At 36.1% G+C, this 63,525-nt stretch overlaps 2 protein-coding genes across 2 annotated transcripts; one reads left to right on the top strand and one right to left on the bottom strand.

Moving 5' to 3' along the window:
- Positions 1-4,321: 4,321 nt before the first annotated feature.
- On the top strand, positions 4,322-61,500 carry LOC121410138 (thioredoxin reductase 1, cytoplasmic-like). Its single transcript, XM_041602025.1, has 16 exons — positions 4,322-4,577; positions 26,520-26,580; positions 36,084-36,295; positions 37,720-37,792; positions 43,262-43,330; positions 44,234-44,284; positions 50,901-51,043; positions 52,670-52,785; positions 53,328-53,553; positions 54,612-54,704; positions 55,478-55,554; positions 55,805-55,958; positions 56,482-56,589; positions 58,689-58,784; positions 60,623-60,757; positions 61,104-61,500. The coding sequence occupies exons 1-16, from the start codon at positions 4,476-4,478 to the stop codon at positions 61,164-61,166; spliced, it is 1,779 nt and encodes a 592-aa protein (XP_041457959.1). The 5' UTR covers positions 4,322-4,475; the 3' UTR covers positions 61,167-61,500.
- LOC121410139 lies at positions 48,288-49,920 on the bottom strand. Its single transcript, XM_041602026.1, has one exon. It carries the CDS (start codon positions 49,886-49,888, stop codon positions 49,232-49,234), a length of 657 nt encoding a protein of 218 aa, XP_041457960.1. The 5' UTR covers positions 49,889-49,920; the 3' UTR covers positions 48,288-49,231.
- Positions 61,501-63,525: the final 2,025 nt, after the last annotated feature.

Below are 63,525 nucleotides of genomic sequence, written 5' to 3'. Positions count from 1 at the left end.
TAAAATCACAATTCTGATAGTCCTTCAAGTGAAAGATATGCACGCAGTTATAGTTAAGTACCCATCCCATGCGGGATCCCATATGCTACACTTGAAAGAGGTTTGGGGGCAATGCATCTTCCACCAACTGAAAATTTGCTCGCTGTAAATGCTAATTCGCCACACTATCATATCACAAGTTATAAACATCAGATTTTGGTCATCATGTCTTCCAACTACTGAAAATTTGCTCTCTCGATCTCATTTGTAGTTTAGTAGTTTAATTCTATCCCTTCTATATACAACAAATTCATTAATTTAGCAATGAAAAAAAAAATACTAAGACTTAGAGGACTTTTACTGAAGGATTATGTACATGTTTATATATCCCGCCCCCGTACTTAGCCATCTTCTTCTTCCTGTTACTGCAGGCAAACTCCTCAATTGGGATATAACTGCTGCAGGCGTGTGTGGCTATGGTGAATTTGAATTAATGATGTGCCCCCCGGATGAAAGTAGACATTTGACATAGGTGTGGGGCAGGTATCCCCCGTTTGCGTAGCCCCCCGTTTTTTATATTTTCAGGTCAATATATATTGCTTTCATCCTCCCCCCCCCTCGCGGCTCGGACCGGATTTACGCCAGTGAAGCTTTTGTTATAGATTTCTCTGTCATGGCTTGAAAACATCATTATGACACCGGTTATATGACACCCGTTGTGACACCATTGTTAAATTAGATGATTATCCTAATTTAAAAATGCACAAGGTTGCCAAGGTGCAACCGCGTAGCCAGGATTTCATTTTGGAGGGGGCGGTAAATGCACGCGAAGCGTGCCAACACTTACAGAGCGCACGAAGCGCGCTCCCTAGGGGGTGGGTGCAGGGAGGGGGTTTTCCCTCTCCCGCGCGAAGCGCGAAGCTTTTGTGATTCATAAATTGATATGAAAAGAGCCATCTCTCTTGTCTCTAGTACCTATATCAGCTCCAATTCAGTTGATGATTTTGAACCTTGTTTTCAAAGTGATTGTGAACGCAAACAAAAAAAGGAAAAAAATACTTATAACCCCGTGCGAAGCGCGAAGCTAAAGCGTTTTATCATTTTTTTCCATGGAAAGGGTCCCGAGAAAAGGGTATTCTCCAAGATATATTGAATACTTCTCTTAAAGATCAGAATTGATTACAAACAATTTAGCGACAGCGCATAACAGAAGAGAAGAAATGTATTTGTCGGAGGAAGATATTCCTTCCCGCGCAGAGCAATGAAACTCTGAAATTTCAAAGGGCGGGACTTTCATCAAATCCTGGGCGGTATCTGAAAACGTTCTTATCTTAATTTTGTTCTTATCTACGTCACATTCTTAAATTGGTATTCTGAAAACGTTCTTATCTTTTTCTTATCTTTTGTTCTTATCTTTGTTCTTATCTTGCTCTCCACCCAATGCTGAGCGCGTAAATTTACAACTCGCGCATATAATACCAAAGCGCGCTAAAGATAAGAACAGAATGTAGATAAGTGGTATTCTGAAACGTTCTTATCTTTTTCTTCTTATCTTTCACGATATTTAAGATAATATTTAAGATAGCTAGAGGGTTATCACATCTCACGATGTCTGCGTTTTCTTGCTCAAAATCGATGGCCTCTAGTAGTAACAAGTACCCACAAGTATTCCTCCACCATTTATTTCATTCACCCTTTATTTTGCCCGTCTCTTTTTTTCTATCCCTTCTTTCTTTTCCATAGATTTATTCCTTTCTATCTGTCTGTCTTTCTTCCTTCCTTTATCTGTCTGTCTTTTGTTCCTGTTCTTTCTATCTGTCTTTCTTTTCCTTTCTATCTGTCTCTCTTTTCTTTCCTTTCTGTCTTTCTTCCTTTCTATCAGTCTGTCTTTCGTTCCTTTCTATCTGTCTGTCTTCTGTCTTTCTTCCTTATCTGTTTGTATTTCTTCTTTCTATCTGTCTGTCTTTCTTCCTATCTGTCTGTCTTTCTTCTTTTCTTTCATTCTTCATTTATATCCTTACTTTTGTTCTGTTTGAATCTTTTAATTTCTATTATTGGTCTAGCTTTTGCTTTGTTTCATTTATACTTCATCTTTCTTCCTTTTTTATTTTCCCTTTTCGTTTTATCCCTTTCTTTTTTTTTCTTTACTGAGTCTTTTTTCTGCTTTCCCTTCCTTTCTCTTTCTTTTTTTTTCTTTCTTTCTTCCTTCACTTGTTTGTGATCTTTATTTCTCTTCCTTATTTTTCTTCCATTCTTTCGTTTTTATACATGCTTTTCCTTTTTTAATCATTCATTTCATTTTCCCCCTTTTTCTTCCTTCCCTTTAATAATTCTTAATTTTTCTTATTTTTTATTTCTGCTTTCTGACACTTTTGTGTCTTTTTTTACTTTCTTTCTTTTTTTCTTTATTTTGCTCATTCTTTTTTCGTTCGTTCTTTATTTACTCTTTTTCTTTACTTTCTTTCTTCTCTCTGTCTTTCTTCTATTAACTTTTTCTTTATTCTTTCCATTGATTTTTTTTCGTTTTTTTTCCAAACTTTTTATTTTCCCTTTCGTTTTCTTTTTTCTTTCTTTCTTTTTTTCTTTCCTTCTTTCTTTCTTTCTTTTTTTTTTTTTCTTCTTTCTTTCCTTATTTCTTTTTTCTATGAATTTACCTTTCTTTCTTTATCTTTTTGTAGTCTTTATATTTGCGTCAAATTTCCTTTCATTTTTTTCTCTCATCTTTATTTCTTTGTTTAATTTCCGTTTTTTTCTCTCTTCCTTCACTTTTTACATTTTTATTCCCTTTTTTCTCTTTCTTTTTATTTCTTTCTAACTTTCTTTCATTCGTTTTTTTTTAGACTTTTTTTTCTTTTTCGGTTCCTTGTTAATTCATTTTATCTTATATTAGTTTGACCTTTTTCTATTTTTGTGTGTATTCCTTTTAGTTAATTTCTTTTTTTTCTTCATTTTTGTTCCTTCACTTTATCATGGATAATTGTTCTATTTTTTTTCTTCTTTATTTTTGAATTCTTTTTGCTTGCTTTCTTTCGTTTACTCTTTATTTTTTCATTATTTTCTGCTTTGTCCCTTTCATCTTTTTCTTCTGCTTCATTCTGACCCTTTTCTGTCTTCTTTCTTTCATACCTACTTACTTTCTTTCTTCATATTTTGTTCTTTATTCGTACCTGCTTTATTTACTTTTCTTCCTTTTTTTTGCACGTGGACGTCTCGAAATAATAAAATCAGTCATTGCGTATAAAATGCCTATTTCGCGCAATGCGCCAGAAACGGTGAACGCGCAGCGCCCATGATATTCTCTTCACATAAGGAACGCTTCTATTGGTTAAACTGCCAATATAAAGCGCATTTTGATTGGTAAAATCTAAAAAATGGGCGTGTTGGAGATAAGAAGGGGGCAGTCCTTACAGAGATAAGAACGCGTTAAGAAGATTTTCAGAATACCGATTTCGGAGCCGACCCGACCAGAAGTTGCGTGATCAATAAAAAAAGGATAACTTCATATACTTCGGCATAACCTTACTTTAAATCCATGCCCTACATACATTTTAACTTTAACTGGCAAGAAACACATATAGCTGTGGTGGAAAATAGGGTTAGAGAAAGGGTGGGGGAAACAATGGAGAACTTCAATATTGTAGTTTAAACCGCGCGCAGCGCGGAAGCAAAATTCATACAGAGCGAGAATGAAAGAGTTTCTCTTTGAGAAAAATAAAATAAAAAAGAAAAAAAACCCACAAAGCTACCTTTCTTCCCTTTCCTCCCTTTCCTTTTCCTTTTCTCCTCTCTTTTTCCCTTCTTTTTTTTTCTTTTTGGGGACGGGCGACCGCCCCCACCGCCCCCCCTGGCTACGCGCCTGCCAAGGTGGCCAATAAGCTGAATTTACTTCAATTCTTTTTAATGCCCATAAACAAAAAAACATGTACATTTGATTTTCCAGGTCTTGTTAACATGGCCATGCCCGAGGCTAGGCCCGTGCAATATCCACCTCGCTTATTTTATTTGAATTGTCCCTGAGCTGAGCTGAATCATGCATAGAGCTAGAGTTAAAGTTTATATAACTCTATGATCCACGCTGAACTACGCTTGCAACTAAGAATCAAACAAGCGCGCGCTTTTTGCACGTGTATGCCCTATACCTGAACGAGACCCATACCGAACCTGTGTTGCTCCGCGGCGCTCGGCCGTCATCTGCAGCAGCACCGTCATGCAGCTCGCAACTCTCGCTGCGCTGCATGCTTCGCGCGCTATCGCATCCGCATATATAGCTTGAGGTCGAGGCCGGCCGGCTGTAGTACAGGTAGATTACCGGTAGTTATTACACAATTTGTTTCCACGACGATAACTTCCCTGCTAGCTACTGGACCTGCGTAGTCCATCTTGTTTGCTTATTTTTACAAGAAATTTCACGCTGAGCACGAAATTTGATGATATATTCTAGTGTAGGAGAATAGGATACCAGGAATATTGACGAATTGGGTTGCCAAACAGGAAAAATGGCGCCTGTCGCCCGAGATCAGAAGGCCATTGTGCTGGACCATATCCAGTCCAACGATGTGATGATCTTCAGCAAGAGCTATTGCCCTTTCTGTGTGAAGGTTTGTGGATCTTTATTTTTGACACCTTTTGTTATTTGCCTCATAATCGACATTCGTCTGGTGTACAGTTTTAATGTTAGATGTCTATTTAATTTTGATAATGAGCTGTCGCGGGGGTAGCCTGGAGGCGTCTGGGGAGTAAAAAACATTTACTTCGACCTTCGTGGGCTTTACTCCCCAATGATGCCCGGGGGGGCACTCGACCAAAAAAGTGGTAGGGGTGTGCCGCGGGCGAGACAAAAAACGGGCCTTGGAGCGGGCTTATTGTTAAAAGGAGGGTCCTTGGAACGGGCTTCTGAACTACAATTTCGTAAAAACGGGGGTCCTGGGAACGGATCACCAGCGTGAAAGTACGTGCGTATGTAGACAGCTGGCAGCCGTCTGTTTCGAGGAGTTTTTTATTTTTTATATTTTTTCTCCTCGTACAGAGCCGTCTGTTTCGAGGAGTTTTTAATTTTTTCTCCTCGTACACAGACGGCTCGCTATCGTGCAGCCACCATTAGGGGACTTGCAATGCAAAATCCCCCGCCCCGTCTGGGCTCTTCAATTTTTGTCTTTAATGAATAAAAATTTTGAAAATTAGCATGACCAAAATGCAAATTTATATTCCCTCTTGGCATTAATTGCCAAAAAACGGAGAAAAATGAAGTTAAAAGGAACAAAAACAGTGACTTACCTCGGCTGTCGCGCAAATTCACTTCCCCGTTTTATCCGATCTTAAGTACATAAATATATGGCCATTGAGTCCCCTGTACAGATCGCGCTAGAACTTCGGTCTCTGTATTTGGTGAGTGAAACCAACGAAGTTCAGCTGAACAACCAACAAAACAGAGACCGAAGCTTTTGGTCTAGTGCGTATGCACCCCTATGGAACGGGCATGCGTGCATGATGCAGCTAGCGCGGCCTCCGCCGGGTGCGCTCGCGTAGAGACGATGGTCGGACAGTGCTCGGCGGCCGCTTTTCGCCAAAATTGCAGCAGATCAATGTGACCGGAACGGCATAACGAAAAAAAATGTGAAGCTTTGGAGCGGATTTCTTTCTTTTTTTTCTCGATAAGAAGAAAATGCTATACCTTGGAGCGGCTTTCTTTGTTTTTTCTTCTCAAGAAGACAAAAATGCTATGCCCTGGAACGGAAATTTGAGTGTAAAAATGGGGGTCCCCTCCGCGGCACATACCCACTATGCATTATATACTGAATTCCCACGATCCAAGTCAGGCTAAATCAACACTTATCCGTTAGGTTTGGAGCCCAAATTCATGTAAATGGGCCCAAACCATATTAACCCCCCCCCCTGTTAGTATTAATTTAATTAGGCCTATGTTTATTCAATGAATAGTACTAAATTTGAAAAAAACATAAGAGCACGAGCGTAGCCTGGAGGCGTCTGGGGAGTGAAAGTCATATACTGTACGTATGGTCACTCCCCACTGACGCCTGGGAGCCCTACCTATATTCCCCCACGTATGGGTACAAAACCAGAAACTTTCGCCCCGAGAATTCTACTTTCCCTCTAAAAGATCTAGCCCTAAAACATGTACATGGGGTCCAACTTCATTTCCAACATTTCTGCGATATTGATTTAATTTTTAAAGAAGAATTCATTAAAAAAACGAGAGATTTGTTATGAAAAGATGGGAAGAGCTTACGGATGTGTTTACGTTGTCATCTTGATTTCTTTGTCTTCCACTTGGCGACAGCACGCAAATCGCGCCTAGATCTTTTAGAGGGAAAGTAGAATTCTCGGGGGCGAAAGTTTCTGGTTTTGTACCCGTACGTGGGGGGAATATAGGTAGGGCTCCCAGGCGACAGTGGGGAGTGACCATACCATACGTACAGTATATGACTTTCACTCCCCAGACGCCTCCAGGCTACGCTCGTGCTCTTATGTTTTTTTCAAATTTAGTACTATTTATTTAATAAACATAGGCCTAATTAAATTAATACTAACAGGGGGGGGGGGTTAATATGGTTTGGGCCCATTTACATGAATTTGGGCTCCAAACCTAACGGATACCCAGTCTGTTTACGTTGACATTTTAGAATCTTTTGTTATCGATACCAAGATACCACAAGCGTGTAGAGCTGCAGTCCAACATTTAAAAAATACTTGCATCGGCTAATATTACGAATCGTAAAATATTCGTTTCAGTCAAAAAATATAACACGTGGTAAATGATATTTTTTGACTGAAACAAATATTTTACGAATCGTAATATTTACGGGATAACCTGCAGTTATGCCCCCGATCGCGGGTTGCGGGCCGGGCCGAGTTCATTCTCAAACCTGCAGACCGTCAAACCCCAAAAAATGGAGAAGTAACAACGTATAATAAACACATTAAGAATGAAAATTGAGTTAGGATCATGTGCTTCTTACGTGGCAGATTCTTTTAGAGACGTAGATACATTGTATTTCCTTTAAAAAAATGTCGGCATATTTTTGTCTTGTGAACAGTACTGAGACAGTTCGACATAATACATTGAGTTGGTCTTTCAAAGGAGTGCCAGTGCAGCGCAGTCAATGGGCGCCCTCGTGCATGTTTGTATTAGTTTATAAAGAATTGAAAGAAATACAAAAAGAGAAGGAAATAATATGGAGATATAATACAAGAAGAAAAAATTGACTGTATCATTATCCAGGTATTCATTTCAATTTTGATTACTTTATACTAGACGAGGTCCCATAGAATTGAATATTATAATTATGATTGTTGTGAGACGTCGTGTCGACTAACCAGGAATGAAAAACAACATTGCCAATCTTTGCTGGGCAGCCTGGGCTAGCTAGTGCGCGCTGAGCTGGGGCTCCGATCCGAGGAGTTAATTGCGTAATGCTTTCAATTTGGAGATCAGAGCAGACCCATTTCGTGGTACAAAGTCACCAAAAAAACATTTTCTCTCCGGAATAAAAGGCGAATTTGCGAATTGTAAGTAAATTCACTCTAGGCTAGGTTAGTAGTTGGCATATATTTTCCTGATTTGAGCCTGTATAGTGTGGGGATTGCAGAAATAATATTTTTCATTTTTCAAAGATAAATTGACTTGCGGGTTAAACCTGACGGGTCTGCGGGTCCCGCTTGCAAATTATTGGATTATACGGGACGGAACGGTTCGGGTTTTCACTTGCGGGTTACAATATTATAATTAAAACTTACGTGTTGGCATCAAAAGAAAGATGAGACAAGTCATATTGCTGGTGTGTGATCATGTTTAGTAAAAGTGTGTGCTTCTGTACCATCCATACAAGGAGAAACAATAAAAGACAGAACAATTTGCCATGGTCTATGTAGGCTCTTCCTACTTGGCAATAATAGAACAATAAGAGTTACTTTGATTGATTTATTGATGATAAACATAACAGGTATAAAATACACTTATGCCATTACCAAGTTCTTTTGATTTTGGTCTGGGAAATCTTAAAGGGGAATGAAATCTTTGGAACAAGTAGGCGTGTGTTGAAACAGAAAATTAAAAAAATAAGAACAAAGAAAGTTTGAGAGAAATAGGACAAATAATGAGAAAGTTATGAGCATTTGAATATTGTAATCACTAATGCTATGGAGATCCTCCCTTTGGCAATGCGACAAGGATTTGTGTTGTCACATGTGAACAACTTTCCCTTTGATGGACTATAAAATGACCTCAAAATGTCTCTTTTTGCTTTTTCTTATTGTGATACTGCACAAACTCTTTATCCATGATGTATCCTTTAAAAATCTGTATTACATGCCCTCCTGTAGAAAGAACACATGATCTACTGATAAATGTGATAAAAGAGGCAATTTAAGTGAAATATATACTAAAGTAATGGGGAGAGTTGTTCACAAGTGACATCACACATATTTGTCGCATTGCCAATTGGAGGATCTCCATAGCATTAGTGATTACAATATTCAAATGCTCATAACTTTCTCATTATTTGTCCGATTTTTCTCAAACTCTCGATCTGTTTCTTTGATTTTTCTGTTTTCACACATGCTATCTTGTTCCAAAGGTTTCATTCTCCTTTAAGTTATTCAAATTTGTTATACCCCACTTTTGAAAAGTGTTATTTCCGCCTTGAAAATTTTGATTAAACATTATAAGTAGTTTTGAATTTAGCTCTTTTTTAATTGAACCAGTTGCATGTGTGTTGAATAGTTTTGTTTATTATGGGGTTATTTTCAGAGTGTTACATGTAAATGTATATGCATGCAGCTATTGATACCAGGTACAGCAGCGATTTGATTTTCAGGCACGCGAGAGCGATCGCGCGCTACATGTACATGCGCGCCTTAATCCATTTTAGGTAGCGAGATTAATAGCGCGCCTCGCGATCGTTGTCCTGCCCGGAAATGCCTAAAGTCGCCCTCGAAATCACCCTAAATCATGCTTATTGCCTAGTGATAACAACTCAATATGCTCGAGCTCCGCTTACCATTTAAAAATCATCCAAAATCCAACACTTAAGTCATAAATAATCCTTAAAAACAGCGAGTAGCGCAGTTTCAAATTCCGACGTTGTGATATTTTTTCTGTACCACGTATTTCCTACACATGGTACCAAGTACGGAAAAAAAATAAATGCAACGGTCAGGAAACAGTTGCATGTATAGGGGTCCATTATGACTACCACCATGTGCAATTTCGAATGCACATGTTTCCCCTACATATATCACAATTCTGTGATTAAATAATTCGAATTATACAGGAAATAAATCCCTGAGTCTTGTAACCTAGCATTGGTGAGTTGTCATTCGGCTTTGCTTTTCAAAACGGCTTATTAACTTCCAAAATAAGTTACCTTATTTATTGATTATAACTAAAAAATCATTTATTTTCTTTTTCTAGGGGATGAGGTATTATATCAGACAATAAATCATCAAACAAAGCTCCATCTATTTTACACGGCTGGCGGCAGGCTCACGCATTGGCGCTTTTACTAGCTAGCCAGTTAGAGCTCTGTCTCTGCCAGAGCTCTGGGGGACAATTCACTCAGTAAAGGCCACAATGATGGTGATTTTCTGTTTGAGACAGAGTTTACATTTCATGAATATTATTCAAAACTGCCAATAAAGTTTGATGATTTCTTCATTGTCATGTATATTTCAGTTCTTAATGAATACATTCTCACCGAATTTAGACTCCTCAATAGAGAAATGAAATTTTCATGGAGATCTGCATTTTCAAAGAACTTCAGGAAAAGTTTGAGGATGTGGGCCTTTATTACATGTACATGGCTGAGTACAGGGTATTGTACTGGAATTGATGGAGTAGAAATTAGATATTGAATTCATTTATATCCAAGTCCAACTCACAGTCACACACACACGCACTCACCCACCCACACCCACACCCAAGATTCTAAGCATGAAAAATAACTTTAAAAATCATACAATATTGAACAAAAAGTAATAATTCATTAATAAGTGATCAGGTATTCCTCAAAATACAAAAAAGTAGCATTTAAAAAGAGCCCCCGAAATGCAAAAAATAGCCCCCAAAATTTGCCAAAAAAATTTAAAATGGAGCCCCTGAAAAAAAACATTGTCAGTAAATTATTTTTAAGCCAAAGTCAAAACCTAACTCGAACAGGTTTTGATAACACACAATCTAATTACAAAACATTGTAAAACGATTACAAATACTTCCTTTGGTTGTTGTAACTTTATAGTACATACATGTACATTTCCTCCATCTGTTTTGTTAATTGGACAAAAAGCTCCCCTTGTATGTTAAAGAAGAGCTTTTTGCAGTGCTCCTGTACCGCTCTCCTTAAAAGATCTAGGAGAGCTATTTATTGCTCCCCTCATAATTATAAAACTGAGTCCCTGGTACAGTTATATAGAAAATCGTTGGATTTATGTTATTTATCACATTTCAGATGTGATTTACTGCATATTTCATTTTAATACTTCACTGACTACTTATTATTTTCAAATACAAGTTGACAGAAAGGTTTATAAAGCCCTTACACATGTTTGCTTCTAGAAGCTGCCAAATGTCTCCCTACCTGTGACGTAAGCATCAATGTTTGTCCAACAATACACTATTGATGCCTGGTCATTTTCAATAAAGTGCACAGTCATTGGGTGCATTGTGATAAGGAATTTAGTATAAGGAGCTGTCAAATCTTCTTTTGATCTTAAATCCAATGGGCTGTGTGGTAGATATTAAATCAGTTATATAAAATTATAATTTATATTTAGCTCTTTAAGGTTTAATTAGATTAAAAAAAATAAGGTTGTTAATTTTTGGAAGTATTGAATTTACAATAGATGTAAAAAATGCAGTTAATTCACAAAAGTAGATGTAGGCTACATGTACATCTTGCCGGGGGGGGGGGGGGGCAGTCAATATGTTGCTGTACACACACCAAAAAACACTGATTTTCAAGAAAAAGGGTGGTTTTGAAAGACTGGTCAATCGTGGGGTCAAGCGTATTTAGGGTATTTTTTTTCCCCTCAAAGCTTTTTTTTCCCCTCAAAGCTTTTTTTTTCAAGACTAGCCAACTGTGTTTAGGGTATGTTTTTTCTCCAAGGTCATATTTTGGCGACATCTTGTTTAGGGGCCAAAATGTGTAAATAAAGCGCGCGAAAAACTTGTTTAGGGGGTTATTTTGCACACAGAGAAAAGCTCGTTCAGGGGTGTATGGAAATTCATTGGTCACGCGTGTGCACAACAATATATTTGACTGCCCCCCCCCCTTCCATGGGACATCTTGTATGCCAAGTTGAATCATTATGTAGTTCAAATTCAAATTTTCTTGTGAAAGTACTTTAGCTGTACATGTAGTATAAAACAAACAACTGTGACCTGGAAATACCTCATGATGACTATGATATAACAAAGACACTGGACATCAGAATTGGATGTAATCTTGTATTGGTCTAAGATGATGGCCTCCTGGTCAACTCATCTCAATTCACTGACCAATTGCATGAATTAGTCATTGGTTGTTGCTTAGCGGTATATAGAGACAGGATATCAAAGAAAGTTAGTCAGCTGTCTTGTTGAACAGCATGATCACTTTCCTGTGTGTGATCAAGACTGTAGTCTTTAAGTCATACCCTGTTTGATGCACAGCTAATTAAACATATTTCTTGTTAGAATAGTCACTGAGCTCGGGTTTGTTTTTCTTGAAAGTTATCAACACTTGTCAGCTCTTACAATTTCAGTGAAATCCTTTTGATTGACTTAGAACTACTTGTCTCTGTCTGATACTATGGTAATTGTCAGAGGCAAATGTTTGATCAGTGCAAACAACATTCATGAATTGTTATTTATTGGTGATTGGTGATTGGTGGTGATTTTTTACCTGATTGCTGAAAAAGCATGAATGCTTGTAAGCAAGCAACCAGAGGGCCGACGGCTTAAGGTCCTCTCCGAAGGACCTGGTACTGAGGATTAATGCCTTACCAAAGGGCACTAGCGCACCAAGTGGGAATCGAACCCGGGTCATCGGAATACAAATCCCCCGCTCTACCGACTGAGCTATTTAATTGTATTGTACACTAAGACCTATTGAAAGTTCAAAGATACTAAAAAAATCTAATGGGGTTGTTTCATTACATGCTAAGCTTGAATAAAAACAAATGTTTGCAAGCTTGATTTTTAAAAAAAGAAAAAATGCAACAAGAATTGTTGTACATAGTTTGCAAATGCTGGGATAATGTTTTTTTTTTCAGACATTAACATCAAAAGATATACATTTCAAAAGTACAAATGCTTCTCAAGCAGTAACAATGACAGAGCATTTTTTATGTATTCGATTGCAATAGCTTTCAGGATCCAAGCAGGCATGTAAAGGTAAAGACAAACATGAAGAGAAGACCATCAACCAGGCTGGTTTCGGACGTCATCACACATTTTATACATCCAGCAAATCTAATTTGACCCCCTACTCCATGGCTCATCTGTATGGCATAAAACGATAAGAGTGACACTTTGTTCTGTCCTCCCCCGCCGCTTGTAAATGGGGCATAATTACGTAAAGCAGTTCACTTTCACTCGACTCGTCCTCAACTACCAAATTTTCTTTCTCCATCAACCCCCTTCTCTTTCTTTGTTCTCTACCTCAGAAGCATCATTTACTGGAATATTTTCCAGAGTTAAACATATATTTTCTATTAATTCTGTGAGTTTCTCAATTGTTTTGTATTTTATGTTGATATTAAAGGAGAATGAAACCTTTGGAACAAGAAGGCTTGTGTGGAAAGAGAAAAATCAGAGAATGAGAACAAAGAAAGTTTGAGAAAAAATGAGACATAATGAGAAAGTTAAGAGCACTTGAATATTGCAATCACCAATGCTATGGAGATCCTCCTATTGGCAATGCGACAAGGATGTATGATGTCACATGTGAACAACTTCCCTTCAATGATGGACTATGAAATACCCTCAAAATGTCTCCTTTTGCTTATTCTTATGGTGATATAAGCTCTTTCAGGCCTTGAAATAGGATTTTTGGGGGGCAAGGCCACTTTTTTGAGGGGCACTTTTTCACTGAGGCCAGGCAGCAGAGGGCACCAAGGCCATACAGAGGGGCACCTAGGCCACTTTTTAAGGGGCATGTAATAAATTATTTGTAGGTGTTACAGTTTCGCGGCGTGGGGGGGGGGGCTTTCCATAGTCGATGTTATACATCAGATTCATTACCAAACCACATTATTTACTTAAGAAAAAATGAACTTTACGCACGACTAGTGATACCTTCTTGAGCTACATGTAATTAAATGTGAATCTGATTAGCACCCAAGAAAGTATCACTGGTCGTTCGTAACTGACGAACAGCTTTATGAAACACTCTCATTCAAAGTACTGTACTTACACATCGCGCGCGCTCGCCAGGACAGTACAGCGCGCGACATTTGTGTAGTACACATACGGAGCTCGCGCTCGTCCATTCTTATGCTGCAGCTTACATAGCATATGTAAAGCGCGCTAGCGGCCGGCCAGCTGTGTATAGCTAGCTCATCGTTCGGCGCGGCTTCGGACTAGACTGCATACATGCACTGGACGTCGCTGGTAAAGCTAAGGTATTGAATCAGGGTAGGAATTATTTTTTTTTTTTAGGGGCTACTTTTTTTTTAAAATTGGGGCTACCACTGAATATCTTGGGGCTATTTTTTTTTTATCGCATATCAGCAATTACCTTTTGACATTACGAGACTCACTGTGACGCATAACAGCTCAGAACATTTTTTTGCTCCCGGTGGTGGGGGAATGCCCTACAGGCCTTTAATAATCAACATTTAAGAAATCAGATTTAAATGTTTGAGTGTGCTTTGACACCCTCACTCCACATCCCCTTTACAACCACACACACATATGGGCTTATTTATTTTTCATCTTTAAGAACAAGGAACCCTCCCCCCCCAAAAAAAAAAAAAAAAATCTAAATAAAATTAATGAATAAAACAAACATGAAGGAGAGAGGGAGAGATGGAGAATTCAGATCAAATAATAAATTTAGAAAAAAAATTAAGTTTTTTTTTTCATGGTTAGAATCACGGGTGTGGGTGAGTGTTTGTGTGTGATTGTGACTATGAGGTGCACTTGGATTGCATATAAATTATGTTAAAGAAATGAAATCAATATCTTACTCAGTCTATTCAAATTCCAACACATAGGCTATATGTACATGTATTGTAGGTTCATGTACCTTAAGTTTTTCGCAAGTTATTTTGAAAACGCAGATCTCCACAGAAAATGCCTTTCATTCTGGGAGAGTCTAAATTCGGTGAAAATGTATTCATTAATAACTTAAATATTAATCACAATGAAGAAATCATAAAGTGTTTTGACAGTTTTAAAAAATTAACATGAAATCTAAACTCTATCTGAAACAGAAAATCACCATCACTTAGGCCATTACTGATAGAATTCTCACCCAGAGCTCCGGCAGAGAACGTGAGCTCTAACTGGCTAGCTAACAGCGTGCAAGTACCACACTCAAGCGCACGGCATCCTCCTATTTTTTTTTTTTAGATTGAGCCTTGTTTGATGATTTATTGTCTGATATATACCCCTCTTCAAGAAAGAAATTAAAAAGTTATAATTCACAACTATAAGCGAAGTGATTTTGGATTATTAAGGCTCCGTTTTGACAAGCAAAGACAGCGTCTGTGAGGATAAAATACTCGCACATCGTATGTGCTGTGAACGGATTTATTTCCTTAGCAGTTAGAATTACTATATCACAGAATTGTGATATCCCAAATGAGAAATGTGTGCATTAGATATTGCACATGGTGAAGTATGGAAAAACCATGGTATTGAAAAAGAGACGCACTTGGCAATTTGAAACTGCTTATCGTAATGGCTTCGCTGCTTATCCATCTCGCACTCCGACTCGACGATGTCGATAAGCAGAGCTGTCACAATCACTAGCTGATCGCTTACAGGCGCCTAGTACACATACCATACAATGCATGTGGTCTCGTTACCAGCTGTGCAGTCTAATCGCGCACGCGTACATATACATAAGCCATGCGGCAAGTGCGTCAACAATTCTAAAAAGCCTGTGCTAAAGACTATGCTACTCCGCATCCCATATTGCATTGCACATTTATTTACAATCGCGAAGCTTCCGGTGTTGCGGAAGGCTCGGATAATGCAACGACCGTTCAACTTGAAGCTGGCAAGGGCGATATAAAAGATGCGCTTGCTCCGCTACTGGAGAACGTAATTGTGTAAAGTATTTTTAACATTGTCGATGGTATTTTATTGGGGCGATTCTAAAATAAATAGTCGCCCCAAAGCATTGGGTTTTGAGAATTTTCAGGGGCGATTTGGGCTGTCATGGGGGCGAAATCGCCCGTCGCCCCCGTGTAATTCCGACGCTGTATTGAATACTTTTTGAGATCGGAGAAAAGTTTTCCTCGCTCAGAAAAAAAGGTGCAGACTTTCAAAAGGGGTACATTATAAATCAGAAAAAGGGCACATTTATGAGAAAAAAGGGCACCACGGCCATATAAAAAAGGGCACATTTTTAGTGGCCGTAACTATTAGCAAAAAGAAGAAGGGCATGACGGCCAGTAATGGGGGCATGGGATGGCCGTCGATTATTTCGAGGCCTGCTCTTATCCTTAATGTTTTCATTAAAAATCTGTATTACATGCCCTCCTATAGAAAGAACACATGATCTACTGATAGATGTGATAAAAGAGGCAATTTAAGTGAAATATATACTACAGTATTTATGGGGAGAGTTGTTCACAAGTGACATTACACATCTTTGTCGCATTGCCAAATTGAGGATCTCCATAGCATTAGTGATCACAATATTCAAATGCTCGAATAACTTTCTCATTATTTGTCAGATTTTTATAAAACTTTCATTGATCAATCTGTTTCTTTGATTTTTCTGTTTTCACACAAGCTATCTTGTTCCAAATGTTTCATTCTCCTTTAAGAACAAATGAATATGAAGTGATATTTTTTTTTATTTGTTTGCTTCTGTATTGTATAGTGCATGTATCTATTGAGTGCAGTTATTAGTTGTACATGTATGTCTCACTATCTGTTGTAATGAAATTTCCCATTATTTGTATACTATGTTCCATAATCACTCATCAGAGCATTGTAGATGTTTATCTGAAGTTTTCATGAGTTTTGCATTATTGGCTTTCATGGTTTGGATATAGGCCGTTTTCAAACATACAATATTGTTTCTTTAAAAAAATGTCAATTCCTGACATCTTTTGTTTTCAGAAAATGCTAAAAAACAGTGAAATAAATCTGGAAAAAACTGGAGCCTTTTCCTCTGCTTCCGTCTCACCTTCTCACTTTTATTTGTAATACAATGAATCTCCACCTGAGATGGATTGAAATCACACTCCACTGAGTAGGAATCTAATAGTGAGGATAGTGAAGTCACCTTGGAAATCTAAAAAGAGGTTTGCATGGCTGACTAATGAGGCCAAATATTAGGAATATATGCATAGGTCTATATGATGCACTCACCCTCGTTTTTTAAAGGGCAAATACATCCTAAATAAAATTGATTTATATATAACCGACTTGGTTATGCAGATATGTGTTAAAGATAAATTAAAGTAATTGCAGTAAACACTGATTTCACAAGAAAGTGTGTGATACCAAGCTTAATTGTTACCATATCATCGAGGATGTAGATCTGGTACAGTTCTCTGTCGGCTGCTTTCTGAGTGAACATGGCGAAGCAAGGGAGAGAGCGAAGCAGAGCGCCGTGAGACAGAGCCTCTTGATATCTGTGCCAAATTTCACCGACTTTCTTTTGTTTTTTATGGTTTTTACCAATTCACTGACCGAAAACTGGTCGGTGAAAATCATCCAATGAGAGCGCGGGCTGCTATGACATATTAAATATTCATGAGCTCATCTTGAATGGCGACCCTTGGATTGGCGAAGAGTGACAACGAAATATCAAGAGCATTAAATATGCCTCTAAAATGCTGAATATTGACAGATTTAAGGATTTGCAAGTCAATGAAATTAACTCTGCACTGAAAGGACGAGATGTCCACCGGTCGTTCCAGGGCGTCGATTATCAATCCCCGCTGTGCAGTGAAGGAAGCTGGAGTGGAGTTGCTGGGAGTCGCTTCCCCTTGACTAGAGTCTGACCAGCGGCTGAGCAGTATCTCCGGGGAAGTTTGAGGGCAGTGATTGGTCTGTTACGGCCAGGAGTAGCAGTAGACGTAGTGGTGGTAGTAGTAGTAGTAGTAGTAGTAGTAGTAGTAGTAGTAGTAGTAGTAGCAGTAGTAGCAGTAGTAGCAGTAGCAGACCTTCATTTTTGAGGAGCGCGATCGCTCCGGCGCTCCTTAAAAAAAATAAGGAGAGCAAAAAATCGCGCTCCTCAAAAAAAAAAAAAAAAAAAAAAAATTGAAATTTGAAACCATGAAATAGCGTTCTTTTTTCCATAATTCCTTGAAATTACTTTGATTTAGTTGAAATCTATCAGAAAAATGAAGGATATTCATCTCTTTCCCGACTCTGATTTTAATTTAATCTCGGTAAATATTGCAGTCCCATGTAGTCCCATACGTAGATTTTCATGGCAACACCATGGAAGTCTACATGTGGGACTACAATATTTACCGAGGTGAGTTCAAATCAGAGTCAGGAAAGTGGTGAATATTCTTCATTTTTCTGATAGTTTTCAACTAAATCAAAGTAATTTCAAGGAATTATGGAAAAAAGGCCATTTCATGGATTTAAAGATGTAAAATGTGAAATTTTAGCAATTTTTTTTTTCAATTTTTTTTTCAATTTTTTTTTTTTTTTTTTTTTTTTTTAGCAGGAGCGTGTACGACATCTTGTAAACGTATTGAAATGACCCAGGCCTAGTTTCACCACAGATTAATTAATAGCTAACACAGCTATTGCATAAATACAATGTTAAGAAAAATCTACAATTTATCATACATGTATTGTAATGAATTGATTTGAGCTCCTCACGGAGAGCGATTCTGAGAAGCTCAATTGAGCTCCTCAAAAAAATAAGGAGAGCGATTTATTGAGCTCCACGAAATTATAAACGTGAAGGTCTGCAGTAGTAGTACCACTACTTGTAGAATTTTTCTGGTTATATCCCCTTTAGTGTCCCGCAATTAAATGAATCCCCTGCAGAATAGTGGACTACTATATAGTATTCCGAACCCAAGACGAAACAGCTCTGACATTTCATTGGTTTACTCGGTGACCGGTAATATGATGACTCATGTATATTCATTAGAAATACGTTCCTCATGAATATATAATTCAGTTCAGATGTCAAGAGGCCATGGCTCGCGCCAGGCCTAATTCGCTTCGCGAATTAGGAAATCCCTCGCTTCGAAGCAGCCGCCAGGGCATACTATCTTTTTTCGATTCACACTCTCTTTTTTCGATTCACACTCTCTTTCTTAACCCCATACTATCTGCTGAACCGTGATTAATGCCTTAACCCCGGACTATCCCTCAGCTCATGAATACTGATGATTTTACCATACAGAGCGTGATTAACGTGCAATTCGACTTCTGTGATTGGTTAATGCTTAGCCCCACTTTTCTTAGCCCTGTTTCGTTTTCACACTGCATCTCTTAGCACCGCAATACAATTGTGGTGCTATTACCACAATAAGCCGGCTAACCCTGCTTTTTTGCAGGGCCAGATAGTACCGTACAATTTACCGTGCTAGCCCACTTTGCTAAAACGTAGTGTGAAAACGAAGTGGGCTAAGCTTAACCCTGGGAAATTGGTGGGGCTAAGACCCCCCCTTAGCCCCACCAATTTGAGACAAAATGTGCAGTGTGAAAAGCATATTAGAGTATGTTTTTTTTTTTACATGGCTCTCACTTAACTTTTTTCTTTGGTTGCTAGCCGGAAAAACCTATACCAATTTTTAGGTTGCCATAATGAAGTTCAGGTAATAACTGATGATTGTACACAGAATTTGTGAATCGTCGATAGGAAACCTCTTCAAAATGTTGCATGTTTCACAAGACCTACATAGTCCTATTTTTAGTATTAAATGTAATCATTGAAATTCAGAGAAATCATACTAGATCTTGTGAAACCATTTTTGTCTCACCTGCAAAGCAGAGTGAGACTATAGGCGCCGCTTTTCCGACGGCGGCTTCAACACCAAATCTTAACCGAAGGTTAACCGTTAAGTTTTTTCAATGAAAGCATAACTTAGACAGTATGTGGACATAGTTCATGAAACTTGGCCATAAAGTTAATCAAGTATTACTTAGCATCCTGCCTGAGTTTCAAGGTCACATGACCAAGGTCAAAGGTCATTTTATTCACAAAAAATGCTTTATTTTTGGACCGATTTTGAATTTTTTGCTTCCATCTGATAAAGCTTTATGAGGTTCACCAAACTTCTATACACTGAATTTTGAAATTTTGACTAGAAAATTTTTTATGCGAAATTAATTTATGCATATATTTAAAAATTCACATAAAATGCTTCTTCTTTATTTGTAGACCAATTTTGATTTTATTTCTTCCATCTGGTAGAGCTTCCTGAGGTTCATCAAACTTCTACACAGAATTTTTAGATTTGGAGTAGAAAATCATTTATTATAATTCATGCAAAATTCATACATAACAGAAAATGCCTCTTCTTTATTTGTTGACTGAATTTCAAAATGCTTCTTCTTCATCATTTCAAGTCCGATTTCAATTCTGTTTGCTTTGATAGCATTAGGTGGGGGATTCAAAACTTTTACACAGAATATCGATACTCATTAAATATGACTGCATTTTTCTGACATGCTGAAACAAAATTTGAGATTTTCTGAAACGGAAAAGGCAATTTTTTGAAACGGAAAAATCACTGTCCGTATGAATTGATAGATCCCCGTCTGTAAATATCCCACAGTTAATGAAAGAATGCATAGGTCTAGATGATTGTCATCAAAATAGATTGTTGGGTAAGTCTGACAGATGAAATATCATTTTGTAGAATTATTCGAAGTCAGGTGCAATTTCACATTAACAGAAATTTGTTATTATTTTAACTATTTTTTATGATTGTTTGATCATATTGTTATTAAAGAGCAGATTTTGACATGATTTTCTTTTAGAAACTCAGATACTGCCCGCTAAGTGACATTTTGGTATACTTTCTTGAAATTGTTTATGCACGCTAGTGTGAATGAGGAATCTAAATACCAGTCAAATGAGGAGATATTTTATATGCCCGTCCTTGACGGGACATATGGTATCAGGCTCGGTGTCCGTCCGTCCGTTAACTTTTCCTTGTAAACACGATAACTTCAGTTTGACCTAACTTAGGCTCATATAATTTGGTGTGTATGATACTAGCATGGATCCCAGGAAGCCTATTGATTTTGAGGTCAAAAGGTCAAGGCCACGGTGACATGTTTTCATCTTATGCTTCTGCAGTCCTTGTAATGCGATAACTTCAGTTTAACTTAATCTAGGCTCATATAATTTGGTGTATATGATACTAGCATGGATCTCAGGAAGCCTGGTGATTCAAAGGTCAAGGTCACAGTGACATATTTTCATCTTACCCTTTTGCAGTCCTTGTAAATGCAATAACTTCAATTTAACCCAGGCTCATATAATTTGGTGTGTATGATACTAGCATAGATATCAGCAATTCTATTGATTTTGAGGTAAGAAGGTCCAAGGTGAAGTTGCCACCTTCCACTTTTCTTGCTTGACCAATAACTCAAATTTTCCGTTACAGGTGGGCGTATTATGTGCTCGCCTTAGCGACAATTAAGCTTTACAGTGATAGGTTTATTTGTAAGTAAATTATTATAAATCATCAATAATTTTCAGTTTCGATTTCTAGGATGTACTGTATAATCTTTAATAATTATATCCATAAAGCAAGTTATATGTACTTTGTGTTGTGACAAGCAATAATGTGAAGTGCGAGAATATAAAAAAAAGTGATTGTAGACCCTGGCTATTTTTTTATCGATCTAAATGCATCACCTTAGTTACGTGAATTCGATGCTGAGAAAGAGATTGAGCGTATGTTGGCCTAGCACTGAAGTGAGGGACAGAATTAATTAGCCCACCTTGACGTGTGCTTTTGTTAGCATGTAAGCTTACCCAACCCAATTTGATGAGGATTTGTTATGACCATGGGTAGGGAGACCCAACCTTTCAGCTTTTATAATTAGACAGCCGATTTTCCCTTGGCATTTCCTATCCAAATTTCCATTAGAGTTAGATGTAAAGTGATAAATTGAGTTTCGTGTAAAGCTCAGACCAGGAGTTCCATAATGTCTTTTTCTTTCCTCAATATCTCTCAATTAAAAAAGATCTTGTCGTTACTCTCTATCTGTCTCCCCATACATACTTTTTCGGTCTGTCCATTGCAAATCTTGCGCTACAATCTGCTTGCTCAATTTTCAACCAAAAGTTACCCAGGCGCAATTTCCAACACATGCAAAAAATGTGTCTTGCACATATTTTTACAGAGTCCTGCCAAGAACATTTGGTCTTTAGGTAAAGATACATGTGCAAGATACATTTTTTGCATGTGTTGGAAATTGCGCCATGCTATTTGTATATTTTGTCAAAAATTAGGTTAAAATGTTTTTGGCATTCCACACTTCAGTTTGTAACCAATTTTCATGAAATTTGGCATACACATTAGGCCCGTTTCGGGTACACGTGTACACGCACGGTCAAGTCAGTGCACGTGTACTAAATTCCATCACCGTGTACACGGTAGCATCTGCATAAAGCTTGCATGGGGCTACAAAGTCAGTGAACAAGCTCACAGCCTCACATTAAATCTTAGTTCTCAGACACTGCACATATTTTAATGACTAATATGTCAATATATTTCAATTAATCCAGAGTGAGTTCACTTCCAAAATCGCCAATTTAATCCACATTCTTTCTGGAGACTCACGTTTTTGTACCACGAAAAGGGTCTGCTCCGGTCTCGAAAGCTCGAAAGCATTGCTCAATCACACTCAGAGTCAATTTGAGAATCACCAATTGCGATAGCGATCATCGCTACAACTTACGTGTTATACGCTCGCACACATGTGCTACAAGCCTACAAACAAACGCTCTTCAAATTGGCAACATAATAATGAAAATCAATCGATAACTTCAGTTACACTTATTCTGCAGCGATCTGTGCATGCATGTACGGTACAGTATACAAAATGCGCATCCAACGAGCGTATGCGCTAGCTAGGGCCCTGCACTGATTTTCTTTTGCATTCTTTATTAATTTAATGCGCTGCTAAGCCGAGTAAACTTTTAATTTGCACCAATTTTTGTGGATTGATACTTCAAACTTCTCAGGTAAGCTTTAAAACCGTGACTTAGGCTATATAGACCCCTTTTTATGACATGTTGATGCGGGTCCGTGTCGACATGAAAACAGAACTCGCTCTCACAGTGTTTACAACGTGTACACGACCGAAAAACACGCCGTGTACACGTGCATCAAAAATGGACTTTCAAAACGGGCCTAATACACATTGATCTTTAGGTTAAGATGTGCAAGACATTTTTGCATGAGTCAGAAATCATGTTGCCATGGCAACAATGTATATAATATGGCAAAAATTGGGAAAAATCTTGCGGTTCATACTACTTCATCAGCTTTCAACCAATTCTTAGAAATTTGGCTCACACATTGGTTTTGAGGTAAAGATGTGCAAGACATATTGTAACCCATATAATGGCCAAAACCCCAGGAAAACTCATTGGGGATAAAAGGTACTTTCCAAGTTTTTTGCTAGTGCTCATGAAAGTTAGCACCAACATTGGTTCTCAGAAAAAAAAGCATACAATTCCCCTTTTCAAATGTGTTTGCAAGATTAAATTTCCAAGTGTGATGGAACCTGTGATGCCATGGTAACAGCATACAGGCTGACAGCATAGGGCAGGGGTAGTAATCACTTTCAGTGATATTTCTAGTTTTTAGCTCATCCGGCCCGAAGGGCCAAATGAGGTTATTGCTGATGTGGTTTACGGTACACCATGTGGAGTGTTATAGAAGCAGTGGATAGAAGAAGAGAAGGAAGTGGATAGGCGAGAAAGTGGAGATTTGAGAATAGAGTATTCTTTCTTGAGAATAGTCCTGAAAAGGACTGTAAACCAGAAGGAATGTTGAGTGAGAACAGCTTGAGTAGTAGAGCTGATGAGGAGATGCTGGCTTGCGTCGGCGAGTAGAGATGATGAGTAGTAGAGAGACTCGACGTTTCGGACAGGTTGACTGTCTGTCTTCAGGAGTCAACCTGTCCGAAACGTCGAGTTCAACGTTTCAGCGTAGATTTCAAGATTTCACAAAGTTCAGTTTATGTAACTGTACTGGATCTAGATCCTTGATGATATACAATGTAGTAACAATTAAAGCTTGTGTATAGTTTTGGTAAATCCACCAAAATGCACCTATCACTATTCCAATTCATTGCTAGCTAATATGAATGGATATGCCCTATAACAGTTATGATGTGGAGGATATGAAATGAAAATGTGTTTTACAGGATAAATTTTGCGATTTTACATGGAAATTTAACTTTATCGGGTCACCCGATCAAATTAAAATATCTGTGTGTTTTTGTCTTTCAATTAAATCCTATTCCAAATCATGGAATGGGCTGAAACTTTCAAGATATGTTCTTTGTAACTTTTGGATATCTAATCACTAAATTTATAAGATAAGTGCTGGAATGCCCATTTTTTTAATTTAAAACAAGCATCGCTGAGAGAGGGCGCTATATATCAAATATTTGAATATTTGAAATTTTCTCAGAGAAGTGCAGTTGGAAAAATATCTAACGGTCTCTACGCTTCAGTAAGACTGTCATATTAGATGATATTCGATTATCAATCACATTATTGACCCTTTACCAAAGCTATACACAGGCTTTAAGCTTGGTTTCACACACTTTCTCGTGAAATCAGTGTTTACTGAAACTACTTTCATTTATATTGGGAAATAAGGCAGTATTGTCTTTTGATCAATTCATTGTTAAAATTGTTCAAGATTTAATGCCTACATTCATTATTTTTATCCTTTTCTTTTCATTTCCCAGTTGGTCTTGTATTTCTGTACATTTTTCATTCCAGTACCTAATTATGAATTCTTCTCACAGAGCAAACACTCTATATCAGCTCTTTGTTTTGAACGAAGTAGAAGATAATGTTACATATCACGGTAGAATAGAAATGTAGATGTGATACAGTAGATAACCAGTGACAAGACAATCAATGAGAATTATGTTGATGATATTGATCATGGTAAATGTGCATGGCATGTTTTCAACAAATGCATCTGACCATTGATATACATCTTAACAGAATTTTAGAATCATCAAAATCACAATTCATGTTGTCAGTGAAAGGCCTTGGCTAGCTTTGCAAACAGCAGTTTAAAGAAATTTTCATACTAATATAAAACATGTGAGTTTATATATTAGAACTAAAAAACATTAAAACAACTATATGTATTTATATTCAGAATGAAAAGCTATTAGTTTTAGTACAATGAAAACCACAATGGTTTCGCATCTTTGAGTCATAATAGAGCACATGTAGTGTACGTGATGAAATTGATATGTTGTTTCTGCTCACTTTATATTTCAATTTTTTAAATAATGATTTTCAGACACTTTTTCTGGGCTTTTTTTTAAATATTTATAACGTATCACAGACATGTCAATAGTGGGACCTTGAAGTTCAGATTTTTTCAAAGTCAAATCAATCTTCACTATGCCTGTAAAGCTAAAGTGCTAGTAGTGCACAGCTAACAATGATTTCATGCGTAAATCTTCAAATAATAACGAATGTGGCGCCAGGTTTCTAGAAATAACCTATTCCGATGCATATTATTATTACCCTGGCTTTAGCTTGAGCTGCCTTCCACCATTCAGTGCATTCATCAGATTAGTCCTGCCTGGGGGGCGTTTCATCAACATTTTTGTCCGACAAGTTGTCAGATCTGACAACTTTCCCTGATTCTGATTGGCTGACAGGTACTGTTGCTATGGTAATTGTCGGATAAAATCCTTTCATGAAACGCTCCCCTGGTCTCATTCACCTCACCTGGGTTAAGTGCAACACAATGTGGGTAAATTTCTTGCTGAATTTGAAAACACAAAATCAAAGTAAATCATAATCATATCAAAGATCTAGATTTGATGGAAAATGATAACTCCAAATTATAACCTCTGGAGGTGGTCTTGGGTACATGTAGGAGGCCGTTCTCATTACGCTTTCTAAAACTAGTTTACTGGAAACTGATTCAGGAAACCACTTTGGAAGATCGCTTTGCTAGCGTTGTCACTTGATCACGCGAAAGTGGTTTTCAAGATCACTTCACTTAAAGCGCTCTTGTTGCTATGGAAACGCTCTCAGTGGGGTGACACGTTTCGCGTGAAATTCGAAACCGCAGCATAGGCATTCTACACCTGTCGTGTGGAGTAGCGTGCTTAAAATGTGCGAAGATCACTTCCCGAAGAACGGTTGTGTCCTCACGCTAAAACAAGTTTCAAGAGGCAAAGCGATCTTGAAAACTACATCGCGAGGTGGTTTTCCAAACTGGTTTGGAAGATTGCTTCCAAGACCGCTTTGACCGTTCTCACAACGCGTTAAACTAGTTTCCACTAAACTAGTGCCCTTTTTACACAGGATTTTCTTAACCACGGACTATCGCTAACCCCGTACTATCCTTAACCCCGTACTATTTTTTTTCCTTTTCACACATGCCAAATTGTTATTGCTAACCCCGGATAAGGAATGCTTGCTATTCACACACGAAACTCACTAACCCCGGACTAGTGGTTTTTGTCGATCATTCGTAGTACAAGTACTTCACTCGTACACTTTTTACACGCCTTACAATTTCCTTAACCCCGTACTATAGGTGGGGCCAAATTGCCATTTAGCCCCACCTATAGTACGGGGTTAAGCTTAGCCCACTTTTGTTTTACACATGCGATCTTAACCCCGTACTATTGCTCTTAGCACCGCAATTGGTGGGATAACCCTGCTTTTTTGCAGCGCCAAATAATCCCGTACTATAGGTGGGGTTAGCCCACTTTGCAAAAATGCTGTGTAAAAAGAAAGTGGGCTAAGCTTAACCCCGTACTATAGGTGGGGCTACATTGCCATTTAGCCCCACCTATAGTACGGGGTTAAGGAAATTTTAGCCTGTGTAAAAAGGGTAAAGTTTCCAGTAAACTAGTTTTAGGAACGTAGTGAGAACAGCCTCTAGGTTTTGCTAAAAGGTGGCCTGAGGTGGGTAAGGGATGTTTACATCAGATTTCTTTCCTACTCGAGGCAGAGCCCGGGCCACCGATATTCTTGATGTAACAGGGGTCTATATCAGTTCATTCTACCAGACTCGTATTAACTTTCAATATTTTGACTTAATAGTGGTCATTTTACTGGATCCTTTTTATACTCATTGTGAGATCTTTACCACAGCTGGTATTCATGTTCAATTATTCCTTTCATCTCTTTTTTTCGTTACAGGTAAAGGAACTCTTCAATGGTATGAACATAAAATACAAGGCACTGGAACTTGACCTCCAAGGTAAGATTACAAATATTTTGCATTGTGAAAAAAAAATTACTTGTAAAAATTATCTTTTATGGAGTGTTAAGCTTAAACATTATTAAGCCAGGGATCTTATTGCCTGACCATTTTTACCTTACAGTGTATGCGTGTTGTAGAGAGAATTACATGTTTGATTTAATCTTTAAACAAGGTTGATTTGTGGATGGTAAGTTTCATTGAGTACTGAAAATTTCCTGTCGATGAATGTCTATAATTTTACTTCATGTCAGTCACATGTGTAGATATTCATGTAAGTAGATCTAGTGTGACATCAACTGAAATCAGATTCATTCCTAGTTTATGAATCTTTGAGACAGCAAGAACTGCATGGACGTAGCGTTGGTGTAAAGGGGGTATCTCTACATGTATCACAGCCCCATTGGAGTAGTAAGAATGTTGTGTATTGCATTCCTAGCAGCTGGAGAGGGGAAATGGTTCACACAAGGACAATTCTTTTCTATCAGTCCATTAATTCATGACCTAACCAATGGATCCCACAATCCTTCTGAATTCTCTGTTAACTCTCTGTAGGGTTATGTAGTCTTTATAATCAGATTATTAAATGTCAAGTTCATCAGACTACCAAGTCAAGGAGACTAGAATAGGGAAAACAACAAGGATATGAATTGAACATTATGTAAAAAAAATCAGTTGTACCAGGGTCCATTATGAGAGACTTCCACATTCTTTCACCTGATGTAGTGAAAGACCCTTTTTACATCTGAAAAATTGCTGGCCCAGGGCCTGCCTCGGGTAGGAAAGAAAAGGAAATAGATGTGCATGTAAACACATCACACCAATCTCTGGCTTCCTTTTAGCAAACCTACCCAAGACTACTTCCAGTTGTAGTCTTGGCAGGACTCGTGCCACAGATTGGTAGATGTAAACCTACCTCGAACTAGCCTTTTGACAAGGCCTCGCGACTTGGCTCTATTCGTTGTCAAGCAGAAGACTAGCGACAGACAGAGAATTGGCGATACCTGAGTGAGCGCGAGAACGAGAAACTTTAGTCGTGAGGGTTGTGAGGCTTTTTGGATTCAGTGAAGACGTGAATATATTGAGCATGCCGAAGCGCCAATCTGCACTGTAGATGTCTATGATGTCATGGGACTGAGTTTGTTCACTTCTGTTGCATAGGGTCATACAAGTTTCACTGATGCGAGCAATATGCTCGCCGATTGGCCACTATCTCTCGGGTAGTGATTCGCATTTGGAAACAATGGTTATTAAGAAAATAAGAAAATTCAAATCAGATTCTTAAAGGCCCTTTGAACTCGAAATCCTTGCATTCACTCAGCTTTTTTTGCAAATGGCTTTTTTCTAGTCGGTAGCAGGGCTGCCAACATTTGATAATTATTTAGAGTAAGATATTACGAGAAGCGAAGCACGAGAGAGCAAAGCGAACGAAGTCCAACCAAGCGAAGCGATGGAGGGGACGTACCCCCCCCCCACGGCCCACGGTTTGGACCTTATATTTCAAGGTGCAATTGTATGATCAGGGCTCCGTAACACAAAGGTTTGCGATAAATAGCAAATATGAAAGAACTACACTGATTGGTTCCTGGTCAGCATTTGAAAGCAAATGAGCATGTAACATTGATCTTCATTGGCCAGTCAATTTTTGCTAATCTTTGTGTTACGGAGCCCTGGTTTATACTTTATAAAATATATAGTCTATCCAAAGGCATTATGAAGAGCCTCTTTACATTTAAATAAAATGATAAACATAGAATACCTACATGTACTTGCTGAAATGCCAACAATGACTGGATGTAGGTACTCCTCAGGGCAGATGATGGGAAGATGCAACAAGAAACTGAAGAAAGCATCTTAATATAGAATTTCTTGTACCAAGCCTCCTCTGGGCCGCTGGGCTAGACCTAGGTCCTAGCTAGGTGTACGAGGCGCTACGTACAATAGCACCTTTGGCTCAAACATTAGGTGGTTTCAAACCACCTCGATCATAAGAATCCCTGTTAAGTTCCGAGAAGTTTTTTAGGCTAAAAAATACCCATTAATTATTTTGCATTCACACCGCCCTGAAACATACCTTTCGGGATAAGTTCCTGAAGTTACGAGCATGCGCAGTAAGGTCTGATATGCAAGCGAGGCACGAGATTTAAAATCACTAGCTCAGTAGCCACCCAGCATGCTGGGCCAAAATTCCCGTAAATTGCTTTCACATTGCCAAAATACCTGTGACCTTGGAAAAATTCCCACGAAAGTTCTCGTAATTTCGCCAAGTACCTACTAATTAGTTTTTTTTATCTTTCGGGGAAATTACGAGTAGTTTGCTTTCACATTACCAAAATACCTGGAACTGCCGAACTTCTAGGCAGTCTGAAACCACTTATTTTTCACTCTCAAAACTCACTTTAAATCCCTGTCATCCTAGGTGCAAAGTTATAGTAAGTAATATTACTGTTTAAACAATAGTAGTGTAGAATAATTTACGAACCATGAAATCTTTGCTGTTCTCGATAATTCTTGTCTGGTCTCTTGACACTGTACTGTAGCCTGAGCTCAATTTGAATTTCGAAATGTGTTGATGTACGTCGACCATGTACGTACATCTGTCCAGGCCAGTCCACGCCTCTGCTAGCTCGATGCTATGGACAAGTAGTTATAGGGAAGGGGGTACGTAGGCCTATGCAGTTGGCTTAAAAATTGCCGCCAAAGTCATCATATCACTATAGGAATATAAGGAAATTAAACACACGCTTGAAATGAGATGAAAGGCTTTCCACAAAAGGTAAGAAAACTTACACAAGTCTTTCGGCGCTTCCAGGATTCTTACATGTATGTTGATCTCCTTTCTATCAAATTTTTCATTCTTATTTAATTATTTCAGATTCGTGAGTTAGAAATTTAATTATCAGCATGAGAAATGAGTGAAATTTGTGTGTCTCATGCTCAATGTGTGAGTGTTGGCAGCCCTGCAGTTAGGTATAGTGGTGTGAATGTTAGAAAGAAGAGAATTAGGATTATGAAGTGTAGCTACATGTACTATATACATTTGAGGCCAAAAGTTTACATACACCAATGGAATTTAGTGAAATTTGTTCGCTTTCCAAACATTGCAACATTTACTATATCTTCAGAAATATGAATACTACCATGACGAATTAGGTATCAAATCGAAGAGCATTTTAAGCTCTTTCACATTATTGGGATGCCATTTGGATTATACTATATTTCAGGTGGAATTTTTTTTGAATAAAAAAGTGATATTCGTGCAAAATGTATTCTATTGTTTGCTATTATATTTTCAAACATCGTTTCATAGAAATATAAAATGTCAAATTTATGATATAATGCTTTTTATCATGATATATGTCACCACTGAACAAAAAATGTTTGTGTTGACAAGTAAGTAGCACAAATATGAAATGTTTTTGTCAAGTTTTTATTCTCAATTTGTATAAAATATGTAGATTTTGGGAAAAAATTGACACCTAAATATTTTTCAGCACCTGATGACAAAGCAATGTGATGAAAGGGCATGCCATACTCATTTGTTTGATATCAAATTCGTCATGATAGGACAACTATTTTATAAGATACAGTAAATTTTATGATGTTTGGCAAGTGTCAACTTTTCTTTGAATTTCCTGGGTGTATGTAAACTTCTGGCCTCAACTGTATATAACACAGGCAAAAAATTATTTTTTTAATTATCCGTGGCTACTTTTCGCAGCAAACTGCCTAAATCTGTGACATTGGATAAGATTTAACATTATGATGAATGGGGATTCCAAGTCTCTTCTTTTTAGCATGTCAGGAGCTAAATCGCCCCAGCTCCTGAATAATATTTTTCCCCTGAGATAACCGTAGTCAAAATTTAAGTAAGAGTCTGTGCCTTCAGACTAACCGTAAGGGGTGAGGAGTTGAAACTGACTTCGTTATTGATTTAAATTTCTGTGATCAATTTGGGGAATGAATGTGCTGTGATATAAACAGGTACATTTACAGACCTGGGGGATGTTTCACAAGTAAAGATTGAAGTGTGACTTAAGTTGCACTGAAATGCTGATGCATACATGATATGAAATGCCCGATCTTATTGTTAGATACACAGTAGTGCGCGGCCTCATGACACGATCTGACCAATGCGGTCAAGCCTTTTTGTACTCAACTCAGTATTTAAGTGCAACTCTAAGTCATACTTAAATCTTTGTGAAACACCCCCAGGTCCATTTGCAAAGCTAAGGTTTCAAACGGACTTGGCTTGGCCTAGGTTCAGTGATTTTTCAGACGTAACATGGGTCATACATAAAGTCCTATCAACCATGTTCTGTAGAATTAGAAGAAAAATGAGATGCATCATTTGCCTTCTATTAAAGCACATTGTTAACATTAGAAGCAACTGTCTAATGATTTATTGTGATGATAACATTGGCTCACCTCTCATGGTATTTGATACACCCATCATGTATTTTACAACTTTGCTATACTTTACTACCTGGTAATGTAATCCATATGATGTAATCAATCATTTTCATGTGTAACTGACTGCACTCTAATGTGATGTTTTTCCTACTCCCTAATATTTTCTAAAATTGATAAAGAAATGCATATTTAAAAAAATTGATCAGTGTAGACATGATGAAATTGATTTGAGTATACCAAGACCAGTGGAATTTGTGTTTCCATGTTTTTTACATACCTGGCATACAAGGTCAGCTTTGAGTAGAGGATGATGGGATTGGACTAGTGTTTTGCCGAGTCATCGGAGCGCACTTCTCTTAATTATCTCACCGTTGTAGATGCTTGCAGGCGATCCAAACAGGCATTTCGATAAATAATAACGGTTCTATGATGTGTGCACCAAGGGAGGCTTAAAGGGGATGCAAGGCAGATTACAGTCATTTATCTACTGTCAGTATCTTTAATAGGTGTCATGTGTAAACTCAACGTTAGATTACATTTAATATTTGGCATTTTCTCTTATATTTGTATACAAAGTTCTGTTATTAAACAGAGAATGAGATATAAAAAAAAAATGAGGTAAATGAAGTTATTCACAAAAATAAAATTGTTGCTATTGTGCTGTTTTAATCATTATAATGATATGAATAGTGGTCAGTGTATTTTTTTTTTTTTTACTTCTTTTTAATGCGTATTTTGTAGGTTCTGCCGTAGACATATATGTAGGTACTGCAAATTTTTTGTTAAAAACAAACTCATACTCAATGCATTCTCTGTGCATTCTTGTACTTATCATTTACTTGGTGGCATTCATTATATGAGTAGGCCTACATTTAGTTGAGAGTGATGCTATGCATTTTGAGTGGTGGCAAGTACTGGGCCCATCTAAAAAATTATCATGTTAACATACATGTAACTCTCTAGACATTCTTCCATCCATCCAGTTAGAGGTAAAAAGAAGTAGTTGCAGCAAACAATTATTTCATGAGAAAGTCTTGAATCAAGGTTAATTGTCACCATATTGTCTACATTAATGTAAACTTATCTTTGTAATATTGTAAAATTTTAGCTCAGACCTGATAATTCTTTATTGATCACTAACTAACAAAGAAAAGCATGTGGGATAGTGTATTAATGATACTTTGAAAAATACCTGACATTTGATGGAATTCTGTGCTTATTTTGCGCATTTATTTGCAGGGTACTCCTTTTTTTAGAGCCATTTCGCACACATTTATATACAAGTAAACACTAGGGTGGTAATTTTATTGGATTCTGTTCAAATTCATTTTGAGATCATTACCACAACTGGTATTTATCTTTAAAGGACAAGTCCACCCCAACAAAAAAATTATTTGAATCAAAAGAGAAAAATCCAACAAGCATAACACTGAAAATTTCATCAAAATCGAATGTAAAATAAGAAAGTTATAACAGTTTTAAGATTGCTTAATTTCACAAAACATTTACATGCACATCCCGGTCGGTATGCAAATTAGGAGACTGGTGATGTCATCCACTCACTATTTCTTTTGTATTTTATTATATGAAATATTCTAATTTTCTTATTGTCAAGTGAAACAGTGATTAATTCCTCCTTATACATGTGGAATTAGCATTGTTAAATACTTATGGTTCAGTCGAGTTGGTCCCTTTGGTCAAATTTGTAAAAAATCAAATGTTGTATAATTCAATTTCAAACAATAAAAAACAAAAGAAATAGTGAGTGATGGACATCATAGACTGACTCATTTGCATTTCATCGAGTTGTGCATATCACTGTTTTGTGAAAAATAAGCGAAACTTTAAAATTCCATAGCTTTCTTATCTTACATCCAATTTTGATGAAATTTTCAATGTTATGCTAGTTTGATTTTTCTCTATTTATTGAAATCAACATTTTGCTTGGGTGAACATGACCTTTAAATCAAGGTTTTGATGGTATGCAATAAGGTAAAGTTTCTGTAGTATTTATGAAATTGGGCCCTGGCAATGTACTTGATGAATTACAGCAGTATTACAGCAGGGCTCCACACTAACCCATTTTTTATACTGGTCCAACCTATTCATGTCGGACCAGTAGATACCCAGTTTTTCAAATTTTTACTGGTCCGAACCTAAAATCTACTGGTCCCAAAAAGTAAAGAAAACATTAAAAAAAGGCGCAAGTTTATTTTTCTAGCCTTTCATGACCCCCCCCCCCCCCCGTAAAACGAAGGAATGAAGGACAAAAAGAAAGCAAGACAGAAACGAAGAGAGTAAGACAGAAAGAAAGAAGGAAAGTCAGAAAGAAAGAAAGGATGGAAGGAAAGCAGGAAGGAAGGAAAGAAGTAAGAAAAGGAAGGAAGGAAAGAAGGAAGGAAAGTAAGAAAGAAAGAATGGAAGGAAGGAAAGTAAGAAAGAAAGGATGGAAGGAAGGAAGGAAGGAGGGAGGAAGGAGGGAGGAAGGAAGGGAGGAAAGAAGGAAGGAAAGTAAGAAAGGATGGAAGGAAAGAAGGAAGGAAAGGAGGAAGGAAGGAAGGAAAGAAGGAAGGAAGGAAAGAAGGAAGGAAAGTAAGAAAGAAAGGATGGAAGGAAGGAAAGTAAGAAAGGATGGAAGGAGGGAGGAAGGAAGGGAGGAAAGAAGGAAGGAAAGTAAGAAAGGATGGAAGGAAGGAAAGGAGGGAGGAAGGAAGGAAGGAAGGAAGGAAAGAAAGAAGGAAGGAAAGAAAGAAGGAAGGAAAGTCAGAAAGAAACGATGGAAGGTAGGAAGAAAAGAAGGAAGAAAGGATGGAAGGAAGGAAAGAAGGAAGGAAAGTAAGAAAGAAAGAAAGGATGGAAGGAAGAAGGGAGGAAAGAAGGAAGGAAAGTAAGAAAGAAAGGATGGAAGGAAGGAAAGAAGGGATGAAAGGAGGAAGGAAGGAAGGAAAGAAGGAAGGAAGGAAAGAAGGAAGGAAAGAAGGAAGGAAAGGAAGGAAATAAGGAAGGAAAGAAGGAAGGAAGGAAAGAAAGGATGGAAGGAAGGAGGAAGGAAGGGAGGAAAGAAGGAAGGAAAGTAAGAAAGAAAGGATGTAAGGAAAGAAGGAATGAAAGAAGGAAGGAAAGAAGGGAGGAAAGGAGGAAGGAAAGAAGGAAGGAAAGAAGGAAGGAAGGAAGGAAAGAAATAGAGAAAAAATTAAAAGAAAGATTGAAAAGAAAGAAGGAAAGAAAACAGGAAGAAAACAGAGGAAGAAAGCTAAAACTATTATCATAAATAATTTGTTTCTTTTTTGGCTCAATTAAAATAGCTACGAAAGAAAGTCAGAAACCAAGTGTATCAACACACACATAAATGCATATGTGGGGCTAATATGTATTCAGACGATACCACCCGAGACCCGATCTGTTTGAACCAAACAGAAGTGAAAATTTACCCTTTTACTGCTTACAGATGACAGAGTTACTCCAATTTTTAGGAAATATGGACATTATAAGAGCCTTTCATGAGTATGAACCGTGAATTTTGACAGTTCTGTGAGAGATTTCTGCCAGAGTTTAGCCAGGCTTCGTTCTGCGGCCAGTGGAGAATTCACCATGTGGATTGTGTGGCTGACTACATGTACACTGTATGCATGCTGTATAGTACTCTAGTAACACGTGCGATTCATTCTGTGTGTATTCTGTGTGTGAATTGCAGAATTTAACGGGGGGAAATGGTTTGCTGTGAATTTGACCATTTCTGGAAAAGTTATTGGCCCAACAATGGTTTTTATTACTGGTCATGTCGGACCCTTAAATCTTGCTATTTTTGGAAAAATTACTGGCCCGACAATGATATTTTTTACTGGTCATGTCGGACCAGTAAATCTTCCAATTTCTGAAAATCTACTGGCCCAACAGTGATTTTTACCGGTCTGGGACCGTCGGACCGCCGCTAGTGTCGAGCCCTGATTACAGTATTATAATGAACATAGTATAAAGAGAGGGAGAGAGAGAGAGAAGAAAAGGTCTCGTGGACTCCCATTCACCGCTCTGGTGCATTGGTAGTGATAGGTTGCTTGTGTTCAGTCAGCGAAGTCAATGTAATTATAGCTCTTTTATTGGATGTGTTTTATGATAAGGGAATGCTTTTGGCTGGTATATTGGATATCGATGAAAGGGCAGACTTTAGGCTTCTCGCCTTGCATAATTCTGTTTGTCAATCTGTAATGCACAATATTAATATACATCCTTTTACTGCTGTATTCATACATAAGCCTATATTCCATTCTTTATATCATTGCAGTTTGACTTTTTAAATATACATGTAATTAAGTGTTTTATTGATCTTGTGATCAACATAATAACAAACAACTTAAAACAAACACTAAAACTAATTACAAGACAATGCATAGCGATAACATAATAATAGTATAATAGTAATAATAATACAGTAGTTTGAAAATTACTTTCACTGGTTCTTGAATGATTTTGTCACTTGTAAGAATAGATAGATCTGTAAAAAATACCCAATATTGGGTAGTTACTGTTACATTACTCAATTTTCATTTTTAAAATATACAAATATATATTGAATTCAATGCTTGAATTTTATGGAAATTAAACATTGAGTTGAGTTTTATTATCTAAATATTGATCTGATTTTACTTTATTACGTACATGTAGCTCCAACATAATTATTTTTACTGTCATGCAATGTTTAAAAAAGAGTATGCTTTTGATAGTTGATATACAATAGAGCAAAATACAAAGGGAGAGAAGGGAAAACATCCTGATTATAAAGCACACACAAACAACAACAAAAAATACCCCTTTTTGTGTAATGGTTGTTTAATTGTGTGTACTATTAGCATTTTTACAAAAACTAATAAAGGAATATTTATGCCTTTTCTCACTAATTAAATAAATGATAAAAATAATGAAAAATCAATTTTCATCAAACCAAAGTGAGATCCAGTTCTACAAGTGACCAACTTTCTAGGTCAGTGTTCATTTGATGATCTAGTGATAAAGGGGAGGGGGTCTATGGTATTAATTTTATTTTTCATACCAATTTTGGGTCTTTTTTCTTTCTTTTTTTTCTTTCAAAATAGATGATGGAGCAGAACTTCAAGAAGCCCTTTTAAAGTTGTCTGGACAGAAAACAGTTCCTAATGTTTATATCAAAGGAACTCATATAGGTGGATGTGATGATACATTTGCAGCTAAATCAAATGGAAAAATAAATCACCTTCTAAATGTAAACTCATATGATTATGATCTCATTGTGATTGGTGGGGGTTCCGGAGGCCTTGCTGCTTCTAAGGTACTAAAAAAATATATTATTTTTTTTATTATCATAAAGTTATATTTAAGATATATTATTTTGTCATTAATATGCATTAGATTTATATAGTTTTGTGTCATATTGTAATTTTTTGGGAAAGAAATTGCTATATATATCTTTCAATTAATCAATATTTCATATGGCATACTAACAGTTGATATCATGTAGCTATGATTGATGTACAGAAAAGTAAATGTTTTGTAGGTGGGGAGAAAAAAATGATTTCAATTTGAGTATGGAAAGTGTATGAATAATTATGGTTTTAAGTGTTTTTTCTATGTTCCATTTAATCTGACAATGAATTTAGATTCTGAAAAATAAAGATTTTGGATATTTCAAATTTGATTGAAAAAAATTAAAGAAAATCCAGGCCTGAGCCATTATGTTTATTTTGAAGAACATTTAAACACTATTAATAAACAGGCATTTACTTTTTTAAAGAACAAACACAAACAAAAAAAAACCTTGGCTTCATCAAAAATTGCAGAAAGTTCTCACATTTTGCATCTTTAATCCATGAAATGGCGATCAATTTTCCACATTTCCTTGACCTTAACTTAAGTTTTATTCAATTGGAAACTATCAAGAAAATGAAGAATATCCCTTTCTTTCTTGACCATGAAACCTCGTTTTCAGTTGATGTCACACTGGATCAACTAACATGTGTGGGACTAAAATGTGAAAAATCTGGCAAAGCAATAGTCATTTCATAAAAAGACCTAAACTTACAATTTATGCTGATGGATAAGACAAGGATAAGTCTCTGAATCATTGATATCAAACTTATGCATTTTTGGGGTCCTTTTCTCGACTGGAAAATAATGTTGTAACACTAGAAAAACAATCGAGATGGAATCATGATGAGGCAAGTCATTGAACTTCTGCTTTACCCATAATGCATGCATTACAAAACCATTTTGAAGGTGATACAATTTTTTTCAAGTCGAGAAAATAAGTTTGATATCAATAATTCAATGACTTCTTCTTGGCTTATGCATTGGCACAAAATGTAAGTTTTGGTCTATTTTGGAATGGCGACAATTGTTATGCCCAAGTTTTTCATGCTGTAACCCCACATGTATCTACATTCATGTTAGTTAATCTTGTGTGACATCAACTGAAAGAAGGGGATATTCTACATTTTATTGATAGTTTCCAACTAAAAATATCTTATTTCAAAGAAATGTGGAAAATTGATGGCTGCATCATGGATTTAAAGATGTGAAATGTGAAATTTCATCAACTTTTGGTGAAGTTTAAAAAAATCCAACTAATCCATTCAATGGGTTGTCTAAATAGGAAGAGTTTATTCTTTTAACAGTAATTTTGACTCAGTCCAAGAAAGTCAATCATTTGAATAATATTATTCAAATATTATCTTTTCATGTGTTGTATTGTGACAGGAAGCAGCTGTACTGGGCAAGAAAGTAGCTGTTTGTGACTTTGTGAAACCGACCCCAAAGGGAACAACATGGGGTGAGTATCACATGTAGAAGAAAAGTAGCCAATTTGTAGGGAAAAAATTGAGTTAGGATAATTTTTTTTTTACTGGAGAAAAAGAGATAAAGAAAAGAAGGAAATGTGAAAATGATAAGTGAAGATTTCTCAGCATACCTTAATCTAATTCTGTTCAATAAATATTTACCATAATCCCTAACCAATTTGGTAAGTGTTTCTTCTGCATTGAATACATAATTAGACATCAAACAAAGTTTTTCTGGAGGTTGATTGCCATTATGGGTTGAAATAATATTTAAAAAAAAAGATCTCGATTAAGTTAGCATACAAAGTCAAATGTGAACTTAGCTACAAGAATTTACTCATACCCCTGTACCAACATTGGTGTCATGATGGACTGCAGTAAATCAACCTGTAAATATACACAACAAAAAAAGTAAGTCCCCCCTTAATCAAACATCAATAGTTTCCGATCCAATGCGAGTTTTTAGGATATTTTTACATGAGCGTGTAGGTAATTTTGTAAGCTACCCTCTGAGTAAATGTTGTGGACTTATTTTGCGTCATGCTTCAGTGAGCACCGTCAGAAGGCAAAAATGTCACTTTTCAAAAGTCACAAGCCAGATATCATGACTTTGATTCCATTTTACTGGAAGTAATTCCACATTCTTATCATTAAAAATAGTCAGAAGGCTTGTAAAATGTACTTTCTAAAGTACGATACAATACACAGTATCTTCAACAATATTCATCGTTTCACGGTTCAATGAACATTTATTAAAAACAAAATATGATTTTCAAATATAGGCAAGTATTGTTTCATATTGGTAACTGAAAAAGATCTTTTCTCAACTTTATCGTTATGTTCGCGACCATTTGACATGCTTCAATGATTCAAAAGCGTTTAATTTAAACATTCACGCTTGAATGAACATGTGGAATGTGATGCTCTCTGTTTTACGTTTTTTTGAAAAAAATGCAATTTGTAACTATGGATATCTGTTAAAAACCTCCTTGCATAGTTCATCTGATTTGATTTTATGAAAATCCTGATGTTTAATGCATCAGTGAGCACACAATATTCGAAAATTATGCAAATGAGAAGAAAGTTCAAAGCCTTGGCCCCACTCTGTGCCGTGTCGAATGGTTATTTTGGTGTGCGCGCATTTTGGATAGTGTTACTCTGAAGCCATGTGCGAAGTTTCATGAAATAACTGTTGTCAGAAGTAGCAAAAACCGTCCATGAAACAAACCCTCATTTCATATTTGTGAAAATTTTGACTTCTCTCATAGACTTGTGTACATTATGGGTGCATATGTTTAAGAATAAGTAACCCCTCATTCAATATGGTGGAACTTTTTTTCAAGGCTGTCTTTAGCAATGTCATTTGGCAGTAATGTTTATCAACCTATGGGCAGAATTCTGTGAAAAAAAGAAATCGATATTCATGGATGAGTGAGCACGCATCAAAGTGAAAAAAAAATGGTATTTTCAATGTCACAGACCCATTTTAAAGTGCAATGAAGTGAATATTGAGGGCAAATTTGGTTTCAAATGTTTTTGTTTTATCATCCATCATTTCTATCACCACACACTTTCCGAACTTAATACATTTTCATGGTTGAGTGAGCACATTCGAAAACTTAGGAATGAATACTCTGTATACGGCATAAATGTAGTCTTTTCGTAACAATTTCTCATGATCAGTTTAATGTATGGGCAAATAAGTGGTGGACCCAGAATTTTAAAATGGGGGAGGGGCCTATAATCCCGGGAGCCACCAACATTTTCAAATTTTAACATGATCTAACAAGTTGTAAAGGATACTACCATAACCCCAATACAGGGGCCGTGGAACGGTTTTCAAAGTGGGGGGGGGAGCTTACCCAAAAGTGGGAGGGTGGGGGCTGACCATGCAAAAAATCACTATCATATGGTCATTTTTTACATTTTTGTACATGCTTTTAGAAAAAAAAGTGGGAGGGCTGAACCCCCTCCCCCCGCTTCCGCAGCCCTTGCAATACAATGTGCCCACTCAACCATGAACATACGATATCAAAATTGTGTGTGTGTGGCTAAATGATGGATGGTAAACCAGTATAACACCATAAAATTCACCTAAAAAACAACTTTTGTCCAACATTGTTTTTGCACAATCTGATACACGACTCTTGTGACTTTCAAAGTGGTCATTTTTAATTCAGTCTTTAATTACTCATGCATGACTCAACCGATCAATCTCATATTTTTCCAGGAGTTGCCTAATGAGTGTAGAAAACCACCTACGAAATATCATATCTCAAAATAGTTCCGTTCAAAAGTTACAGCAATTTGATTTAGGGGGGACTATACATTAAACAAATATCCAGTCTCCACAGTAGTCATCTGTTTTTGTACCTCGATGCCATCGGCATTTGTAAGATATTTATAAAGTAGATAGGGACAGTGATTTTCCGCGATCGTGGAAAACGGACGGAATTTACGGAAATGGCCTTTTGAAACGGAAAGTGGCATTCAAACGGAAAATCATGGAAAACATATTTTTCCTCAAAATACACAGAACAGCAACATAAATTACTCCAAAATCTCAGCAAAATACAAATATTAAATGGCCACAAAACCTCACAAAACACGATCTCACTTCACCACAATCACGTCAAATTCAACACATCGTGACTGCTCTTCATTCCTTCACACCCGATCGTACCCCTCGCCCCGGTCCTTCCCGGCAGCTCTGGCAGGGTACGGTCGATCGGCCGTATCGAAATCATTCACATGTAGGTCCTGTTTTGCTGCCCTCTACGTTTGAAAATGTACAGCACGATCTTGAAATCCAAAATGGCGGATAGAATGAAATCGTTGACTGCTCGAAACGATGTCCAACCTCCCCCCCCCCCAATTATCTATAAAAGTTCATTCAACAGTGAAATAATGCTAGAAATGTGAAAGGTGAGGATGTATTCATGTTAGATATGTGTGTCAAAATATTTTTTGTGCACGCATAGGTCCAATTAGAGCAGATTCTACTGCGTTGTTTGTACAGTGGAAGATCCAAATTTTGACCAGCGCGAGCGTTAACGTGTGTTATTGCTACTGGATGGGTAAACGGAATTGTTATTTTTCCGTGTTTACAAAGTCTATGGGGAAACAGAATTTCCGTTTTCTGACATGCCGAAACAGAATTTAAGATTTTCTGAAATGGAAAAGGCAATTTTTTGACACGGAAAAGCACTGTAGACAGAAGCAGAGAGCAAAAGCACAACACTCATACACTAAGTAATATGACCGCAAATACTACAGCAATTAAAACAAAAATAACTTGACTATCTGGAGTGTAAATGATTTCCTTTGTTTCACACAGTGATAGTAAACCAGTCCAATATTAAATTAAATTAAATTTTCATTGGTTACAGTTTGCGCATTTACACAAGTTCAAAAGTCAAGCAGACTGCTCAACCTTGGTCAGAATACATGTAATAAAAGACATATTGTGTCTTCAGATATTAAGCATACACTGTAGCACTTAACGTGTGTTTATGCTTCAATTGCTTTCCAGCATCGTTTCAGAATGCTGATCACAAACATGGTTCTGGCGGTGCTGTTTATGCTTTATTTTTCAGTGGTGAAATCGCGATCTGCAGCTGGCTTCGCATCATAATTTTCGTTGAGCAGGAAAGTGAGGTCAAAAAGACATGTTTTTGTTTATATACTACTGGGGATTCTAGCTCAGTGATGTCTCCTCATTGTAACTTATGTTCCGCTTTTTTTTAATCCCTCAACATTCATTGTGAAAACAAATTAGAGGAATAGTGATAAGTACACATGCAAATGTACATCATTGTCATTATTGCCCGGGGGGGGGGGGCACTAGACCAAAAAAGTGGTAGGGGTGTGCCGCGGGCGAGACAAAAAACGGGGGCCTTGGAGCGGGCTTATTGTAAAAAGGAGGGTCCTTGGAACGGGCTTCTGAACTACAATTTTGTGAAAACGGGGGTCCTTGGAACGGATCGCCAGCGTGTGAGTACGTGCGTATGCACCCCTATGGAACGGGCATGCGTGCATGATGCAGCGAGCGCGGCCTCCACCGGGTGCGCTCAGGCAGAGACGATGGTCGGACAACGCTCAGCGGCCGTTTTTCACAAAAATTGCAGCAGATCAATGCAACCGGAACGACGTAACGAAAAATATGCGAAGCTTTGGAGCGGATTTCTTTTTTCTCGATAAGAACAAAATGCTATGCCTTGGAGCAGCTTTCTTTGATTTTTTTTCTCAATAAGACAAATATGCTATCTATGCCTTGGAACGGAAATTTGGGTGTAAAAATGGGGGTCCCCTCCGCGGCACATACCCACTATGCATTATATACTGAGTACCCCCCCCCCCCGGCATTATTGCAACCAGGGAGTTGAGAGATAATTCCATGAACCATGGGACTGTTTTGTCAGCGCATTTTCATCTCACCAGAAGCATGTACCAGATGATGTCATTAAAACATGTTTACAGTCGTGGTCCTGTTTATCCTTCCCCAGGAACCCTGATTCTGGTCAAACGATGTTTTGAAACACACCTTTTTGTAAGTTTACGATTAGCATTCTGAAACGACATTTAAATCAAAACAAGCATGGACACAATGGTGTTTTGGACTAATTTCGTACACTGTATGAAAGCACTGATTCTGGCCTGAAAAGTGTAAGCATAAACACACACTTAGTTGAATGTACAATGTAGTGTGACAATCAGAACAACCTCAGTAGGTATGGTGTAGTTTGTTAACCCCTTCCTTCAATATTTTCTTCATTTATTTTGAAACTGCTTGTCTGATCTATCTTGTTTTTTTCTTTGTATAGTATGTGCCATATGTATCAAATTCTTTTTGTTTTGGTATGTACGTCATATTCCTTTCGAGCAGGTAACCTGGGCTAAGTGTCCTGATTTTTTTACCTTTAATTAAAAGATTTAAAAAAAAATACATCTCTCATAGCTTGCTGCATCATGCTTCTACACGGCACAGGAAAAGTAGCTTGGAAATCTGAGAGTTGGAGGCAGAAGAGTCATTGGGGGGATCGTGGTGTAGTGATTGTGACTCGTCTTTCAATGAGATGATAGTGGGTTCAATTCCCAGCCATGGTTTGTTTTCCTTCAAGAAATTTACCCAAAAAATAGTGCTGCAGTCAATTCTGGTGAGGTGAATGGGTACCTGGCAGGAAGAAATTTATTTCTGGGTAAATAATAACATTGCTTTGTATCAGGTAAAAAATGCTTTGTAAATCCAGCTATTGGTATTCTGTTGCTTTGGGTCTTTAATTTTCTTTTATGTATTTTATATTTCAGTTTTCATTGTCTTTATCTGTTGCTCTTTCCATTTCACAAAACAATTAGAATTGCAAAAAGATTTTTTATCTCAACTTTGCTCTTTACAGGTCTGAGATAGATATGTTGAATTTGATATATTGTTCCCTTTGTCTTTTTTCCTGTTCATATTTCAGGACTTGGTGGCACATGTGTTAATGTGGGTTGCATTCCCAAGAAATTAATGCACCAAGCAGCTATTTTAGGTAAGTCATAAATTTAACTTCAGCTATATTTTTTTGTGTTGAAAATACATGAAACAAGTTATTTCTTCAATATTATGCAGTTGATGAAAAGGGGCATGTCTTAGTCTTGATCTACCCCCCCCCCAAAAAAAAAAATCAGAATTTGAAAATGAATATGATTACACAGAAGCGTTTTATCATTTCAATCTTTTCCTTGTTTATAGAATGAAAGTGGGATTTGTTTTATCTTCCTGGATTGAGCCTGTTGAATTTTTCAGGAAATCCTTTTTCCTTGGTTTCTGAGTTAATGAAACCCAATCTTACATAAATTGAAATTTTATATCAGAGCTGCCAAGTAGTACTGAAAAGTGAGAAGAATACTGATAGTTTCATGTAAAGTATTGATTTCTAAAGTTTCAGTTGTATGTGTGGTCCTATGATATTTTTTGAAAAATACTGATTTCCTCACCGAAATACTGATTTTCAGCTTCAAAAATACTGAAATATTCCTTTTCAGGTTGGCAGCTTTGTTATATTGATATTCATGTATTGCTTTTTTTTGTAAAATCACATAATTTAGGTCAACAACAAACTTGTGTCAGTTGCCACATTGCAGACTTAAATCTCGAATTACTTCCCTCTTAAACTACGTATTTTTGTTATATTATTTTTCATGTATCTTTGAAAATTAATTACACATTCATATCTTGGTATCCTAAGATCTTGTACTATTTGATATTCTTTGGGAAAGTTGTTCATTCAACTGAATATGATATTTGTAATTACTTTGTATTATTTGCAAGAGTATGGGCTTTTGATGAAAAAACCCTTTGTGTTAAATTATCAATTCATTGTTTGTTTTTAAAGTATGACCAGTATTCAGTCTTTCTATAGTGTTTGATGTCTCTTACTTATTTATTTTAGGTGAATCATTACAAGATTCAAGACATTATGGCTGGGAAACTCCTGAAAGTGGTTGGTATTAACATCTTAATATATGCTTCATGGTAGTGTTAATTTTCCTTTTTATAGTTGATATTAATAACAAGAACTTTATCATTTCAAAGACACCCAATATTCTTTTTTTTTTTTATATATTTTCCAAATTTTATTGATTTTCAAGATTTTTTTTGTAACACTACAAAAACAACAATCATACAGGAATTACATAATTGTATAACATTAAAAAAACAATAATCAAATATGAATCACTGTAACAATTACCAAAAAACAAAAAAAAACAAAACAAGCAAACAGACCTGATGTAAAAGCTAAAATATCAGTCTCTGGTGGCTTGGATTGTCTCATTATCAAAATATAATTATGGATAATTAAAATAAATTCTCAATAGGGGACCATTTTCTATAGTGCGTGTTTTCTTTGTGGTTTTGTTTAGCAATTACCAATTCTATATGTCTAATTTTGCAAATGAACGCTTCAAAACCTATGAAACTTACTACTAAATTCCTGCATTTCTGAATATAAATATATCTCTTCAATAAGATAATTAAGTGATTCAGTAATATTTTATGTGGTCCCTTCCAATCCTTTATGAATCCAAACATCATTCTTTTCCTAGATAGATCCTCATATCTGACAGATAGCTTCCAACCAATTTTATCAACAAAAGTACGTCTTAAATCTTCAGCAACCTTACACTCATAAAAAAGATGTAAAGGAGTTTCAACAGAGGTCTCGCACAATGTGCAAAGTTCTGTCTGAACTTGCTTCATTTTAAATAGTCTCTCATTGGTGTATAGAATATTATGCAAAATTTTAAACTGGAAGACTCTCATTTTAACTTCTATTGTGCATTTAAATGGGAGTAGATACATTTGTGGCCATTCTTCCTCCTCTATCCCATATTTAATGGAAAATAGCAGCTCGCAGACAGGTCTATGTGTTAATTTACTCACTAAATCAACATAAATATTTCTAGTTTTTAGTTTTTGGATTTCTACTGTCAAAAGGACGAACTGATCATGTTCATAATCTATTTTCTCCAAGAACATTTGTATCAATAATTGATTGAATGAACTTCCCCATTTCTTCCTGACTAGTGATACTATTGCCAAATATATCATGTAATATTTATGTGGTACTCCTCTTGCTTTCCAAAGATTAAATTGCACTATGTTTCCACATAGATCAAAAAGTTGATATACATAACATAGACCTGCCTCATGAAAGGCCTTACAGTAAACTGATTTATTATCGATAAGAATATATTGATTGTTCCAAACAATTTGACTAAGTACACTTGCTTGGTTTTCTTGATCATCAACAAATTGATTATACTCCTTTGTCTTGGACCATGCTAACAACAAGTTATGATAAAATATGGGAATTCCAAGAGAATTCAACTGGCTCACAGAATAATTACTCATAAAAATCAATTTTCCACCAAATCGTTTACAATAATGGTCAAAGAACAATTTCCAATGATGATCTGATTCTGTATAGTATCTCTGAATCCACTTAACCAGCTGTGTCTCTATCATGCATTTTAGTTTCGGGAATTTAAGACCACCTTCGGTATAATCTGCAATCATTGTTTGTTTGTATTGTTTGTATTTATTTCCATATAAAAAGATAAAATATATACATGATCTATTTAACATAACATACAGATGGAGGATGGCCCATTTCAGCGGTATCAATAAGATACCACTGTTCTTCCATGGGGTCCTTAAAACATAAATACATGCATATAAAACAAATATACAAAATATACACAAAACTTAATCGAATGCATGAAAAGAATGAAAAATCACTACCCACCCCCCCCCCCCAAAAAAAAAAGAAAGAAAAGAAAATGCAACAACAGGCAAATCATTACGGAAAATTGAGATACAATTGAATATTTGATTTAAATGACTGTATCGTTGAACTAGACGATAAATGAATTGGTAATTTGCATTTGTTGCCCGTGATATCTTATCTGGACCTTTCCACATAAACTGAAACATCAACTTTTCAACCTCCTTAACAAAATCATCTGGTATTTCAATATTGGAAACTATATACATAATCTTAGACATAACAAATGTTTTCAACAGTTGAATTTTTCCTAATAAAGTTAACCCCCCGATTCTTCCATCTTAAGAAAGTACATTTTATTTCATCCAGTCTCTTATCAAAGTTCAGTTTCCTGACTATTTCCTGATCATATGAGAAATGAATGCCTAAAACTCTTATGCTTTCGTCTGCCCAGTGTATATCATTTGTTTTTTCTCCATTGTGCCTATCCTTCCCAATCCATATTCCTTCCGTTTTTGTTTTATTCAAATAAAGACCTGATATGATTGAGAATTCTTCAAAAACTTTGAAAACCATCTTCATTGATTGTACATTCCTACAAAAACAAGTTATGTCGTCAGCATATGCTGTATACTTTATTTGTTTTCCACCAAGTTCAAAAGCCTGAATATTATCATTATTATTAAGTCTTGTAAGAACAACTTCCAAGCTCAGTATAAACAGTAAAGGAGCCAGAGGATCACCTTGTCTGACTCCTCTAGACACTGGAAAATATCCAGTGGTAAATCCATTCACCAAAACGCAACTACTTATATTAGTGTGCAATGTTCTAACCCATTGTATGAAGGATGGTCCAAAATTGAACACTTCTAAGCAATTTAGCATGAACCTGTGGCTTATTGAATCAAATGCTTTTGTCAGATCAAGGGCTAGCATAATACCTCTCAGATTCTCCTCCTCCTCAGTATATTGTAAAAGGTCTGATATTAATCTTATTCCTTCTCCTATGTATCTGCCTTTGATAAAGGCAGTTTGTTGACTATCTACTAACTTTCCTATCACCTTAGCAACTCTCTTCGCCAAGCATTTAGAAAGTATTTTAACATCTACATTTAAAAGAGTTATGGGACGCCAATTACTCAGTGTGTGTTTATCTCTACCAGGCTTAGGGATGAGTTTAATTGTACCTTGTCTTTGTGACACAGACATTACACTATTTTCATATGCAAAATTGAAAGAATCAATAATTTCTTTTGATATCAAAGGCCAAAACATCTCATAAAATTCCACAGTTAACCCATCGTTCCCAGGAGTTTTATTTCTAGCCATTTTTAACAATTCTGCCCTAGCTTCAGAGCAAGTGATGTTTCCTTCACATGACTTTCTTTCTTCATCTGTGAGTTGCTTGATGTTACTCTGACTTATGTAATCTTTACTCACCTCATCTTCCACCTTATCTTTGTTCTCAAACAAAGTTTTATATGAATTCTTAATGAAATCCTGTAATTCAGACTGTTTATCAATACGTCCCACATCTGAAATCAAAACATCAATATTACAATTTGCTGCTTGACCTTTTTCCAATGACAAAAAATATTTAGTACTCTTTTCCCCTTTCTCGTACCATGTACACCTTGACCTCAAAATTGCCCCATCTGCAAAATAGTCATATATTTTAAACAACTCCTGTTCTATCTCCCTTTTCTTTTTCATTAATTCTTCATCTATATCTTCTGCTGCCATCATGTCATCTATTTTCAATTCTTTTTCAAAATCCTTTCTTTTCTCCTCCCTTTCACATTTCTTCTTCTTAGAAAATGGTACAGTAAATTCTCTAATTTTAAACTTTAACCAATCCCATAGTCCTCCTTTATCATTACTATCTGTAAACTCATCAATCCATTCTGAGTATTTATTAGTTAAAGCATTAACATACTCCACATCATTCAATAGACTATTGTTAAATTTCCAGTAGGACGGACCAGATTTTTTTGTTTTAATTTTCATGTGTAAACTAACATGATCATGATCAGACAAAACGCACGGTATAATATCATTTTCACTAATTGTATTCTGTAATGATTCATGGATCAACCAAAAATCCAATCTAGATTGCACCATTGGGTTATACCTTCTCCAAGTAAATCCTTTTTTGCAAGGGTTTCTGATTCTCCATACATCAACCAGACCAAAATATATTTTCATGTTTTCTATAAGATTCACAGAGTGCTTCCAAATGCTTTTCATTGAGCCACCTGCCCTGTCCAGATCAAGGTTTTGAATTAAATTAAAGTCCCCACCAATTATAAGAATTTCCCCATATTCAACATTATCTTGTATGGTCAATTCTACCTTCTTAAAAAATTCAACCTGATCTGTCTCATTATTTGGTGCATATATGTTGCATATCACATAAACTTTCTTCTGAATTACAACTTTAACCAATAAAAATCGTCCCATTATATCTTTAATGGAGTCTAACACTTTAAAATCAGGTGTCTTTCTTAATATAATGCATACTCCTCTGCTCTTAGAAGTACCATGACTGAAAATGATATCAGATCTAACTTGATTTCTCCATAATGATTCTTCCTTTTCTACAGAATGAGTTTCCTGTAAAAGGATAATATCTTTGTTCTGTTTAAGTATATAATTATAATAACGTTTCCTTGCTTTAAAGTCCCCCAGTCCGTTAACATTATGTGTCATCAACTTCAAGTCCATAGTTGAGATATGAATTACTTAAAAGTACCACCATCATATGATCAGGTTCAACATATATTAAACAATCAGGTTCAACAAACAAAAAACACAGAAAACAAATCATAACGAAGGCTAGTTCTTCTGTATGCCTTAGGGAGATCAAGGTGGCGCTCTACATCGTGGTCTTTCCTTTTCTCCTTTGAGTGCTTTTTCCACATATTCACCTATAAAAGGTCACTCTTGGAATCAGTTCATGAAAAATACTTTTTTTAAGAATAAAAGTTTAAGCTCTTGTCATTATCCTAATCTAAGTATTCCTTTTTTACTTTTCTTCTTGTTTTTAAGTAGATGAGGTAAGTCCAACTCTATAACATTATTCATGTTTTTGTGTTTTTTATTTTAATGTTTCCGGCATTTTGATGTGGAATGATAACATTTTCTTTCCTTTGACGTTTTGAGTTATTTCATCTTGTATTCTCTCTCCTTCCCGTCTTTTCCTTCTTTGTAGAAGATGCGAGCAGGATACTTGAAGTACACCACTCTCCTTGTATTTTCCTCTTTCAGCTTCTTCTTGATGTGAATCAGCTTCTTCCGTTGTTCACGAATTTCCTTGGGCAACATTTCATCCACGTAAATAGGATGCTTTCCATTGTGCTCAAAGGGTTTCTCCTTCAAGAAGCGACGTGCATTTACCAGGATCATGTTTTTGGTCGAGTACCGATTAAAAGCTGCAATAATTGGCCTTGGTCGAGGTGATGAGGTGCTTCCGCTGCGATGTGCTCTTTCGATGATTACTTCAGCTTCAATCTGCAAATGCGACTTGGCAAATGACTGGATCAAATTTTCACAATTCTTGTTCTCAGCACCCTCTGGAAATCCTTGGAACACAAGTGTGTTTCTCATTCCCCTGGCGGATAGGTCAGTCATACGTTCGCGCAACTTCTCATTCTCCTTTTCTTGTGCATGCAATTTCTCTTTGATTGAACCAATGTCAAACTCAATCCCTTCTTGTTTTTCCTTTACTTCTTCTATCTCTCTCTTATTGTTATCAATTTGAGTAAGGGATAAGTCTAATCTTGCCACTATGTCGTTGAACTTTGAGTTCATTTGATCCATTCTGTCAAGAAGCTTTGCTAGTATATCTTCTGTGGTAGAACTTGCCTGCACCTTTTGATCTCCATTGATCTTTCGCTTCTTCTCTGCCCGAGGTTCGTCTTCGTCTTTTTCCTTCTCCTTTCCCCCAGCAGCTTGCGGGAGCGAGTCCTGGCCCGCTTCGCCGATTCCAGTAAGCACTGACTGCCGAGTGAGATTTTCAAGTGGCATATCCGAGTTTTCATCGATATCCATCTCTGTTCTGTCTGAAATTGAGCCAGAAGGGGTGAAGTATTGGGAAATCCTTGGTGAAATGTCCATTTTGTCCATCTGTCTTTTCTTTCCACTCATTTTTAAATGATTTTACAGAAGTTTTCCATGATGAGAAATAATACGATTTGACTTAGTAGGGCGCCATCTTCGATCGTACACCCAATATTCTTGATATTCACTTTTAATGACCTGACACTGGGAGAGGGTGGGGGGGGGTATATGAATAAGGCAACCCCTGTTGTTGGTAATTAGGCAAAAGTTACATCAATATGGAAATCATAGAATTCTTAAAATACCACAACTCTTTTCTTTTATTCTTATGTATTTCTGCTTCTATATTTTCTCTTATATTTGGTTTTCTCAAGTTATTTTTTTTATCTGTCTTCCTATTGTTCATATGCTATTTTTACCCTTACCTCTGTGGCTAAGTTCAAAGTACTATAGAGCTGGTAGTATTCCTTAATCTTCTACTAATCAATGAATTAGGATGGCTAAATTTAATGTGCTCCAGTTATAAGATGGATTTGAATGCTGGATCACGAAATTCTTAAATAGTGATTAAAATATATTCCACTTTTAGATATTGCTTAATATATCAGAAAGTCTCCAAGCACTTTACAGACACCCCTGTCATCGGATCATGACATGCCTGTATGCAATGTACATGTATACACTTTATTTGGATTTAGTGCTTTTAATATCAGAAATGTAACCTTGCTAAAAATGATGAATTAATGTGTTTTTTCTCTCATGACAATGATAGTCCAACACAGCTGGAGTCAATTACGTGATGCTGTCCAAGCCCATGTAGGATCTCTTAATTGGGGATACAAAGTAGCACTCAGGGAAAAAGATGTTACTTACATCAATGGTTATGCAGCATTTGTAGATGCACATACTATCAAGGTAAGTGCAGCTTGGGTTATAAGCTACTGAAATCCTTTCCTCTCATTGGCTTAAACCAAATTGGTTTCATGAAACACCACCCAGGATGTTCATAAAGTTTATTTCCACATTCTTACATGAAATATGTCAAAGACATTGCAGTAGAAAATCACAAAATATCAGAATACAAAGTATTTAGTACAAATATACCAAATACTTAGATTGAAAATGAACCCCCTAAATCATTACGAAAGACAATACGGAAAAAAATCCATAATGTGGGGGAGCAACAAAGGTCAAAGACCTATGAAGGCTGCTCCTAGAGCCATTTTGTGTGAAAAATATCAGATCAATCACAAATGTGTACACCCCCCCCCCCCGTCACAAAGAGAAGTAATTGTTAGCAAATATAGTATAAGAATGGGTAGATGACCTCATTTTTTCTATCAGCTGGCTTATGTGTATTAAACATTAACAGGATTGATGGACACGATAATTGATTGTAATTAAAGGGAACTCTGGATAGGTTGCTAAGCATCATACATATCAGTTATGAAAGTAACTATTAAACTGGGATATACAATGTTTCCTTTCTCTTTTTTTTGTTGATATTATTTAGTTTCATTTTTTTTCTGTCTTACTCTCTTTGTTATTTTGCTGTCTTCTGTCTTATTCTGTTCCATCACTCTTAACTTCTATTGCTTACAACTGATTATATCAAACTTTACTTTGTGAACTGAAAAATCGAAGCAAAATGAAATAAAAGCAAATAGTGATTTATAACCCTGACAGGTGGAAGTATGTACTTTACGCAGAAAGAGCCTTTTTTTAATTTGGACTGTAACATGAACCACACTGGTTTGATACTGTCAAAACCAATACTCGCTACCATACTAAAACATTTCCCATTCATCAAATGAAATGTACTTATACAAAAATCTATGTATCACATATTTTTTGTATGTATTTGATTTTTTACTTTCTCATGTATTTCTTTGTCTTTTTACTGTGTTTTTTTATTGTTTTTTAACATCAAAATTGTCAGAGATTTCATTCTTACCATAATTAAGATGAAATTAACAGAATTTATCCAGTCAAATAGAAATAATGATACGTGTATGAATTTTTATTAAAAACACGAGTTGCATCGACTTTGCACTCAAATCCATGTTTTTTGAGCAATTTTGGGTCTGACATACAATTACAAATTTTTGCTGAAGTTTGATCTCAAAGACTTAAAAGTAAAAAAAGTCTGCGAGTGGCATGGTGAAATAATTTCGGGCTGTGGATCTATCACAAAAAATGTTGGGGGAGGGGGCAGGCCCCATCTCCTGTCTTACTAGGGTTAAACCAATTATTCTTTTATAACCTGTTTCATATTACAGCTTAGATTTGATAAAGCTTCATCTAAAATTCATTTGGGTTCAAACAGAAATAAAGTGTAAAAAACAACAACGTTTTGTCGGATGAAAATTTTTTCCTGGCTTATGGGATTGGCAGATATGAACTTATCCTATAATTTGAACACAAAATATTTGCACAGCTGTATTATTGAACTTTGCATACTGTACCTGAACAAGCTTTTATAGCCCTCTTGCCGCTATGATAAAGCATTAAGACATTTACTTGTTTTATTTTGATTTGCAGACTGTGAATAAGAAAGGTAAAGAACAGATTCATACAGCTGAGAGGTTCTTGATAGCAACAGGAATGAGACCACGCTATCCTGACATTCCAGGCTCCATAGAATACACCATAACAAGGTTAATAACATTCCTTTGTCTCATTGCACACTTGTATTATAAATTATCTTGAAAGTTTGTTAGTACATTAATTGTTACGTTTTTTTTGGGGGGGGGGGGGGTGGGATGTATGCTTAGTAGTCTAACAAATTTGTTATTCAACCAGATGACTACATTGCTATCATGAAGCTGTATGTTAACCTTTTTTTTTTTCTTTAGAAAAATGCTATTTCATTGCATGACAGGTATAGGCTGTATGAAGTGAATGGGGATATAATTTCAACATAAGATGTAAAGTGCCAATCGTACTTATCCTTTTTGCCTGATCATCATGAAACTTGGACATAAGGTTAATCAAGTATCACTGAACATCCTGCATGAGTTTTATGTCACATGACCAAGGTCAAAGGTCATTTAGGGTCAATGAACTTTGACCATGTTTTGCGTATCAATATTGAAATCTTACCTCAAGTCTAAGTTTTTGAAATGTCATAATTTAACATATTATATGAAGTTATTGCTAAGTTATAAATGTGTGCTTTACTATGGTATCTTACATACAGTGATGATCTCTTCTCATTACCATACAACCCTGGTAAGACGGTATGTGTAGGAGCTTCCTATGTATCTTTAGAGTGTGCTGGATTCCTAGCTGGTATGGGTAATGATGTCACTGTCATGGTTAGATCTATTCTACTTCGTGGCTTTGATCAGGACATGGCTGAAAAAATTGGCAGCTATATGGAGAAGCACCATGTCAACTTTATCAGGAAAGCAGTACCTACAAAGGTTAGTGTGTCAAAAGGTCATGTCCAACATCATTTAGGTTTTCAATTCAGATAATTTCAGTCAGATGATCTTAAATAGGTTGCAAACTTCAGGGGGATGGGGGCGGATTCCGCCCCCTTGAGATCTCCGCCTTTGATGGCTTGAGAGCCGCGAAAATTTGCACAGTGGTAGTGTGCGATAAAATCTACAAGGCTGTATGAATATTCTTTCTGAATTTTTTTAATGAATTTATTATGCTAATTTATGCATGAAATAAAACATTTGCTCTAATTAACTTATCATGGCCCCAAAATTGCTGATTTTTTATTCACAGACTCTTTGTAAGATTCTGATCAAATGTACTTTTAAAAAATTTGGTATCGCAAATTTTTCTGATGTATTTTATTGTGTTTTTAATTTCTTATGTATTTCTTTGTTTTTTACTTTTTAAAAACAAATTTTTGATGGTAATTGTTGCAGACTTTATTCTAATCATAAACAAGACAAAAATATTCAATTGTAACCAGTAAAAGTAGAATTAATGATACACATATTACTTTTGGCAAAATACACAATTTGCATTGGATTTGTACATGAATTCACATTTTTTAGCAATTTCGAGTCAGACATGCACTTACATAATGTTGTGTAAATTTGTAATTGCGTACCCGGGCATTGCAAATTTGGTCTCAAAAGTTGCACGAGACTTGAAAGTAAAAAGTCAGCAAGCGACGCGGTTACAAAATTTTGTGCGGCAGATCAATCACGAAAAATGTTGAGGGGGCAGATTCCCCCCCCCCCCCTGGGCTTCAAATCAATCTTCCTAGCTTAAGTCCATGTGTTTTGCGTGATTAACGTAGACTTGACTTTCATTCATGTAATTATTTTGAAGTTCTGCGCAAATCATGTTTCACAAACTTTTCAAAAGTAATTGGTGCTCATTCAAGTGGACAGATTTTTCAACAGTTATAAAAAGATCTGTGCCAGCGTTTAAATTTTGAAAAAGCTTCAGGATATTACAAATATGAAATTCTACAGGATTATTTATAAGTTTACCTTTTTTTTGATACACACTGTAGATTGAAATGGTAAAGGACGGTCAGCCCCCAACCCTAAGGATTCACTACAAGAAGACAGAAAGTGGAGATGAATCAACAATTGAATGCAATACGGTATGATATCACTAACTTCTCTGTCTTTTGCATCTTTTCTTTTAATTGCTATCATGAAGCTGTATGTTAACCTAAAGGCTATGTCACATTATTTCGTGTAAGCCTTGTTGGTGATTGCTTGCAACTCACCCGCTATAAAAGTTTTGAGCAGGTTCAAAACATTTCTGCATGCATATCCGGCTTGCTTGCTCTCTTACGGGCAACTGCATGCAAGGTACGTGCAAGATACTGTCAGAGTTGGGTGACTTGCGGGTAACCTGCGGGTAGCAAAAAAGTCACCCGCAAGTCATGCACAAGGCTTGCAAAGAATGTGACAGGGCCATAATGAATATGATATAAGGTATGTTCCAGTTTGAGAGATAACCCAAATTTTGTAACCAAAGACTAATAGGATTCTGTACATAATTAGGATATTTACAGTACAGCCTCCACAACTATATAAAAATGTGAAATTAAACTATTTATATTTGTTCAGAGTCTGATGCTGGTTCAATGTAATAGTGATTGTACACCATTTTATGATTGGTGCTTGTGGGACATGAATTAATTTCTTCCCAACAAACTTCTTAGAATTCTGATAATGGTTAGATGCCAGCCCCTACCTTGAGTCCTTATGAGGGCATATTAGAGTTTATGAAAATTATCTGAGAACCACTGTTAGGTGATGAGCAAAGTAGGTAAGGTTGGCACTAAAGGCAATTGTCACATAGGGTTCACGTAAGGCCTTTACATTAGATTTTGCTCGTATTATTGATAACTTGGTTTTATTGTAGATTCTGATGGCAATAGGAAGAGATGCCTGTACCACAGATATTGGACTTGATAAGGTTGGTGTCATCACCAATACCAAGTAAGTTCTTCTTTTACTTTACCTTACACCTCTCTGAAGTACATCATGGGGAATCCTCTGAATGAAATCTGTAGGGAAATGTTTGAATTTAAATAAGTACCTGTATTGAATATGTCTTCACCCATCAAATGATTGGATGTACAATTAAGTATAACTGTAAATCAGTACAAGTAACTGATAGGTGTGTGTTCTTCTTCACCCTCTTTCACAAAATACAATTTAAGTGTTAATATTCTTTTTAATATTTTAGGAATGGTAAGATTCCAACTACCAATGAACAGACCAATGTGCCACATATCTATGCTGTAGGAGATATCCTTCAAGATGGTCATGAATTAACACCAGTAGCCATTGAAGCAGGCAAGCTTTTAGCTAGGAGACTCTACAATAACAGCAATCGTCAAGTGAGTCCAAATCATAACTTCTTAAAGATTTTGAGTAAAGATATATAAATTTGGTTATTGCTTATTTTGTACTGTTGAAATCAAGATAAAAGTGTTAGGATTATTTGACTGCTGTGTCGTAAATATTGAAATCTTAACCAAGGTAAAAGTTTTTGAAATGTTATAACTTTGAAAGTATATGGACCTATTTTATCAAACTTTGACAGACGATTACTCTTATGTCCAAGTTTGATGAAATAGGTTCATATACTTTCGGAGTTCTCTTCTTTCACAAGTTTCAGGTCACATGATAAACATCAAGTCATTTAAGGTCAACAAACTTTCTATTTTATTATCAAATAAAGTTATGTAATGAAAAATTATTCACTCGTTAATTTCAAAGTCATCACATGTAATGCAGGCAAAAGTGACAGATGTGTTTTGTTTCTGCCTGGTTCTCTTTCCCTTTCTTTCTATTTACCTGATGGTAGAGAACCTTGTAAAGTCCCAATCCTCATGGTTAATTGTCTTTGTTCCACAACAGTGTGACTATGTGAATGTACCTACAACAGTCTTTACTCCTCTTGAGTATGGAAGCTGTGGTCTCCCAGAAGAAGATGCTGTGGCCAAGTATGGACAAGAGAACCTTGAAGTAAGAATTATCTTCTAACAAGTGATATTGTATGGGTTTTTTTATCGTGCCTGCATGGCAGAGCGAGACTATAGGCGCCACTCATTTAGGGTCAATGAACTTAGACCATGTGGGAGGAATCAAAATTTTAACATAAGGTTAAGTTTTTGACATGTCATCATAACTTAGTATATGGTAGTCAAGTATTACTGAACATCTTGCTTGGGTTTCAGGTCACATGACCAAGGTCAAAGGTCATTTAGGGTCAATGATCTTTGGCCATGTTGGGGGTATTTGTTGAATTGCCATCATAACTTTGAAAGTTTATGGATCTAGTTATGAAACTTGGACATAAGAGTGATCAAGTATCACAGAACATCCTTTGTGAGTTTCAGGACACATGATCACAGTCATGATCACAGGTCATTTAGGGTCAATGAACTAAGATTATGTTGGGGGAATCAAAATGAAATCTTAACCAAGGTTGAGTTTTTGAAATGTTATGAGTTTGAAAGTAGGTATATATATATATATATTGGTCATTGAAACATGTAATGCAGGCAAGAGTGCCACAGGTGTTCTTTTTTGCTAGATTGAATCACGTAATGCAGGCGAGACTGCCAGAGGCATTCCACTTGTTTTAAAAAGAATGTGTAATTGTGCATAGTTTACTCTTACCATCTGTCCCTGAAACAACTTCATATTTGATTTTGATGATACAGATAATTTTGCTTTTCTAAACAATATCCATGCTTACTATAAATAAACTAATACATTTGTTTTCTCACCTGAACGAAGTTCGGCAGAGACTTTGTAATCACTTTTCCTGTGTCTGTTCGAAAATTGTTTTTGTTCAACTTGCTCTCATTTCGTTTTTTTTGCATCAGTTATGTTCATATGTGGTACATATGATCCTTGGGTAATACCACATGTGACCTTATGAGAATGATGGGGTCAAAGATCATCAAGGGGTCAAAAGGTCAAATGATATGAGGTCATGTTCATCCTTTTATGAAGTTTTGTCCAACTTGCTCTCATTTTTTTTCTGCATCAGTTTTGTTTACAATTTGTTAAAATGATCCTTGGGTAATACAACTTGTTTGTTGTTGAGGAAGGTAAGGTCAAAGGTCGTGTGTTTGTTCGACTTGGTCTCATTTCTGTATTTCTGCATCAATTATGTTCACACTTGGCATATATGATGCATGGTTCTACCACATATGTGTTTATGAGGATAATGGAGACAAAGGTCATCTAGGGGTCAAAAGGGCAAATGATATGAGGTCAGGCGTGATATTATCCCGACTAAAATCTGAATTTCGATTTTTTTTTTTTTTTTAACTTGAAATCCTTTGACCAAGAACATTCTCATGCTGTCAAATGATAAAACTATCATTCAGACTCACCTTGAGTAATCACTTTGGACTATGCAAGAGCTTGTAACCCCTACCGGGGCACCTCCCTACCAGGGCACCTCAAACATCATCGGTGACTTAGCAACCCTTGGTTAGTTTTCAGAGGAGAATATAATGCCTGTGAAGTTTTTTGTGCAATTTGTTCTCATTTCTTTATTTCTGCATCAATTTTGATCACACTTGGCTCAAATGATAATTTGGTAATGCCACATTTGTGTTGTTGAGGATGATGGGGTCAAAGGTCAAGGTTTTGTTCGAATTGTTCTCACTTCTTTATTTCTGCATCATTTATGTTCACACTTCATGCACATGATTCTTGGGTAATATCGCATGTGTGTTGTTGAGAATGATGGGTAAGAGGTCATCAAGGGGTCAAAAGGTCAAATGTTAGTAAGTCATGTCCTTCTTTGTTCATGTTTCATTAAACTTGCTCTCATTCCCTTATATCTGCATCAAATGTGTTTATAATCGGTATGAATGATATTTTGGTACTAATATACAGATTTTGTTCTTGAGGATGATAAGGCTAAAAGATCATATTACATATTTTATTGATCATGAAATCAGGCGAGACTAACTTCATGAACCACCTTGTTTTGTCTTTCTATTTAGCAACAAATTCAGACAATTTTTGCATCCTCTTTTAAAAATGTATTACATTGATATCTCATTTGAAATATATTTTGTAATCATATTTTGTATTCACAGGTTTATCACACGTACTTCCAGCCTTTAGAATACACTGTATCACATAGAGAAGCAAATGCTTGTTACGCGAAGATTATCTGTGACAAGTCAAACAATGTAAGTCACAATAAATATCTTTCAAACAATTGAGAAAGGAAGGCAATTTATTTTGACTCACTAGACAAATACATGAAAGATCGAATGGGTGAAGGTGTATGAAAATGAGACAACATGGTTCCCAGCCTATGAGGGAAAATTATTTTACTTTTTTCCAGTCAGGGAAATTGATTTTAAAAAAATAACTCAAATGAGGGAATTTTGATCAGCCCTGAAGTTGAAAGCACGGTTATCAGTCAAACCCTGTTATATTTTGTTACATATCAAAACAATATCCATTGAGTGACTGATTATAGTTTGTGGTATGGTGGATGGATATATGGGAAGAAGGGAGACAATTACTTTAGTACATGCCTGTGTAATAGCTTTTATTAGTTTTACATTATTTTTTATACTGAAAATACATGTAATTCACTGCAACAACTTAGAAAACATGCGAAACTAGAAATGGATTTAAATATTTATCAGGGAATTTTTGAACTTCCTCAGGGAAAAATCATGGAATTATGTTTTCTTGAAAAGCTTGGAACCCTGAATAAGTTTTGTTTGTTTTTTGATAGACTTGCATTGTATAGAAATGTAATTTGTTTGGTTTCCTGTTCTGGGGCCTGTTTCATAAAGAGTTACAACTACCGTAATGATTACACAGCTCAACAGCCAAATACAATCAATGAGATCCTGGTAATATCTTCAGTTTTCCTGTAGGTGAAACCTTGTTCATAGAACCATGTTAGAGAATGCACCTGATTAAGAACTGGGTTTTCTGAAGAAAAAATTCTTACAATGGATTGAAAGAAATTGTTTAACTTTTATTTTTTTGTTACATTTAGTCCTCCTATGACCAAGTAATTTATTATTTCAAGATTCCTTTCACCTTAAAAAGAAAAATTAGCACATGATCTTTGATAAAATTTCTTCCATTTCATTTACAGTCTGACCTCTCTTATCCTGACATGTGTGGACCAGCAATAATACTGATCAAATTGATAATCTTTGTGAAGTTATCCATTATTAGACTGATGAAATGTTTAAACATGATAGATGGCACTGTCTGTAATGTACTAAGACAATACGTGTTGTTTTTTCCCCCAACTAAATAAAAAAAAATGTAATCCAAAGTTCATATGTTTTTCATTCTTGTCTCTACTATCTTATCAATATAATTCCGTGTTTTTTCATTATAAGTTTAAAGGCTGTGTTTAATTGACGACTGTATGCATGTGACCTACATGTGAGTTAAGCACAATCAATTTTACGTGAACGGATTGTCTGTCCTCCACCTCTCAATTCGGATTCTTACAGTCAGGACACTGGCCCAAAGTTTATTGAATATAGAAAGATAGATGAAATGAAAAAGTACTTGGAAATTAACGAATTGTGACTTGATAACATCATTCAAACTTATTAAACAAGGTAACACAAGAATACCATGAAATATTGCATTTAGGTCTGATGTACATGCAAAGTTAACAATAATTATCACTATTAAGGGGCTGGTGAATAAATACAAATAAACTAAAGTACAACTCTAAAAAGAGTAATTACAAGGGGAGGGTGCATTCTTAAGACCACTCCCATTGACATGTTCGAGGGGAATAGGCCAAGAAATAAAGATAAAAACGCACAAAAGGAAGAGCGGTCTGACTGTAGTTAAATGATAACACATGGATTACATTTTATCAGTGATGTAGAGCCCCTAATCACTTTGGAATCTTAGATATATTTTCTCTCATTTGTAATGCTAAACCTGTTAGATTTTCAGATATGATGAGTAATACTTGTGGCTGATGGGAAGTCTTCTTTACAAACATGTGATTTGTTTTATCTTTTTTTTAAAGGAGAAAGTTGTAGGATTCCATGTTCTTGGACCAAACGCTGGAGAGATGACACAGGGATTTGCTGTAGCAATGAAGGCAGGAGCAACGAAAGAACACTTTGATTCAACTATCGGTATCCACCCTACATGTGGTGAGGTAAGTCAACCAAAGTCGGTCTATCATACATTCTCAAGATTTAGTAAATGTGTACTTGGTAAAAAGGAATTTCTGAGCACGACCCTGAAATGTTCTAGACATTACTATGTCATTTTGTCCTTTCATCACAAGCTTCATGAAATGTTGCTATGAAATACTTCATCAAATCTTTGAAGAATATTACACTCATTCATATTACACATGTGATGCATATTAATAATGTCATTGTTAAAAATATCATTATTTCTGGGGAATATTCTTTTCTCTCTGAAAGAATGAAAGCAACTGTCTTTTCTTTACAATTTAGGTTTTTTATGATTTGATTTTTTTATTGTATCTTCCACAGCTTTTCACTACAATGAAAGTAACAAAAAGTTCAGGTGAAGATATAACCCCATCAGGCTGCTGAGGTTAAACCCTACCACTCTAGTTCCCTTCTAGTACTAAACTTGTCTGCCTCTAAGAATTGCAAAACATCTTTGCACGATTTACTGGACATCTGTGTATGCTGCTAAACATTTTTTATTATTAGAATATTGCTATATCATTAGTTTGTTAGGGTGAGTAATTCTGTAGTCTTAAGAATATATTTTATGCTATTGATTGCAAAATGCATATAATACTTGTGTGGAAATTTATTTGATCTTTGTGTAGCTCACATATTTTGATATATAATATCTTAGTAATAACCTGTCTTCCTTATAGCGTAATTATCTTAATTTGTAGATGAGACACATGTGAAACAAAAAAGAAGAAAATCTGAAAAAGAAAAAAAAATGTAACTTGAGCAATACTGTGTGCACACTCTTGTGAAGTATCAATCTCTCAGAGGTAGACAAGATGAATATTAGTTGGGTATGAGTGGTGGGGTTACCTCGCTTTGTTTTCCCCATGAAACTTCATTGACTTCTGGAGCTGTAGCAATGTTACTGCACAGCACTATGATGGCTTACTTTGTAAACCCGCATCACGGAGCGAAGTCAGCTTGATGTATCCAGTCATGGAGTTTCAAGTTTTTTGTATCAACATTTTAATCCAGCTATGGTACAGCTGTTTAATTCAAGCAAGCCTTTTGTTTTGCATCTTTTATACATTCACTATGCTACCATGGATTTCCTAGGTTTTAATTCCTTTAACCTCTCTTATAACAATAAAATGTACTATAGCTGGATTTCAGTGTCAAATTATCATGTTAAGGTGTTTTGAAGATTTTTGCAAACTATCATCTTTGGAATAATCTCTCAAAATTATTTTTAGACCAAGTAAAAGAATATTTCATACGATACAGAAAAGTTTTGAATTCAGATATATCATTATTTACTCACAGGTATGACTTAAATTTACTGCATAGTGATTTTCGTATATTTTCATTGTATTTTAGGACATTCTTGAGAAGAATGACCTCTAATCATTCAACCATTTTCAAGTATCATCATGTGGTTATGATATATGTATTATTGTAAACTTTAATTGATAAATCTATTGTGCAACTTGCACAAATTGTACTAACAATATATTTTGTATGGTAAATACTGCAGTCACTAATCAATAAATTTTCCAGTTGAAAATAGATTATTATTATCATTTTGTGAAGCTTTTTGTATTAAATCACTTGAATTCTATTCATGAAAAAAAATTGTTAGAAAAAAAATTGACGGAAGAAAGTTGATGGTATTGCTTGCCTAATTGTTTATAACAATATTTCTATAGAGCAATTTTACTAAAGATAGTTACATTTTTGCACATGGATTCATGACATTTCATCGGAACATTTCCCTATAAAACTATATCATTGTAGGAACAGAAAAAATCAAGCTAGAAAATCTCTTTTTCCCAAAAGACTGCTTTTTGAGAAGATGTAAATTGACATTAAGCGAATGTGGTTAAGGGCATAGTTTGACAAACTTTCTCAATATGCTTTAAAACAATAGGGGTCTGGTACACCCACTACACCTCATAGGCACATGCTGGCATCTCATGTTGCATTGATACAAGAAAAACTACTTTATTTTCCACTCTTCTAGTGTATATGTGATATGTTACACACCGGGGACCGTTTCATCAATATATTCATCCGACAAGTTGTCAGATCTGACAACTTTCCATGATTTTGATTGGCTGAGAGGCACTGTTCCTATGGTACTTTCGGATAAAATGGGGCCTGTCGGATAAAACGTCCGACAAGTCCTATCATGAAACGCTCTCAGTAATGTAGGTCATTTAAAAGTAGTTTTCATACTTAATGGTGCAAACTCTGTTATGATTCTATGATAAATTGTCTGTACATTATATCACTGAGTAAAAGAAAGGAAGTCTTAATATCTGGAAGGCATTTCATCAACAATTTGATGTCTGATAGGTGTTTTTGTTGCTATGGAATCTGTTAGATAATGACAACTTCTCAGTATCAACAACTTCCATGAAATGGTCCCCAAATGTATACTGTATATAGATGTTTGAGAGACAGGAATGAGAAATGAAATCATGTGCCTGTCTAATGTGTGTGTGTGAAAAATGAGAACCTTGTGAATAACTGTCAAGAAGGATTTTATTAATATAAAATTTTGACCCTAAATGACATATTTTCCCCTTGTCTTGTATTGATGGCTTTAACCTAAATAGACTGGACTATTTTGATGCCTAAAGTTGACCGCACACCTTACGATTGGTCTGCAACCCGATTTGAGAATAAAATGTAGTAGAATTTGATACTAATATTGAGACTTGGAATATCTTACTGTGTAATGTTCTAAATCATCGTATGAATA

Source organism: Lytechinus variegatus, chromosome 3 (assembly GCF_018143015.1).
Source record: "Lytechinus variegatus isolate NC3 chromosome 3, Lvar_3.0, whole genome shotgun sequence".
NCBI lineage: Eukaryota > Metazoa > Echinodermata > Echinoidea > Temnopleuroida > Toxopneustidae > Lytechinus > Lytechinus variegatus.
Note: the sequence above shows the minus strand (reverse complement) of the source record. Positions and strands in the feature narration are given on the sequence as shown.

Bases quoted from the DNA above. Each gene is read 5' to 3' on its own strand.
- LOC121410138 (XM_041602025.1), top strand. From the start codon at position 4,476: ATGGCGCCTGTCGCCCGAGATCAGAAGGCCATTGTGCTGGACCATATC. The intron at 44,285-50,900 runs GTTGGTATTAAC...TGACAATGATAG, and splicing joins CTGGGAAACTCCTGAAAGTG to TCCAACACAGCTGGAGTCAA. The intron at 52,786-53,327 runs GTTAATAACATT...TCTTACATACAG, and splicing joins ATAGAATACACCATAACAAG to TGATGATCTCTTCTCATTAC.
- LOC121410139 (XM_041602026.1), bottom strand. From the start codon at position 49,888: ATGGATCAAATGAACTCAAAGTTCAACGACATAGTGGCAAGATTAGAC.